The following is a 72,089-nucleotide window of genomic DNA, read 5'->3' as shown; positions in this document are numbered from 1 at the left end:
TGTGTTTATTTGTCAAAAAAATGGAAAAAATGGAAATTTGGCAAAAAATTTTAAAATTTCGCAATTTTCCAACTTTGAATTTTTATGCCCTTAAATCACAGAGATACAGCACACAAAAAACTTAATAAATAACATTTCCCACATGTTTACTTTACATCAGCAAAATTTTGGAACCAAAATTTTTTTTTGTTAGGAAGTTAGAAGGGTTAAAAGTTGACCAGCGATTTCTCATTTTTGCAACACCATTTTATTTTTACGGACCACATCACATTTGAAGCCACTTTGAGGGGTCTATATGATAGAAAATACCCAAAAGTGACACCATTCTAAAAACTGCACCCCTTAAGGTGCTCAAAACCGCATTCAAGAAGTTTATTAACCCTTCAGGTGCGTCACAGGAATTTTTTTGAATATTTAAAAAAATTTGAACATTTAACTTTTTTTCACAAAAAAAATACTTCAGGTTCAATTTTTTTTATTTTACCAAGGGTAACAGGAGAAATTGGACTGGAAAAGTTATTTTGCAATTTGTCCTAAGTACGCTGATACCTGATATGTGGGGGGAACCACTGTTTCGGTGCATGGCAGAGCTCAGAAGGGAAGGAGCACCGTTTGACTTTTTCAATGCAAAATTGGCTAGAATTCAGATCGGACGCCATGTCACGTTTGGAGAGCCCCTGATGTACCTAAACAGTGGAAACCCCCCACAATGACCCCATTTTGGAAACTAGACCCCCCAAGGAACTTATCTAGATATGTGGTGAGAACTTTGAACCCACAAGGGCTTCACAGAAGTTTATAACGTACAGCGGTACAATTAAAAAATCATATTTTTTCCACAAAAATGATCTCTTCACCCCCAATTTTTATTTTCCCAAGGGTAACAAGACCCTAAAAGTTATTGTGCAATTTGTCCTGAGTACGCTGATACCCCACATGTGGGGGTAAACCACTATTTGGGCGCATGGCAGAGCTCGGAAGGGAAGCAGCACCATTTGACGTTTTTGGCTGGAATTGAGATCGAACACCATGTCGCATTTGGAAAGCCCCTGATGTACCAAAACAGTGAAAACCCCCCACAAATGACACCATTTTGGAAATTAGACCCCCAAGGAACTTATCTAAATGTGTGGTGAGCACTTTGAACCCCCCAGTGCTTCACAGAAGTTTATAACGCCCGGGCGTGAAAATAAAAAAATCGTAGTTTTTCCACAAACATGATCTTTTAGTCACCAAGTTTTTTATTTTTCCAAGGGTACCAGGAGAAATTAGACCCCAAAAGTTGTTGTCCAATTTGTCCTGAGTACGCTGATACCCCATATGTGGGAGAAAACTACTGTATGGGCACATGTCTGGGCTCAAAAGGGAAGTAGTGACGTTTTGGAATGCAGACTTTGATGGAATGGTCTGCGGGTGTCATGTTGCCTTTGGAGAGCCCCTGATGTACCTAAACAGTGGAAACCCCCCACAAATGACCCCATTTTGGAAACGAGACCCCCCAAGGAAATTATCTAGATGTGTGGTGAGCACTTTGAACCCCCCAGTGCTTCACAGAAGTTTATAACGACCGGGTGTGAAAATAAAAAAAAATCGTATTTTTTCAACAAACATGATCTCTTAGTCCCCATTTTTTTATTTTCCCAAGGGTATCAGGAGAAATTGGTCCCCAAAAGTTGTTGTCCTATTTGTCTTGAGTACGCTGATACCCCATATGTGGGAGAAAACTACTGTATGGGCACACGTCGGGGCTCGGAAGGGAAGTAGTGTGATTTGGAATGCAGACTTTTATGGAATGCTCTGCGGGTGTCATGTGTGTTTGGAGAGCCCCTGATGTACCTAAACTATTGAAAAAAGGATGTAAAATACAAGGAAAGAGATCAGGTGAGCACCTGATGAAGGCGCATTCAACGCTGAAAAGCTTTGTGAGGACATAATGACCAAGTAAAGAAGTTTCTTTTCCATCCAAAACAAGTGTTTGTCTTGGTCTGAGCGCCCTAATTAGCCGTACTTCTCTTTCCTTATACTCAGGGACATGGCCAAGGTAAGGAAGGCTGGAAAACAACCAACTTTGAACAAGAAACATAAGATAAAACGTCAAGACTGGGCCAAGAAATATGTTAAGACAGATTTTTGTAAGGTTTTATGGACTGATGAAATGAGAGTGACTCTTAATGGGCCAGATGGATGGGCCCGAGGCTGGATCAGTAAAGGCCAGAGAGCTCCACTCTGACTCAGACGCCAGCAAGGTGGAGGTAGGGTACTGGTATGGGCTGGTATCATCAAAGATCAACTTGTGGGACCTTTTTGGGTTGAGGATGGAGTGAAGCTCAACTCCCAGTTTCTGGAAGACACCTTCTTCAAGCAGTGATACAGGAAGAAGTCGGTATCATTCAAGAAAAACATGATTTTCATGCAGGACAATGCTCCATCACATGCATCCAAATACTCCACAGCGTGGCTGGCCAGTAAAGGTCTAAAAGAAGAAAAAATAATGACATGGCCCCCTTGTTCACCTGATCTGAACCCCATAGAGAACCTGTGGTCCCCTCATAAAATGTGAGATCTACAGGGAGTGAAAACATTACACCTCTCGGAACAGTGTCTGGGAGGCTGTGGTGGCTGCTGCACGCAATGTTGATTGTAAACAGATCAAGCAACTGACAGAATCTATGGATAGAAGGCTTTTGACTGTCATCGTAAAGAAATGCTATGATGGTCACTTTTCTTTTTTTGGTTTTGAATGTCGGAAATGTTTATTTCTAAATTTTGTGTTATATTGGTTTACCTGGTGAAAATAAACAAGTGAGATGTGTATGTATTTGGTTTTTATTAAGTTGTCTAATAACTCTGCACAGTAATATTTACCTGCACAAGCAGATATCCTCCTAAGATAGCCAAATCTAAAAAAAAAAAACACTCCAACTTCCAAAAATATTAAGCTTTGATATTTATGAGTCTTTTCGGTTGATTGAGAACATAGTTGTTGTTCAATAATAAAAAGAATCCTCTCAAATACAACTTGCCTAATAATAATTATGCAAACAGTGTATAATGCTCCATATATAATGGGCCACATTTATAATGCTCCAGTGTATAATGGGCCCTGTATATGATGCTCCAGTGTATGATGGGCCCCATGGATGATGCTCCAGTGTATGATGGGCTCCATTTATAATGCTCCATATATAATGGGCCCCATATGATGCTCCAGTGTATAATGGGCCATATCTATGATGCTCAAGTGTATGATGGGCCCCATATATAATTCTTCAGTGTATAATGCTCCCCATATATTTCTCCAAACATTAAAAAAAATGAAATACCTCTCCTCGCTGTGCACTGCTCTACTGTAGACTCCTCATCATCGCCATCTTACAGTTCTCTGCACTTGGACTGTTCAGGCAGGGGGTGTACAGACGTGACGTCATCGCGCTCTCTGTCCTGAATGTCACTGTCAGGAAACGCGGAAGAGGTCACAGCGGTGGAGCAGGGAGAGGTAAGTATTGCAAGTGCTGGTGCCCTAAGCAAGCATGGGGGGCCCACCCGTGGGCGACGGCACTGGCACAGGGCCCCTCATAGTACGACGGTGTCTCTGACGGCGAGTGGGCCAGGTATCCATCCACAGACAGAGGGGCAACACCCCGAAACAGCTGTCTGTGGATGTATACCTGGCCTTGGTATTTCACTTGTCATATCTGTAAACTCGTAAAGAGCTGGATATTGACCTAAAGGACCACTTAATATGGTGGTAATGGTGGTTTCCGAAAGGTGCCACCCCTTGGCTGGGTCCTTCCCTGGAGGAAGGTCTGGCTAGTCTCGTGTTTGAGACTCTTAACCCCTTCCCGACCTGTGACACAGCGTATGCATCATGAAAGTCGGTGCCAATCCGAGCCATGACGCATACCCTGTGTCATGACTTCAAAGTCCCCCTGCGTGTCAGGTGACCGGGGTCACTGAAAGGTCACCTGACCCGCAGATACAGGGGGCTTTGTACTTCACCACAGGGGGCATGGCTTCGCCCGCACGTGGCTATGATTGCTCTGATTGGCTGTTAAAATTGAAACAGCCAATCAGAGCGATAGTAATATTTCATCAATGAAAATTGATGAAATATTAAAAACCCGCCATGGCCGATGCTGCAGTAGCATCGGACATGGCTGGAGACCCAGTTCCGACCCCCCCACGACTCACGGGGCCGATCGACCCCCGATACCGACTGATGGCGGCAATTTGCCGCCGCCGTCATCATCTGCTCCCCTCCCCCATTTCTCCGCTCCCCCACCTTCCGACACCCCCCTCACCCACCCGGTACCTCCGATGTCCCGCTCTGGCTCCCGGTGTCCCGCCGTCCTGATTCATGGGCGCCGCCATCTTGGAAAATGGCGGGCACATGCGCAGTGCGCCCGCCTGACTCTGAAAGCACTGCAGATTCATTCATTCATTTTGATTACTATGATATTCTTTCACAGTGATCAAAATAAAAAAATAGTAAATACACCCCCCTTTTATCACCCCCATAGGCAGGCACATATAATAAAATAAAGAAATTATTTTTATTTTTCCATTAGGGTTAGGGTGGGAAATAGGGTTAGGGTTAGAAATAGGGTTAGGGTTGGAACTAGGGTTAAGATTAGAGTTAGGGGTGGGTTGGGGTTGGGATTATGGTTAGGCTTGTGGCTTGAGGTAGAGTTGGGATTAAGGTTAGCGATGTGTTGGGGTTAGGGTTGTGGTTAGGGTTATGATTAGGGTTGGGATTAGGGTTAGCGGTGTGTTGGGGATAGGGTTGGAGTTAGAATTGAGGGGTTTCCACTGTTTAGGCACATCACGGGGTCTCCAAACGTGACATGGCGCCACAATTTATTCCAGCCAATTTTGCGTTCAAAAAGTCAAACAGTGCTCCCTCCATTCCGAGCCCCGACGTGTGCCCAAACAGTGGTTTACCCCCACATATGGGGTATCAGCGTACTCAGTAAAAATTGCACAACAATTTCTCCTGTTACCCTCTGGAAAATAAAAAATCGGGGGCTATAAAATTATTTTTGTGGAAAAAAAATTATTTTTAATTTTTACGGCTCTGCATTATAAACTTCAGTGAAGCACTTGGGGGTTCAAAGTGCTCACCACACATCTAGATAAGTTCTTTGGGTGGTTTAGTTTCCAAAATGGGGTCACTTGTGGGGGGTTTCCACTGTTTAGGAACATCAGGGGCTCTGCAAGCGTAACATGATGCCCGCAGACCATTCCATCATGTCGGCATTTCAAAACGTCACTACTTCCCTTCCGAGCCCCGACGTGTGCCCATGCAGTGGTCCCCCCCATGTATGGGGTACCAGTATACTCAGGACAAACTGGACAACAATTTTGGGGTCCAATTTCTCCTGTTACCATTGTAAAAATAAAAAATAGTGGGCTAAGAAATCATTTGAGGAAAAAAAATATTTTTATTTTCACGGCTCTGCATTATAAACTTCTGTGAAGTCTCTGGGGGTTCAAAGTGCTCACAATGCATCTTGATAAGTTCCTTAGGGGGTCTAGTTTCCAAAATAGGGTCATTTGTGGGGGTTTCCACTGTTTACGAACATCAGGGGCTCTGCAAACGTAACATGACGCCCACAGACCATTCCATCAAATCGGCATTGCAAAATGGCGCTCCTTTCCTTCTGAGCTCTCCCATGCACCTAAACAGTGGTTCCCCCCACATATGGAATATCGGTGTACTCAGGAGAAATTGCACAACGACTTTTGTGGTCCAATTTCTTCTGTTAGCCTTGTGAAAATAAAAAAAGCTGGCTAAAAAATCATTTTTGAGGAAAAAAAATCATTATTTTCACTGCTCTGCGCTATAAATTTCTGTGAAGCACTTGGGGGCTCAAAGTGCACACTACACATCTAGATAAGTTCCTTGGGTGGTCTAGTTTCCAAAATGGGGTCACTTGTGGGGGAGCTCCAATGTTTAGGCACACAGGGGCTCTCCAAACGTGACATGGTGTCTGCTAACGATTGAAGCTAATTTTCCATTCAAAAAGTCAAATGGCACCCTTTCCCTTCCAGGCCATACCGTGCTCCCAAACAGTGGTTTATGACCACATATGAGGTATCGGTGTACTCAGGAGAAATTGCCCAACAAATTTTAGTCTCCATTTTATCCTGTTGCCCATGTGAAAATGAAAAAACTGAGGCTAAAAGAAATTATTTGTGAAAAAAAGTACTTTTTTTTTAATGGATCAATTTGTGAAGCACCTGGGAGTTCAAAGTGCTTACTATGCACCTAGATAAGTTCCTTGGAGGGTCTAGTTTCCAAAATGGGGTCACTTGTGTGGGAGCTCCAATGTTTAGGCACACAGGGGCTCTCCAAACGCGACATGGCAACCGCTAAATATTCCAGCATATTTTCAATTCAAAAAGTCAAATGGCGCTCCTTCCCATCTGAGCCCTGCCGTGCACCAAAACAGTGGTTTATGACCACATATGAGGTATTGTTGTACTCAGGAGAAATTGCCCAACAAATTTTAGGATCCATTTTATTCTGTTACCCATGTGAAAATGAAAAAATTGATGCTAAAAGAAAATTTTTGTTGGAAAAATTAAAATGTCCATTTTTTCCTTCCACATTGCTTTAGTTCCTGTGAAGCACCTGAAGGGTTCATAAACGTCTTGAATGTGGTTTTGAGTACCTTGAGGGGTGCAGTTTTTAGAATGGTGTCACTTTTGGTTATTTTCTGCCATATAGACCCCTCAAAATGACTTCAAATGTGAGGTGGTCCCTAAAAAAATGGTTTTGTAAATTTTGTTGTAAAAGTGAGAAATCGCTGGTCAACGTTTAACCCTTATAACTTCCTAACAAAAAAAAAATTTTGTTTCCAAAATTGTGCTGATGTAAAGTAGACATGTGGGAAATGTTATTTATTTAACTCTCTGGTTAAACAGAATAAAAATTCAAAATTTGAAAATTTCAAAATTTTCACCAAATTTCAGTTTTTTCACAAATAAATGCAAAAATTATCGACCTAAATTTACCACTAACATGAAGCCCAATATGTCACGAAAAAACAGTCTCAGAATCGCTAGGATCCGTTGAAGCGTTCCTGAGTTATTACCTCATAAAGGCACACTGGTCAGAATTGTAAAAAATGGCCAGGTCATTAAGGTCAAAATAGGCTGGGTCATGAAGGGGTTAAATGAGGCTCCACGGACTTTATTTGCATATTAGGATTGATCCAGCAGCACTGAAGACTCTTTCTGATAGCACACTACTAGCAGGGCAAGCAAGCTCCTGTAAGGCATATTGTGCCAATTCAGGCCAGGTGTCCAGTTTACAGGCCTAGTAGTCAAAGGGGAATGAACTGTGAGGGAGAACATCGATAGGGGAGGAGAGGTAATTTTGAACCATGGTTGACAACTGCTGTCTCCTGTCTGTTGCAATCGATTCAGTATTAACAGTCGTGTGAGTGGTACTCGAGAAATCAGTCCACAACATGGTCGTGAAACCCCTGTCTCCAACGCCAGTTCGGCTGTGTGCACCACGAACACCTCTTCCATTTGGCCCAGTATGGCTCGTGGTAGAACCTGCACCACTGCTGTGTGCTGGGAATGCCTCTAACAAACCAGAGTTGCTTATTTGTTCACCAATATTAGCTCTAGGTTCTCCTGTGGCATGATGTTCTGTAATTTGCCTTTATAGCGTGGATCGAGGATGCTGGCCAACCAGTAGTCGTCATCCTTCATAATTTTGGCAATGCGGGGGTCCCTTCTTAGGATCCGCAATACATAATCACACATGTGGGCCAATGTTCCAGGTGTCAATGATGCACTGACAGTGGTGGGTGGAGGAGCACTTTCTGCCAAATCCACATCCCTCCAGTCATGCACAAACCCTGTACCTGACCTTGGCAAGCCAACATTTTCTCTTGCCCCCCGAGAAGCATCCTCCACCCCAAAATAATCACCCCCCTCATCCTCCTCTTTCTCCACCTCGTCCAGGAAAGTTCCCTGGCTGACTGTCATCAAGGCTTCCCTCCTCCTCCTCCGCTGCAGACGCCTGATCCTTAATGTGCGTCAAAGTTTGCATGAGCAGACGCATAAGTGGGATGCTCATTCTTATGATGATGTCATCTGCGCTTACCAGCCGTGTGCTTTCCTCAAAACACTGAAGGACTTTACAGAGGTCTTTCAGCTCTGACCACTGCACACCCGACAACTCCATGTCTGCCCTCAAACTGCCTGCTCGTGTATCATCCCACAAATGCATTACAGTCTGCCTCTGCTCGCACAGCCTCTCAACCATGTGCATGGTGGAGTTCCACCTTGTTGCAACATCTATGATTAGGCGGTGCTTGGGGAGGGGGAGCGATCGCTGCAGCCTCTGCATACAACTGGAGTCTACGGGCGAGTGACGGATGTGCGAGCACAGTCTTCGCACCTTATGGAGCAGGGTTGGTAACTCCAGATAATTATTTATGAAGCACTGCACCACCAGGTTCAAGGTGTGAACCAGGCAAGGTATGTGTCTGAGTTTTGCAAGGGCTATGGCCGCCACAAAATTACGTCCGTTATTATTATTATTATTTATATATATAGCACCATTGATTCCATGGTGCTGTACAGTACACGAGAAGGGGTTACATACGAATTACAGATATCACTTACAGTAAACAAACTAACAATCACAGACTGATATAGAGGGGAGAGATGACCCTGCCCTTTTGGGCTTACATGCTACAGGATGATGGGGAAGGAGATAGTTATCATTGACTACCTTGCCTGGCTCAAGATGTAGACTGCCCAGCCATGACTCAGTTTCTCGCTGCAAGTAGTCGGTCAGTACCTCTGCGGTGTGTCTGTTGTCGCCCAAAGACATCTTCTTTAAAACAGCCTGCTGACGCTTACCACTAGCTGTTCGATAGTGGGGCACCTCGTGTGCAACACTGGCAGCTGCGGATGGAGTGCTCGTGCGACTGAGCTCTGTCGACGAGCTTTCGCTTCTGGAGGAGGAGGAGGGTCGAACGCCTACAGCCAACTGTTTCCTATACCGTGGGCTAGGCAGCACTGTTCCACCGCCGCTGTCCCCTGTGGAGCCTGCATCCACCACATTAACCCAGTGCGCAGTGATGGACACGTGACGGCCCTGGCCATGCCTACTGGCCCATGCATCTGTTGTGAGGTGCACCTTTCCACTCACTGATTGTTGAGTGCATGGACAATGTGGTCTTTCACATGCAGGTGGAGGGCAGGGATGGCTTTCCTAGAAAAGAAGTGCCGACTGGGTAGGTCATAGCGTGGGACAGTGTAGGCCATGAGCTCTTGGAACACTTCGTTTTCAACCAAACGGAAGGGCATCATCTCTAATGATATCAGTTTGGCAATGTAGGCGTTCAAAGCCAGTGTAAGCAGATGAGAGGTTAAGTACTTTCTTGTCCTACTCAGAGTGTCTGCTAGGGTGAGCTGGACTTGAGAGCTGCATATGGGGGAACTAGCGGTGGATATGACAGACTGAGAGGGGGTTGATGATGGTGGTGGTGGTGTTGATGGCCTAGATTCAGTCTTTCATTGCAAAAACATTGTGATTCCCTGACTGCATTGGCCTTGCGACGACACCTCAACATTTCTTGCTGGTGGTGTGCTTACCGGTGGGCTTACAGTGGGGGAAGCGATGGAGCATTGCTGGCTACCTTCAGTCGGAGCAGGTGCACATGTGCTACCTGAGGTTTTGTAGTCCGTCCACACTTGCAAGTGCATGGTGATTAAATGTCTAAGCATGCAACTGGTATTCAAATTTCGGAAGTTTTTTCCCTCAGCTAAAGGTCCTTCCGCACTTCTTACAAATTACCTTTCCCTCATCAATAGGATTTTGGTCAAAAAAGTGCCACACTGCACTCTTCCTACTATGGTATAAATTTTCAGGGCTTGCACGCTGTGCTAAGGCTGGTTTCACACTTGCATTTTTTTTGCGCTGTTTTTTCGCGCAAAAAAAGCATGCTTTTTTTTCCGATTCTTAACATGGGTGCGCATACTCATGCGTTTGTATGCGCATGCGTTTTTTTGTAGTGTGCGCTCGGGCGCACAAAATGCACTCTGTTGCATTTTTTGAGCGTCCAACTTGCCCCCAAAAAACGCATGCGCACACAATGCATTTTTTTTCACCCAACCACCCATTATAGTCTATGGGTTCGCTGACGTGCGCATGTTAAAAAAAATGTGCATTTTTTTAAAAAAAACGCGCGCAAAACAATGCATGATGCGTTTTTTATGTGCGTTTGCACTGCGCACTTTGCGCAACGCAAAAAAACGCAAGTGTGAAGGTAGCCTAATTTGACCATCTGGCCAAGCTGTCCTGTAACTCTTTTTGTGTTTTTACCACGTTTTTGGACAGCTACGGGCCTGCCAGATAACCACTGCTGCGATGTCGATGCCTGCTGCGGATCCTTCTCTTCTGAGCTATTGCCAGAGGCATCCTCTTCCCCCAATGGATGTCAATCCGGGTCAACAACTGGGTCATCCATCACCTCCTCTTCAATTTCATCTGCATCTTCCTCTGTGTCACTATGTAAGGTGGTATAGTATGCGAGAAGGGGCACCTGAGTTTTATCAGGGTCAGATTCTGGCTCAGTAGACTGTGAGGGCATTGTACGTATTGCTCTGGGTCAATGTACCAGCAGAATCATCTAGCAGTGGCTGTGCATCAGATTTATCTTTGACTGGGGAATTCAGGATTTGACTTGATAACCCAGGCATGGTGTCATGGTCACGTGTGACTGGACACACCGCCTCCAGCAGGGCGAATTTATATGACACGCGTGACCCTGGATACACCGCCTCCAGCAGGGCTAATTTAAATAATAGATCGTGCAGCCAGATACACCGCCTCCAGCAGGCGAATTTCAGTAGTACACGTATGTCTGGATACACCGCCTCCAGCAGGGCGAATTTCAGAATAAAGGGGAAAACCAGGAAAACAATTACAATGGTGGCCCTGCGATAGGGAACGGGGACGTGGAGACCTTCTGCACTCCCCTGGGTCAGTGTCTCTACACTCCTAACGATCCCTAGGCAGGTTCCGCACCGGCGCCGATCAGGATACCTGAAATCCCTAGCTCGCCCTGAATCAAGCCCTTACTAGTGAAGTGGACGGTGCAGAAACTAATACCACCACTGCACTAAAACACACATTGAGGAACGTGACAAACAGGGAAACACCACTTAGCTTTGCTCTGTTGCTAATGGTCCAAGCAACAGACTCCGACACCAGAGTGCATCTTTTCCTCCAACCGGATCCAACACCTGAGTGCAGCTTTCCAGCAACAGAGTCCCGCATCTGAGTGCAGCTTTACAGCAACAGAGTCCAGCATCCGAGTGCAGCTTTCCAGCAACAGAGTCCAGCATCTGAGTGCAGCTTTCCAGCAACAGAGTCCAGCATCTGAGTGCAGCTCTCTTCCAGCAACAGAGCCCAGTGTTGTGAGTTCATTCTCTGGTTCTCCAGTTGTGAGTCTTCCTTCCAGACTCCCTCTAGTGGTAACAGGAGGTAGTGAGGCTGATTTGATCGGTGGAGATCTGCCACCTGAGAATGAGGATGACAATTGGACCTCAGGAGTCTCAGATTAGATTTAAGACAGCCGACGCCCTATTCAGTTGCTGGTGATTCCTTCTGGCTTGTCATCTTTTGGTTTTCAGCTCTGTTCCAGTCATCTAAAGCTAAGTTTTTCTGCTAATGTTCACACTTGATTTTGCTGGTCTAATCAGTTTTCTGTGTGGTCAGACAGCCCCGGCTGGGGGCTGTGCTGAATTTCCACTCTTATTTATCAGTATTTTGCCAATTTTCTTTTTGGCCCTTACTAGTTTGGTCTCTTTTTGCTCTGTCTCAGAATATTTCAGATTGCTGATATACTTGGAGAAGTCTAGTGACTTCAGGGTTAATTTTGCTATCAGAAGTGTTGGACATTATTTTTGTAGGGTTTTTTGCAGGTTGCAGACAGTGTCTTTCCTTTCCTTTCCTTTCTAGTTAGTTTGGGCCCCATCATTTGCTCAGCCTATTTTCCTGCCTGTGTTTGTGCCTTCATCTTGTTTCACCGTCAATACATGTGTGGGGGCTGTCTATTCCTTTGGGGTCTGCTCTGGGGAAGTTAGTTTTCCTCTTTTCTTGCTTCAGGCTTATTTAGTCCTCCGGCTGTGACGAAGCGTCTAGGAACATCGTAGGTACGCTCCACGGCTGCTGCTAGTTGTGTGGTAGGATCAGGGATCTGCAATCTGCATAGTTACCAACCTCTCTGGTTTTCTGTGACTTAGCTTGTTTTGCTTTTTTCTCCTCGGTGACCCATTCATAACAGTCCAGCATCTGAGTGCAGCTTTCACCATAGCTGCCACTCCACCAAGCTTTTCAAGAACTCCTTGCTGACACCATAGCTGCCACTCCACCATGCTTTACAAGAACTCCTCACTGACATAATAGCTGCCACTCTTCCAAGCTTTGCCAGAACTCCTCGCTGACACCATAGCTGACACTCCAGGATTCTGACTGAGCTGCCAGGAACTCTCTCTAGCTCCTTCCTTCACCAAGGATGGTTGGAAAACACCAATATCACCAACAGTGAGTGAAACCACCTGCTACACCTTTATAGGCAGGACCCAAGGAATCACACCTGCTTCATTATCATGTGCAATAACACTAACCACCACCGGGGGCAAGCTAGAACAAAAGCCACCACCGTGCAATAACCCCAATGGCCACTGGGGGCAAAACCAACTCCAAGCAACCAGCTCAAAGGAAAAAAAAGGTTACTTATTCAAAACCTGTCATAATCCAGCATGGATAAGTGTAAGGTTATACACATGGGAAGGAGAAACAGATGCTACAATTACTTACTAAATGGGAAATTGCTGGGGAAATCAGACATGGAAAAAAACTTAGGCATCTTAGTCAATAAGAAGCTAAATTGGAGTGCCCAGTGTCAGGCAGCTGCCACCAACGCAAATAACGTCATGGGATGCAATAGAAGAGGTCTGGGGACACGAGATGAAAACATAATTCTCCCTCTGTACAAATCACTCGTCAGACCACACTTGGAGTATTGTGTGCAATTTTGGACGCCGGTGCTCAAGAAAGACATTACTGAACTTGAAAGGGTTCAAAGGTGGGCTACTAAAATGATAAATGGAGTTAGTTCACTACAATACCCAGAAAGGTTATCAAAATTAGGTCTATTTACTCTAGAAAAGAGAAGACTTAGGGCAGACCTAATATATATGTACAAGTATATCAGAGGGCAATGCAGAGATCTCTCCAATGAACTGTTTGTACCAAGGACTGTGACAAGAACAAGGGGGCATTCTCTTCGTTTGAGGAAGTGGTGATGGCCAACTCACTGAATGAATTTAAGAAAGGAATGGATGCTTTTCTTGTGAGTAACAGTATAGAAGGTTACGAATAACATAATATTATAGGTTGATGGTTGACCCAGCTTAGGGGAAGGAGTTTTTTTCCCTATGGAGAAAATTGGCTTCTACTCTGTGGGTTTTTTGCCATCCCCAGGATCAACAATGCAGAACAGCTGCACCAAAAATAGACTGAACTAGATGGACATAAGGTCTTCCTTCAGCCTTCAAAACTATGTATGTTACTATGATCATGACACATGGTATGTGAAAGAGCTCCATGGAGTAATCTGAAGTGTGGCCTGCTGCATCTTTCACTTTTGGTGGGGGTGAAGGACAAAAGGAAAGGTGTTGTTTCTGACCAGAAGCCTGCACTGACAACTCAGTGCTTGCATTTTTTGAAACTTCAGAAGAGGAGGCGATAGAGCTGGAGGCTGTTTCGGCAATGTAAGCCAAAACCTGTTCCTGATGCTCCGGCCTTAAAAGCGGTTTACCTACTCCCAGAAAAGGGAGCCTTCCAGGCCTTCTTGAGCCAGATGATGACGCAGGCTCAACACCTCCTGCCTTAGGTGCTATTGTGCTTTTGGCACTACCAGCAGATGCACCACCACCACCATCAGTACCAGCTGGCCCCCCCCGCCCACATCCGCGGCCTCTTCCACCATACTTCCTTATGTTTGGGAAAATGTACCAAAAATACCAGCAGATATATGGTACTGTATCAGAAGCGTACAGCTGTGTACGGTGAAGGGGAAAATTGTAAATCTCTGTATATATTTCAGGAGTCACACACAGACGCTCACAGGTTCAGTATGGATTAGACAAGAATATAAAAAGTTGAAAAAGGGTACTGTATCAGAAGATACCAGGTGTATATAGTGTTGGAGTAATTGAAAAATCTCAGTATATATTTCAGGAGTCACACACAGATGCTCTCAGGCTCAGTATGTGTTAGGAGTGGCAGAAGGCACTAAATAAAAAATATAAATGAAGTGCCTTCGCCACCGTGCGGTAGATGGAGAAACCACAGCTAAGTGACGCAGAGCAATCTGGCGGTAAAGTGCGCAGGGTTTAGATAGCACCCAGGTGCACAAAGGAATCTCTGTTAAACGCACAGAGCCAATAAAGAAAATATAACAACGCTGAGCCTGTTCAGAACACAGGAACTCAGCAGTGCATGAGCGGTATATGGTCACCGGAGTAGTTAAAAAACAGCACTCACTCCGCAAGGACCTACCGTACTCTCGTGGAAAACTGCGCTGCAACTGTAGACGCAAATAATGGCTGTTACAGTAACGCGGCGTGAGACTTGCTGCAAGGTAACACCGCAGTAACGCAAGCGCGATGTTAGACGCTAGCAGGTGCAATAGTGGAGCAACGGCGCGCTGGCGCTGACTACTGGCTATAACTCATTCCCTCACACAGCCGAAATATCAAAAGAAGGGGGTTTCAAATGAGTCATTCACCAGTTCATGCATCCATCCACACACACACAGCAGCAAGTATGACTATACTAGCGCATGGCGGAACAGCCATGAGCGCTTTTTATAGCGAACGGGACCTTTCGGAAATCTCCAGGTCTCCAAGAGGAGCCAATGGGATCCGACACAGGACCTGAACACCTGACTTCCAAACTCCAATGGGAGTTTGTCCCAAGAGCATGCTCAGATGCAGGGGTAGAGGACTTAGCCTCTGGAGAGAGTTGCCGCAAGACAATCTCCTCGGCAGTCTCCTCTACAGCAGGTGAAGAGCAGGAGGCTGCAGAATGTGAGGATCTAGATTTCAGCAAAGGAGAGGCAGAAATCTGACTCCTAATAGTATGGATTAGACAAGAATATAAAAAGCTGAAAAAGGGTACTGTATCAGAAGATACCAGGTGTATATAGTGAGAAAACAAAAAACACAAATATCCTGAACTAAAAAGTAAAAAATATACTGCAAATAATGCATAAAGGTAATAATAATAATAAGGGTATTTAGTAAACATAACTTTGATCAAAATAATGTACAAGCCATCCCGCCACATCACGGCAACCCTTGTGGGACAGTCCCTACTCTAGTATTGAAAACCTTTTCACTTGCCAAGTGGCGTGAATGTGAATAAGGGTCGAGCGGCTGAACCACTAGTAACAGCTTAGGCCAGACTGGATGGCTTTCCCAGCTCAGAAAGAGGGCGGTCACACCCATATATGCACTGAATGCACAATGAAATGAATAAAAAACAAATCTGAACTGAGAAAAGTAAGTTAATGTGTATGCACAATGTAAGTGCATATTAACACATGACCATTAATCAGAGAAAACAAAAAACACAAATATCCTGAACTAAAAAGTAAAAAATATACTGCAAATAATGCATAAAGGTAATAATAATAATAATAAGGGTATTTAGTAAACATAATTTTGATCAAAATAATGTACAAGCCATCCCGCCACGTCACGGCAACCCTTGTGGGAGGGTGCAGAATGTGAGGATCTAGATTTCAGCAAAGGAGAGGCAGAAATCTGACTCCTAATAGTATGGATTAGACAAGAATATAAAAAGCTGAAAAAGGGTACTGTATCAGAAGATACCAGGTGTATATAGTGTTGAGGTAATTGTAAATCTCCGTATATATTTCAGGAGTCACACACAGATACTCTCAGGCTCAGTATGGATTAGACAAGAATATAAAAAGCTGAAAAAGGGTACTGTATCAGAAGATACCATGTGTATATAGTGTTGGGGTAATTGTAAATCTCCGTATATAATTCAGGAGTCACACACAGATGCTATCAGGCTCAGTATGGATTAGACAAGAATATAAAAAGCTGAAAAAGGGTACTGTATCAGAAGATACCATGTGTATATAGTGTTGGGGTAATTGTAAATCTCCGTATATAATTCAGGAGTCACACACAGATGCTATCAGGCTCAGTATGGATTAGACAAGAATATAAAAAGCTGAAAAAGGGTACTGTATCACAAACGTACAGCTGTATACAGTCTAGGGGTAATTGTAAATCTTCGTATATATTTCCGGAGTCACACACAGATAGTCAGCATGTATTTGTCCGTGATACCAGCCGGTACACGGTAGTGTGTGAGGAGCGTACAGCTCTGTACGGTGTGGGAAAAAATGAACGCTCGCTAAGTGTGCAGAAAAAAAGAATAAAAGTATTAGTGCTGTGTACACACAGCAATACAGCTAGCAGGCAGCTTATTAACCAGCTCTTCTGCTGCACAAAGGAAAATCGTCCCCTGTCACTGGCAGGCAGCCTAATAAGCAAAGCCACTGAAGAAGACTCAGGTCTTCAAAAATTCATTTATAACAACAAGCAAAAAGGCAGCAACACTTACCTGCCCAGGTCTAGAACAAATGCACTGCAGGGTGCAGCCAGCCCATATAGCAAGATGTTAGCAACACAGGTGCAAAATACCAGATTAACAGCCACTCTCCACATACCCATTCCTGGAGGGGGTGACTGCCCAGTATACAATTGCACAATGAGGGTCCGCATAGGGTACCTTTCACACAAGGGAACTGCATGGTGTCTGGTTCACAGCCTATTAGTAACGCCCCTACTATTCGATTAGGCGGGCTGGCCAGCACCCTCTCAATGCATCCCAGTGTGAACACCCCTCATACGAGACCAAACGTGTCTGGGCTCGGCTGCACCCCGAAAAATGTAGTGCAAAAAATTTTTTACCAATTAGTGAGGTATTAGCTGATATTTTGGCCAAAATACTTGAGCCCGTAAACTGCGCCAAAGTTCCTCATGCTTACGGGTCCCTACACTAAACCAAATAGCAAAGCCACTGAAGAAGACTCAGGTCTTCAAAAATTCATTTATAACAACAAGCAAAAAGGCAGCAACACTTACCTGCCCAGGTCTAGAACAAATGCACTGCAGGGTGCAGCCAGCCCATATAGCAAGATGTCAGCAACACAGGTGCAAAATACCAGATTAACAGCCACTATCCACATACCCATTCCTGGAGGGGGTGACTGCCCAGTATACAATTGCACAATGAGGGTCCGCATAGGGTACCGTTCACACAAATTTTTTGCACTACATTTTTCGGGGTGCAGCCGAGCCCAGACACGTTTGGTCTCGTATGAGGGGTGTTCACACTGGGATGCATTGAGAGGGTGCTGGCCAGCCCGCCTAATCGAATAGTAGGGGCGTTACTAATAGGCTGTGAACCAGACACCATGCAGTTCCCTTGTGTGAACGGTACCCTATGCGGACCCTCATTGTGCAATTGTATACTGGGCAGTCACCCCCTCCAGGAATGGGTATGTGGAGAGTGGCTGTTAATCTGGTATTTTGCACCTGTGTTGCTAACATCTTGCTATATGGGCTGGCTGCACCCTGCAGTGCATTTGTTCTAGACCTGGGCAGGTAAGTGTTGCTGCCTTTTTGCTTGTTGTCAGGCAGCCTAATAACCAGCGCTGCTGCACACAAGAAAATCCTCCCCTGTCACTGCACACTAACTCTACAGCACAATTGCTATCAGCACAAGCACAGAATCACTTTTCTTTCCTGCCTAACTCCCTACTGAGAAACAGTGGCAGCAACCTCTCCCTACGCTAAGATCGGCAGAAGTAAAATGGCGGTCGGCGGTCAGGGCTTCTATAGCCACTGTGATGCCACATAAAGCAAGCCAATCACTGCAATGCCCTTCTCTAAGATGGTGGTGGCCGCTGCCCATGTCATCTCATTGCCCACAGTGTGCGTCCTTGCTCACTAGCTGAGAAAAGGCGCCTGCAAGCATTATGGGAAACGCGACTTTGGAGCTTGGGTCGACGACCGCATGGCCGACTTCACACTATGGTCGGGTTTCGCTCGGCGAAACCCGACTTTGGCGAAAGTCAGCGATTTTTTTAATCTGACCGACCTGATTCGCTCAACTCTACTCTCGACTAATAGATTTCAGCAGTTGGAAGCACAGTTATATAAATACATATGGCATGGAAATCTGCCTCCAGATCTAACTTGGGCTTTTCAGTCTTTAATGTCAAATAAGACCATTACTATCAAGAAAGCCAACAAGGGGAGAAACCTTGTTATTTTAGATAATGATCAATACAAGCAGATGTGCCTTAATATACTAAAAGATCGAAAATATTACAAGAAGCTTGACCATGATCCTTTTTGGAGGATTTTCAATAGGAATTGAAATGTTTACTAGAAGTAGCAAGAATGAATGGTTTTGATAAAAATGAACTTGAGTACCTACTACTTGACTATGCACAGGTCCCCACCTTCTACAGTGTTACGCCACCTGCCACCGCGCCGTCCGTCCTCACTGTGCTCCCCCCTGAGTCTCGGCGCACTCACCTCTCCCGGCGCGCTCCCGGAGTGAGCTCGGGGCCCTCGGCTCATTCACTTCTACTGCGGCCGGCTTCGGGCGCTCGCCGGGTGCACCCGCGCACTGCGCTCCATTGACTCTGCAGCGCACTTTCCCTGCCTGTGCTGCAGCCGCTCCACCCCGTCTCTGTGACCCTGGAGGACCCTGACCCAGAAGTCCTGCCAGCATGCCCTATATCAGGTAGCCTCGCCCCCTGCCCTATGCCTGACTATCGTTTGTGTTTCACCTCTGATTCAGGTCCACGCTTCCCTGCGTTATCCCAGCCTTGCACTCTGTCTGGTGTCCTGTGCTTCTGAACCTCCTTGTGACCTTCCTGTGTTCCTCCTTGTGCCCGTCCGTTCCAGCCTGTGCCTGCCTCTACCTGTCTCATCAGCTCCTTCCCTCCAGCCACCTCCTTCCGGACCTGCAGCAGATTCCCTGTGGTCTCCGGTTGCTTTCTCCTGCTGTCCAGTCCGTCTAATGCTTGTGTCTCCCTCCATCTGTCCCCGGGTATCAGCTTCAGCGGCGATAGTCTCCCCTGTGCTTGCCCCAGACGCTCCTTGTATAGGGGGTGGTCCACTTGGCCAGCTCGCCCAGGGGAGGTTTGTAGTCGCGGTTCTGCGGGTTCACTTCTGGATCCCCTCAGCCCCACATACAGCCTGCCTCAGATACTTAAGGGGGTTAACAATTTAAATGGATGCCTCACTGTATCTGGGATGATGCGTTTGACACATAACATCAGTGTATTAGTTGAATATTGTGGAACTTTGTCACCAGTTTACCCTCATGTGTCAAAGATAGGACAGATATGCTGAATAAAATGGAAGTTGTTACAATACCATCAAGTACCCTCCTGTTGAGCCTTGATGTGGAGTCTTTGTACAGTTTCTTCCCACAAACAATGGGGTGTGAAGCAGTACAGTATTATCTGAACATGTTTACAGTTTACTGAACATAACAAATTTGTTATTCAGTTGTTGCAATTCATCTTAACCAGAAATGTACTTTCGTTTTGTCATCTTTATCAACAGCAACTTGGGCCTTGTGCTCTGAGTTTTGCCAATCTGTATCTTGGGTGGTGGGAAGACAGGATTGTTTTTGATGACATGGAACAATATATCTCATCCGTCCTATTGTGAGCGAGGTACTGTATATCATTGACGTGTTCATCTTATGGTCTGACCCTGAAAATCAATTTGTTTTGTTTGTGGAACATCTCAATCGGAATTATGTTGGCCTTTATTTCTCCAGCTTAATCCAAAAAGAAAGGCTTAATGTCCTTGATGTTACAATTATTAATAATTTTCATGGCCAGTTGGAGACAACCCTATACTGTAACCTGACAGTCACTAATAGCCGTCTATCATGGGACAGTTACCATCCTGAGCCACTTTGAAGATTCCAAAGGGCCAGTATTTAAGGTTGAGAAGAAATAGTTCAAACATGGGGGACTATATGGCTAACTCTCAGGAGTTTCAAGATCGCTTCCTTTAACCCCTTAAGCCCCAAGAGTGGTTTGCACGTTCATCACCGGTCCAATTTTTACAATTCTGACCACTGTCCCTTTATGAGGTTATAACTCTGAAACGCTTGATGGATCCCGGTGATTCTGACATTGTTTTCTCGTGACATATTGTACTTCATGTTAGTGGTAAAATTTCATTCATATAACTTGCGTTTATTTGTGAAAAAAACGGAAATTTGGCGAAAATTTTGAAAATTTCGCAGTTTTCCAAATTTGAATTTTTATGCCCTTATATCACAGAGATACGGCACACAAAAAACTTAATAAATAACATTTCCCACATGTTTACTTTACATCAGCACAATTTTGGAACCAAAATTTTTTTTTGTTAGGAAGTTATAAGGGTTAAAAATTGACCAGCGATTTCTCATTTTTGCAACGCCATTTTATTTTTACGGACCACATCACATTTGAAGCCACTTTGAGGGGTCTATATGATAGAAAATACCCAAAAGTGACAACATTCTAAAAACTGCACCCCTTAAGGTGCTTAAAACCACATTCAAGAAGTTTATTAACCCTTTAGGTGCGTCACAGGAATTTTTTGAATATTTAAAAAAAAGAACATTTAACTTTTTTTCACAAAAAAAGTAATTCAGGTTCAATTTTTTTTATTTTACCAAGGGTAACAGGAGAAATTGGACTGCAAAAGTTATTGTGCAATTTGTCCTGAGTACGCTGATACCTGATTTGTGGGGGGGAACCACTGTTTCGGCACCTGACAGACCTCAGAAGGGAAGGAGCGCCGTTTGACTTTTTCAATGCAAAATTGGCTGGAATTCAGATCGGACGCCATGTCGCATTTGGAGAGCCCCTGATGTACCTAAACAGTGGAAACCCCCCACAAGTGACCCCATTTTGGAAACTAGACCCCCCAAGGAACTTATCTAGATATGTGGTGCGAACTTTGAACCCACAAGGGCTTCACAGAAGTTTATAACGTACAGCGCTACAATTAAAAAATCATATTTTTTCCACAAAAATGATCTTTTCACCCCCAATTTTTTATTTTTCCAAGGGTAACAGGACCCTAAAAGTTATTGTCCAATTTGTCCTGAGTACGCTGATACCCCATATGTGGGTGTAAATGACTATTTGGGTGCATGGCAGAGTTCGGAAGGGAAGCAGCGCCATTTGACATTTTTGGCTGGAATTGAGATCGGACACCATGTCGCATTTGGAAAGCCCCTGATGTACCAAAACAGTAGAAACCCCCCACAAATGACACCATTTTGGAAACTAGACCCCCCAAGGAACTTATCTAGATGTATGGTGAGCACTTTGAACCCCCCAGTGCTTCACAGAAGTTTATAACGCCCGGGCGTGAAAATAAATTTTTTTTTTTCCACAAACATGATCTTTTAGTCACCAATTTTTTTATTTTCCCTTAGGGTACAAGGAGAAATTGGACCCCAAAAGTTGTTGTCCAATTTGTCCTGAGTACGCTGATACCCCATATGTGGGAGAAAACTACTGTATGGGCACACGTCGGGGCTCGGAAGGGAAGTAGTGACGTTTTGGAATGCAGACTTTGATGGAATGGTCTGCGGGTGTCATGTTGCTTTTGGAGAGCCCCTGATGTACCTAAACAGTGGAAACCCCCCACAAGTGACCCCATTTTGGAAACTAGACCCCCTAAGAAACTTATCTAGATGTGTGGTGAGCACTTTGAACCCCCATGGGCTTCACAGAAGTTTATAATGCCCAGGCATGAAAATAAAAAAATCGTATTTTTTCCACAAACATGATCAATTAGTCTCCAATTTTTTTATTTTCCCAAGGGTAAAAGGAGAAATTGGACCCCAAAAGTTGTTGTCCAATTTGTCCTGAGTACGCTGACACCTCATATGTGGGAGAAAACTACTGTATGGGCACACGTCAGGGCTCAGAAGGGAAGTAGTGACGTTTTGGAATGCAGACTTTGATGGATTGGTCTGCGGATGTCATGTGCGTTTGGAGAGCCCCTGATGTACCTAAACTATTGAAACTCCCCACAAGTGACCCCGTTTTGGAAACTAGACCCCCCATGGAACTGATCTAGATGTGTGGTGAGCACTTTGAACCCCCAAGTGCTTCACAGATGTTTATAACGCCTGGGCATGAAAATAAAAAAATCATTTTCCACAAAAATGATATTTTTGCCCCCAATTTTTTATTTTCCTAAGGGTAACAGGAAAAATTGGACCCAAAAGTTGTTTTGCAATTTCTCCTGAGTATGCTGATACCCTATATGTGGGGGTAAAACACTGTTTGGGCGCATGGCAGAGCTTGGAAGGGAAGGAGCACCATTTGACTTTTTCAACGCAGAATTGGCTGGAATTGAGATCAGACGCCATGTTGCATTTGGAGAGCACCTGATGTGCCCAAACAGTGGAAAACCCCCAATTATAACTCCAACCCTAACCCCAACACAACCCTAACCCTAATCTCAGCCCTAACCCTAGCCCTAACCCTAACCCTAGCCCTAGCCCTAACCCTAATGGGAAAATGGAAATAAGTACATTTTTTTATTTTATTATTTTTCCCTAACTAAGGGGGTGATAACGGGGTGTTTGATTTACTATTTATGGCGGTTTTTATGTTTGGCGGCTGTCACACGCTAAAAGACGCTTTTTATTGTAAAAATAGTTTTTGCTTCACCACATACTGAGACCTATAATTTTTCCATATTTTGACCCACCGAGTCATGTGAGGTCTTATTTTTTGCGGGACGAGTTGACGTTTTTATTGGTACCATTTTCGGGCACGTGACTTTTTTGATCGCTTTTTATTCCGATTTTTGGGACGCAGAATGAACAAAAAACAGTTTTTCATGAATTTCTTTTGTACACCGTTCCGCGTGCGGTAAAATTGATAAAGTGGTTTTATTCTTCGGGTCAGTGCGGTTACAGCGATACCTCATTTAGATGTTTTTTTTATGTTTTGTCGGTTTTATGCAATGAAAACTATTTTATATAAAAAATAATTATTTTTGCATCGCTTTATTCTGCGAGCTTTAACTTTTTAATTTTTTTGCGGATGATGCTGTATGGCAGCTCGTTTTTTGCGGGACACGCTAACGTTTTCAGCGGTACCATGGATATTTATATGCGTCTTTTTGATCGCGCGTTATTGCACTTTTTGTCCGGTGGTATGATAATAAATCATTATTTTTTGCTTTGTTTTTTATTTTTATTTTTTAAGGGGTTCGCTAAAGGGGTTAACTAATGGGACAGTTTTATAGGGCGGGTCGTTACGGACGCGACGATACCAAATATGTGTACTTTTATTGTTTTTTTCTATTTTCAAAAAATGAATTTATTGGGGAATATTTTTTTTTTTTACTAATTTATTTAGCGATTTTTTTAAAAATTATTTTTACACTTTTTTTTTAACTTTATTACATTGTCCCAGGTGGGACATCACTGTCCTGTGACAAATCGCTGATCTGTCACATCACAGATCACTTATAAAGTAGATATGACAGGCTCAAACCCCAACTTAGGTGCTCTGGGAAAAAAACAAGACTAAAGTATAGGAGTAACCCCGGCACACTAATAACATGAAAGTAAAGTCTTCTCAACGACAGTCTTTAATTGTTGTGATTTTATTGATTGTGAAAAAAAAAAGGGTGGTGTTACAATCCAAAAAAGGGTGGTGTTACAATCCAACGTTTCAGCTCTACATCTCGAGCTTTCATCAGGGATATGACTAGAGCCTTGGTTTTGAGGTGTGTGTATAAGTGGTATAGGTTTGCCTTTGTAATCCAGCTGCTGGAACGGTACCTATAGTAACCACGATGTGTAGGGTCAGCACGTGACTCCCGTCCTTGTGTCCTAAATCTAGTCAGGTGTGGAGGACTAGATTTAGGACACAAGGACGGGAGTCACGTGCTGACCCTACACATCGTGGTTACTATAGGTACCGTTCCAGCAGCTGGATTACAAAGGCAAACCTATACCACTTATACACACACCTCAAAACCAAGGATCTAGTCATATCCCTGATGAAAGCTCGAGATGTAGAGCTGAAACGTTGGATTGTAACACCACCCTTTTTTGGATTGTAACACCACCCTTTTTTTTTTCACAATCAATAAAATCACAACAATTAAAGACTGTCGTTGAGAAGACTTTACTATCACAGATCACTGTGACAGATCAGCGATCTGTCACAAGCACTGCTGCAGACTTTCTCATGCCTGTGCTTTGCAGGCAGTGAGGAAGTCAGCTCCCTACAGGCCCCCCGAAGGTCCCCGTCGCCATCTTGGATCCGGGGGCCTGTAGGGAAAGAGCCCCCCACAGCAGCGCTGCACATTGCGCTGCCGTGGGGGGCTCAGGGAAGCACGAGGGAGCCCCCTCCCTGCTGATGCTTCCCCTTAGCCCCTGGTACACCGCGATCGTGTTTGATCGCGGTGTACAAGGGGTTAACGTGCCGGGTGTCAGCTGTGATAATCAGCTGACACCCGGCCGTGATCAGCGGCGCTCACCACGTGAGCGCCGCTGATCGCTATGACGTACTATCCCGTCCCTGGGAATTAAGTCCCAGGGCACATGGACGGGATAGTATGTCTGATGGCAGAAAGGGGTTAAAAAGGATACCCCAAGAGATAGCTAGGGGAGGAATACAGACATGTCCTATCACAGAACTGTGAATCCCTATTAATCCGGTAGGCCAACAAGTGGAGTACTAATATGATTCATCTGATTGGTACTTTCAATAATTGTAACCATGAGGTTAGGGATTTGTGGGATATTTTGATGGCTGATTGTGACCTGCCTGGTGTATTACCTGATAAACCTAAGCAAGATATCGAACATTATTATGGTAGGGACTAAGTCAGGGGTGGACACAGACTGTAGTGGGCCCCTGTGCAAGAAATTTTTTGGGCCCTCCCCCCCTACTAGCAGCAGATCTGGCAGACTTCCGCACCTCTGCCGCTTAACGGGCGACTTGTGGCACCGTTCCGGCAAGCCTAATTTATTCTCTATTGGGCTTGCGGCCGGCCGAGGCAAGTGCAGATGTGCTAGATCCGCGTTACATGGTGCCACTAAAATATGCAGCGGATATGCTGCATTTTTTAGAGCAGGAAAATCTACACCATGTCAATTTTTGCTGCGGATTTTCCCACCGTAAATGTACTGTATATCTAATATTGAGGCTATGCAGGGCTGGTTATAATATCTGTAGGGTGCTGCTGGGCTGTATTTATTATTTGCCAGTTGCAGCCTCCAAATTATATACACAGGCCAGCACAGCCTCCAAATAAAGCAATATATATAGCCCACTAGCCCAGCATTGCCTCTATTTGTTAATATATGCAGCCCAGCACAGCCTCCAAATAAAATATGGTATACAGCCCAGCTTAGCCTTCAGTTAATATATACAGTCCAGCAACAGCCTTCAAGTAATATATACAGCGCCCAGCACAGACTCCAGGTAATATATACAGCCTAGCACAGCCTCCAGTTAATATATACAGCCCAGCACAGCCTTCAAGTAATATATACAGCCCACCACAGTCTCCAGGTGATATATACAGCCCAGCATAGCCTCCACTCCAGGTAATATATACAGTCCAGCATAGCTTTAAGGTAATAGATACAGTCCAGCATAGCCTTCTGGTAATATATGCAGCCCTAAACAGCCTCCAGGTAATATATACAGCCCAGCATAGCCTCTAAATAACATATATAGCCCAAGACAGCCTCCAGGTAATATATATAGGCACCCCCGTTTCCCTTTGTTTCATAATGCTCTCCCCCATATGCGGTCTACTTTTGGCATAGTGGTTCTCGCTCTATGTGCCCCCCAGTTTATGCTGCTTCTCCCCATGTGGCCCCCCCAGTTTATGCTGCTTCTCACCCTATGTAGGCCGCCCGATTCATGTTTCTCCTCCCTCATGAGCCGCCCCATTCATGAGCAGCCAAGCACCTCCCCCAGGGCCCCTCATTCATGAGCAGCCATGCTTCTCCCCAGGGGCCCCCCATTCATGAGCAGCCAAGGCCATGTTTCTCCCCAGGCCAGGGGCCCCCCATTCTTGAGCAGCCAGGCCATGCTTCAAGTCCTCCCCAGGCCAGGCCCCCCCATTCATGAGCAGCCAGGCCATGCTTCTCCCCAGGCCAGGGGCCCCCCCATTCATGAGCCGCCAGGTCATGCTTCAAGTTCTCCCCAGGCCAGGGGCCCCCACATTCATGAACAGCCAGGCCATGCTTCTCCCCAGGCTAGGGCCCCCCCATTCTTGAGCAGCCAGGCTATGCTTCAAGTTCTCCCCAGGTCAGGGGCCCCCACTTTCATGAGCAGTCAGGCCATGCTTCCCTTCTCCCCAGGCAAGGGGCCCCCCATTCATGAGCAGCCAGGCCATGCTTGAGTTCTCCCCCAGGGCCAGGACGGAGCCCCCCCAAATGCCTACCATGCTTCAGTTCTCCCCCAGGAACCCCCAAAATCATGCCTGCCTCGGTCCCAGTCCCTCAGTACTGCTCAGCTCTGGTACTCTTACCTGGAGCAGGCAGGGCAGGCCAGACCAAGAGGATCCATCCACACTGTCCGCACATTCCTGAGGTGCAGCAAGCATGGGCATGGCACATGTGACTTAACACAGACAGACACACACTGACCTGCGGCTGCAACTACCGTCCGGCCGACGCCAAAGGCACAGTGAGAGTGAGTGACAGTAGAGTCTGTCTCCTCCTCTCCTCCCCCACAGTGGCAGCGCAGCACACCACTGACATGGCTGATCTCACCTCAGGGCTGGCTCCTCTGCATCGGCGCTCGCACTCTCAGGTGTCAGACCCGCTCCCGACGTCTCCTGCAGCGCTGCTCTCCTCCTTGCGCCTCGGCTCCACGGCACTCCACATGGACTAGAAATAATTAGCCATGCGGTGCTGGAGGCAAGAGGGGCCCCCTCTCCCCCGGGGCCCCCGTTCAATGAACGGGCTGCACGGGTGGTAGGTTTGCCCCTGGACTAATTATAGGATATTATTTTTGATGATACTGTATTCAGTGTGTGTGGGGGGGAGGGGGGTCCTGTTACTATGCAGGGCGACACTCGCTTTTTTCTTCATCTGGCATAGTGTAAAAATTGGAGAAAAATTGGGTAAAGTACTCTAGATAAAGGTGTTATTGTTTGCAGAGACGAGTCTGGCTGGAAAAAGTGATGGCGGCCTCTGCTGGATGAAGATGAAGGACTTCAACTAGAGATGTCACCGCTTAGTCATTGTGTTGCCTATACATTGAAACTATACACTGTATACTATACACAGAGGTCTTGTGTATAATGTCACTGGTGATAACTGTATTACCTTTACACTGACAGTATATGCAGAGCTCCTATGTATAATGTCACTGGTGATCACTGTATTACCTGTACACTATATACAGAGCTCCTGTGTATAATATCACCGGGGATCATTTTATTACCTGTACACTGACACTATATACAGAGCTCCTGTGTATAATGTTGTAACAAGGTGGCATGAGGTGGTAGTCCACTATGGCACAGTTAGTGAGCACCCCGGCACCTTGTACATGAAAAGACAGATAAAGTCCTGGTACTGCTATACAGTTGGTTACCTCTATTACTGCAGCTTCTGGCTTCCAGGAAACACCACAGTCACAGTTCTTTTCCAACAGTTGAACTTTACTAAACAGTAAGGCATCCATCACATCAGCAGCACAGTTCACACAGGGCAACATTTCCTGTACTTTCCTTTCCTCTGTCATAAGGGCAGACTCTCTAGATTCTCGCTTTTTCTGTTCCTGGCAATCCCTGCCGTCTCCTTGGACCATCCGGGCCCAACACCTGGCTTTCCTATACCTGTCATCTGGGCAACATCTTTCAACAGTTCTTGTCCCATCTGTAGTTTCAGCATCACCAGCTCTCTGTCAGCCCTTTGTCTGGTTCCAATAGGGAAAGATGCCGGGAACGCCATCTCAGCTGCTCCCACCCCGGTATTAGACCCCGAATCCTTCCTGGGGTTGAGTCCTTTAAGCTAGTGCCTGACTGCACTATTCTCCAGCTGGAGGTCCCCTTACTGCCATCTGCAGACTTATCCCCCACGGCTTGTTACTGTCCACTGCATGCACCTTGCCTTGGGCAAGCTGCCCGGGCATCTGAGACTAAACAAGAAATGCCTTTCCTATATCTTTATGCTCTATGCTGCTCTGTAACCAAATTGAGGATAGAAAACCCATTAAAATAATTGAAACAATTCTATAGCATATACTAATAACTATACTATAGCATGGGTGGATGCATGGATTAATATGGACAATCGCAAAAAACATCCGCATTAACACAAGAAAAAACAAGCGATCAAAAAAAGTCCAAAAGACTAAATTAGTTCCAAAGATAAAAAATTCAATCTTTATTATAACATGACCAGGATATAAGGAAAGGGGATTAAGTCAGACATGACCATGGTAGCACGAAGGCGACCAAGTGGGGCATACAAGGGGCAGACAGACAACAACGGGGAACACAGGTGACTTAAACATGATTATGATGGTAACATTAAATATACATGACACCTAACCCCGATTATGCATGTGAAAACCAAACAAGGTACATGGATATAAACATTAGCACTACAATGAAGTAACCCATAAAAACATCTTTACCTGATGGAATAGTATGTAGAGGTCCACCCGAGTATGACCCCCCCAACGCACGTTTCGGCAAATGCCCTTTCTATGCTGCTCTGCTCTAACTCCTCACAACTAATTAAGCCCTGTGCTGACTATCTCCTAACCTATTCTATAATACTCTCTATCTCTAGTCCTTAACTCTATAATGCCCCCTCTATTCTAATCCCCCTATGGTCCTATGCTGTCCCTAAGGTTACAAACAGCATATAACAAATGCATCACATTAAAGTACACAAACATCAGTAAAAACACATATAAACGTCACATCTCTCATTAATACACCATGAAGTGCCGCATGCTAAGTGTTAACAATGCCCCCGGAAGATGAGGCACGTGAAGGTCTCCGCCTCCTCCTTACAATGTCACCGATGATCACTGTATTATCTGTACTCTGACACTATATACAGAGCTCCTTCATATAATGTCACTGGTGATCCCTGTATTACCTGTACATTGACAATACAGGGTAGGCCATCTATATGGATACACCTAAATAAAATGGGAATGGTTGGTGATATCAACTTCCTGTTTGTGGCACATTAGTCTATGGGAGGGGGGGAACTTTTCAAGATGGGTGGTGACCATGGCGGCCATTATAAATTCGGCCATCCAACTTTATTTTTTGCAATGGGAAGAGGGTCATGTGACACTTCCATCTTATTGAGAATTTCACAAGAAAAGCAATGGTGTGCTTGGTTTTAACGTAACTTAATTCTTTCAAGGGTTATTTACAAGTTTATGGCCACTTATAAAATGTGTTCAAAGTGCTGCCCATTGTGTTGGATTGTCAATGCAACCCTCTTCTCCCACTCTTGACACACTGATAGCAATACCACAGAAGAAATAAACTGCCATGGTTTTTGTTGCAGCCGCAACTGTGCCATCTCTGCGGTGTACATCCAAAAGAGTTAATATAAAAAACAAATGCTTTCCGTGTTAAAAAATAATAAAATCTGTCTTCTGCTTTTTTATGTTTTTTTTTTGTTTTTACAAGAATTGTTGGTTTCAATTTTTTTAAACATTTTAATATCTGCTTTTTTCTGGTGTTTTTCTTGTAATATAGGAAATCTATGGCTAGAAATAAGCCCCATAAAACACTGTACATGGAGACATTGCTGTCAAGTACCATATTTTTGGATAATAAGACGCACTTTTTTTCCTCCAAAATTTTAGAGAAAAGAATGCGTCTTGTAGTCCAGATGTACCTTATAGTGGCTATGGGCCGGAGGAAGCAGCAGATATGGAGAAGGTTACAGGAGGCAGGAGCCAGCACCTGCGGCTAACACGTGTGTCTGCTGTTAAAGAACATGAATATTCACTGCTCCCCACGCCTATAGTCCCTCTCACCTCCATTCACTGAAGCCGGCTCCTAGAGCTAAAAGGGACTATGGGCCTGTGAGCAGTGAATATTCATTCTCTTTAATAGTAGACACACATGATTGCTCAACCACTATTAAATAAAATGAATATTCACTGCTCCCCACTCCCATATTCCCGGGCGTGGGGAGCAGTGAATATTCTGGCAGCTGACCTCGGCGTGTTGAGGCTGCTTACACGTTGTAAAGCCAAAAAAGCGACCATAAATATGATATGTCAACTTCCAACAGATAGTATTAAACCCAAAGAAGGGAAGTGCCAGACAAGATTTCAAATATAAGTGATTTATTCATTAGTTATTTAAAATTGTTACAAATAGATACAAGATTATGCAGAACAAGGCAGAGTGATTTCCCATCAGCACAAATTAAACCATGTGAGCTAGGTACAAAGAAGGTTTAAAGCCCAGAGACAAATACCAAATTAATAGTATTGTAATAACCATGTGATTTATAAAATTATTGAAGGTGCAAGGCTGGACTGAACAATATAGTAGCAGCAATATGACCAAGTGGTTATGAGGTACAAAAAAGTGCAATGTGCCACAGTGCTAAAATATATATATATATATATATATATATACACATATGTGTGCAATGCATATAGCTAACTAGTGTCCAAAAAGGACAAGGCACATACACATGAGATACAAAAAAGTGCAATGTGCCACAGTGCTAGAAAATATATACACATAAGTGTGTAATGCATACAGCTGAATAGTGTCCAAAAGGACAGGGCACATACAATCGAGTATCAGATGTTGTAGTAAGTGTACAAAATAGCTGCTAACAGTTGTTACCTGGTGGTGCTCATGGGAGAAGGTCCCCGATGCGCGTTTCGCTATAACCACTTCTTCCAAGTTGGGTGTAAGTGAATGGGGGTGATAGTGCTGTCTATTTATATGCTGCGGTAATGATGGCGCTGATGTCAGCCGTGCAAGGGGTCGGGAGCGGCAGGTCCGGCGTCCCACGTCATCAAACCCCGCCCACCTCCGACACGTCAGAAGGAGGGAGTGATGACGCGACGAGACGCGTTACTACGGCAACCCGATCCAGACACCCGGCACAAGCGCACACCACAGAAGTCATATTAGACGGCATGATGAAACAGGGAGAGAGAAGGGGCAAAATGGATAATGAATTGAAAAGGGATAATAAATGTGGTAAATAAAGAAAATGTGTAAAATAACTGCGGAAGTGATAGAGTTTATGTGTCATTTGAAATACTATCAGCTGCCATAAAAGTGCATGCAGATAATAAATAAACATATAATAGATCATAAATATAAATGGAGATTCAGTGGCGCTTATGTGAGAGATTAGTTCCAGCAGCAGCACTAAGACACCCGTCACAGCAGTGTCAGAAAAAATATGGTTGATATAATAGATCATATACATCAATTAATCAATGATTAATAAGACAAGTATAATAATATTAAATAAATAAGAATAAATACATAGATAAATAAATTGGGGGGAAAAGTGAAATAACCATGGCAGTAAAAATGTGTATGCCAGATAAAAATCAATTAATCACATACAAAGTACAAAGAGCTGCCATAAAGTGCATACAGATAATAAATTACATATAGTGAAACATATAATAGAACATATGCACTAATTTACCCATAATTAACCAATTATAAATACATATAAATAGAAAATTCATTCAATAAATATCATGATTAATCAATTAATATAAAGCACAACTAGATATGCTCATATAAAGTGAGGAATGTTGACACGAAGATTGATTAAGCCAACAAGTCCAGAGGAACTAAAGCACAATCAGGTTCCATCACAATGAAAAGAGCTAAAAAATAAAATATACAGTGCCTTGCGAAAGTATTCGGCCCCCTGGAACTTTTCAACCTTTTCCCACATATCATGCTTCAAACATAAAGATACCAAATGTAAATTTTTGGTGAAGAATAAACAAGTGGGACACAATTGTGAAGTTGAACTAAATTTATTGGTTATTTGAAATTTTTGTGGAAATTCAAAAACTGAAAAGTGGCGCACGCAATATTATTCGGCCCCTTTAACTTAATACTTTGTTGCGCCACCTTTTGCTGCGATTACAGCTGCAGTCGCTTGGGGTATGTCTCGATCAGTTTTGTACATCGAGAGACTGAAATTCTTGCCCATTCTTCGTTGGCAAACAGCTCGAGCTCAGTGTGGTTTGATGGAGATCGTTTGTGAACAGCAGTTTTCAGCTCTTTCCACAGATTCTCGATGGGATTCAGGTCTGGACTTTGACTTGGCCATTCTAACACCTCGATACGTTTATTTGTGAACCATTCCATTGTAGATTTTGCTTTATGTTTGGGATCATTGTCTTGTTGGAAGACAAATCTCCGTCCCAGTCTCAGGTCTTTTGCAGACTCTAACAGGTATTCTTCAAGAATGGTCCTGTATTTTGCTCCATCCATCTTCCCATCAATTTTAACCATCTTCCCTGTCCCTGCTGAAGAAAAGCAGGCCCAAACCATGATGCTGCCACCACCATGTTTGACAGTGTGGATGGTGTGTTCAGGGTGATGAGCTGTGCTGCCTTTACACCAAACATATCGTTTGGCATCGTTGCCAAAAAGTTCAATTTTGGTTTCATCTGACCAGAGCACCTTCTTCCACATGTTTGGTGTGTCTCCCAGGTGGCTTGTTGCAAACTTTAAACACTTTTTATGGATATCTTTGAGAAATGGCTTTCTTCTTGCCACTCTTCTATAAAGGCCAGATTTGTGCAGTGTAGAACTGATTGTTTTCCTATGGACAGACTGTCCCATCTCAGCTGTAGATCTCTGCAGTTCATCCAGAGTGATCATGGGCCTCTTGGCTGCATCTCTGATCTGTCTTCTCCTTGTTTGAGATGAAAGTTTAGAGGGACGGCCGGGTCTTGGTAGATTTGCAGTGGTATGATACGCCTTCCATTTCAATATAATCGCTTGCACAGTGCTCCTTGGGATGTTTAAAGTTTTGGAAATCATTTTGTATCCCAATCCGGCTTTAAACGTATCCACAACAGTATCACAGACCTGCCTGTTGTGTTCTTTGGCCTTCATGATGCTCTCTGTGCTTCAAACAGAACCCAGAGACTATCACAGAGCAGGTGCATTTATACAGAGACTTGATTACACGCAGGTGGATTATATTTATCATCATTAGTCATTTCAGACAACATTGGATCATTCAGAGATCCACAATGAACTTCGGGAGTGAGTTTGCTGCACTGAAAGTAAAGGGGCCAAATAATATTTCACGCCCCACTTTTAAGTTTTTGACTTTCCACAAAAATTTAAAATAACCAATAAATTTCGATCAACTTCACAATTGTGTTCCACTTGTTGTTGATTCTTCACCAAAAATTTACATTTGGTATCTTTATGTTTGAAGCATCATATGTGGGAAAAGGTTGAAAAGTTCCAGGGGGCCGAATACTTTCGCAAGGCACTGTAAATATGCAATACCAGATAAACGCACTATCAGTACAATTTTAAAATGAGAGAAAAGGAGCAAAACTGATTACTTCATTTAGTCCATGAGGTTTCAATGAATCTATTTTAGAGATCCATCTTGTTTCTAACTGTGCCAACTTCATTTTCATATCACCGCCACGTGAATTACTCAAAAGTCGATCAATACCAATAACTCGGAGTAGGCTAGAGTTGCATTCATGGATTTTCTTAAAATGTCGGGGTATTGGCTTCAACAAAGTTAAATCATTGATATCACGGGCATTCACAATGTCACGCACATGTTCTCGGATACGTATCTTTAATTGGCAAGTAGTCATACCTACATATATCCAAGAACAGGGACAAACAGCATAGTAAATAACATGGTCTGTACCGCACGTAATATTGTGAGTGATGTGAAAGGTTTTGTCACCCTGGGCATTTTTAAAAGTTAAGGCCCTATCCATATTGGCACAAGCCAAACAATTCTTGCAGGGGTAAAAAACCCATTTTGGACCCCTAGAGCCCAAATAGTTTTCTTTAATTGCACCTCTATATTGGCTATGGACCAATTCATCTCTTAGATTTTTTGTTCGTCTATACGTAATGGCTGGTGCAATACTGATGTTCTTCACCAAAACAGGATCACTTCTTATGATTGGCCAAAATTTCAACAAGGCTTGCCTCATGGAATTCCATTTTTCGTTATATGTGGATATAAACCTTACCTCAGCAGATTCAGATTTGGATTTCCTAGGTTGTAATAAGTCAATTCTATTTTTACTGCGAGCCTTAGACCATCCATGGTTGATGACCGATTAGAATATCCCCTTTCTGAAAAGCGTTGTCCAAGTTCAGAGAATTGAGTTTCAAAAGAGGAGTCACTTGAACAAATTTTCCTTGTTCATAAAAATTGACTATACAGGATACTGTTTTTCAAAGGTTTGGGATGAGAAGAGGTTGCATGTAAAACTGAATTTACGGCTGTCTGTTTCCTATATACCTCTGTATGTAAGAAACCATCATCTCCCTTGAAAATTCAAGTAGCCAAAAACTCAATACTCGTTTGGCTATAATTACACATTAACTTAATGTTGAGATGGTTATCATTAAATTGTTGAATAAAGAGTAATAAGTCAGTTTCAGACCCCACCCAGATGACAAGAATGTCATCAATAAAACGCATCCAGGTTGATACTTGTTCAATCAATGGAGCACAGTTGGTTGGGAAGATGGTACGTTCCCAAGATCCCAGAAAAAGATTTGCGTATGAGGGCACAAGTGCCGCCCCCATCGCAGTTCCCTGAAGTTGGAGATACAGGGTTTCTTTGAATATAAAGAAATTATGCGTAAGAGCATATTCCAGTAAGGAGATGAGAAACTCACTAAACCCACTCTCAAAATTGGACATATGTAAAAAATGTTTGACTGCTTCGATACCATCCTCATGTCGGATTGATGTATATAACGATTCGACATCAAGGGTGACCAGCCACATATTGTTTTCAAGAGGGATGCCTTCTAATTTCCTAAGTACATCACTAGTATCCTTGATATAAGACGGCAAGGATTCAACCATGGGTTTCAGGTGAAAATCAAGAAATGTATTGATTATTTCACACAGACCACCGCCACCAGAGACGATGGGTCGTCCTGGCGGATTAGTAATAGATTTGTGTACTTTGGGCAATAAATATAGACAGGGGGTTTGTGGTTTTTCAGGGATGAGTCCATTGCTCAATTCTTTAGAGATAATGCCATTCAAAAACGCCTGTTCAGTTAGATCATGTAACTGATTTTGAAAGGAGATGGTAGGGTTAAAAGATAACCTCTTATAGCAATTGGAGTCCCTCAGTTGTCTTAATGCCCTTTCTCGTACATCGAGGATGGCCACAAAACAATATTGCCCCCTTTATCTGTAGGTTTGATTTATATTTTTAAGGAGATTAAGTTCTTTCAAAGCAAGCCTCTGATTCTTTGTGAGATTGTCATTGCGTATTCCATTAGGGATGGAACGAAATTCCTCAGTGACCAATCTAACAAATAATTCAATCTCAGGATAAATATTCAAAGGAGGAAATTTTTTGGATTTGGGAACTGGAAACTTACTGACAGTAGATGTTGTAGGTGTTGAATTGCACAATTCCTCCAATATGGCAATCGACTCCTGCTCCTCTGGAGTCCATTCACCTGTTGTGGGGGACTTGTGATGCAACTTCCTCAATACCAACTTTCTTGCAAAAAGATGCGCTGTAAAATAGTCAAAAGGCGCCACAGGGGAAAAGGTTAAACCTAAACTCAGGACATCAACCTGATCCTGGGTCAATTCAATGTCAGATAAATTGATTACCTGTAGTTTGGAGGGCACATTAGAAGACCTTAGGTTACGTTGCTGATATGGACTGTATCTACGATTACCACTTCATCTTCCCCGGTTAATGAGACCTTCTCTTTCAGGCCTTGGTCCAGATATGCTTTCAACAGATGACCCTGATGACATATATGCAGCCCTATCCAAAGAATGGGGCTGGTGCCATTTGTATACATTATTGTTCTGGTAATCATGTAGATCACGTTGGAACTTTTTTGTTTTTGTGTCCTGTATCTCTTTTGCCTAATTAGTAAGTAATTTATTAACTTCACCTTTAAAGGTCTCCATGTCAGTTATAGGGAGGACACCATTCAACTTGGTCTGAATAGACTCAATTTCACCTTCCAAGGATTCCAGAGATTTCTTGTTAATACAAATGAGAATTTCCATAAGAGATTTAGAACAGATAGTACATGTCTCCTCCCATCTATTACGGAGGAGTTGATCACCAACAGGGAAAGATGGGAGAATCCTAACCCTAAGTCCACGAGGTACAAGGCCTTTCGATAAATAATTTTCCAGTGAACCCTTGTTCCACTGTGGGGAAGGTGACTTGACGGACAGACGTGACTGGTAGAAGGAGGGGACGGTTTGTGCACTAGTGACAGAGATTGACAGGTTAGAAAGGTAACAGCAGGGAAAGACAGAAAAGGGAGTGCAGTACCGTGAAATGACCACAAGATGGCAGGGGAGAGTAGTACAGGACTTAACATCAGCTTAGGGCTTAGGAATCCGCTTAGTCATGGGGGGCGGGGAGATAGGAGCCCGGGTGGGAAATTCCCCTGTGAGAGAGGGGATAAATAGAAGAAGGCGGGGCTCCAGGAGAGTTTAGTCCCGGGAGGAGCTCAGAAGAAGACGGAGAAAGTGAGAAGAGCTCGGCCAGGGGGACGGACAAAGGAGAGAGGGGGGTGGCCCTGACCCGACGGACTGCAGGACAGGCAAGGAGAAGAGGCAGCCAGGGGGGAGACCCTGACTTAACGGACCGCAGAACAGACGAGGCCCCGGGGGTACCGATTGGAAGACGACCTCGGGCAGGTGAAGCGCTGGGGGTAGATTGGTCTAGGACGGCCCCCCAGTGAAAGATCCGCGAGGTGCATTACTGCGACTGGAGCTGAAGAATAGGTACCCGGGCATTGCGATACAGTGGTGTAAAGAAGCTGCGGTGCGTGTTTGGTGGTCGTCAGGAGGACGAGAAATAAATCCAGAACTGTTACAAGTGGAAGCTGTCTCCGTCTCATCTTTGCCTCGTCTGGTAAGCAGTGGCCCACCCCCCTACCACACCACCATATACACGTTCTTTTTCTAGTGAGTTGTTTAAATGTATTTTTCAGTTCAATAATGCTCCCACTCTCATTACCACCACTCTGCACATGTTCTCCTTTAAAGATAGAGTCAATATTGGAGAGCCACGCCTGGTCTCTAGCTTTAATATCCATGGTCAAAAAGTACTGTGAAAACACAGAATAACAGTTAGAAAACCAAAAAAGTGACCATAAATATGATATGTCAACTTCCAACAGATAGTATTAAACCCAAAGAAGGGAAGTGCCAGACAAGATTTAAAATCTAAGTGATTTATTAATTAGTTATTTAAAATTGTAACAAATAGATACAAGATTATGCAGAACAAGGCAGCGAACGTTGCGCGCTGCTTACACTCTGAAATTAGCTGATGGCATCAAAACGACGCCATGCAGAGGGAAGGTGAGTAAAATTGTTCATTTTTTTATGTGAGCAGCATGATGGGGGCCATATATACGAGGATCAGGTGGCATCTATACCACGATGATAATGAGAGTCGTGTATATCAAGGTGGGAATGGGGGCCATGTATACCAGGACGGGGTGCCATGTAAACCAGGATGGGGTTGGGGGCCAGCCCTATATACCAGGATGATTAACCATGTAAACCAAGATGGGGATGGGGGACATGTATACCAGGATGAGGGGCCACTTATACCTGGAATGGGGGCCATATATAACTGGATGAGGACATACATCTCATAAATGAGAGCATATATACCTGAATGGAGCCACTTATACCAGGATTGGGACATATATATACAGACCCTATTACCCCTATAACAATATCAGCAGCAGATCCCCCTCCCATAACAGTGTGTCATGACCACATTTTTTGCTTCAATTTTTTTTCTATTTTCCTCCTCTAAAACCTAGGTGCGTCTTATGGTCTGGTATGTGTTATAGTCCAAAACATTTGGTAATGTCTGTCCGCTGTGTTTTTGAAAGCAAAAAAGCTTTTATAACAGCCTCAAACTTCTGTGTGTGACTCAGACCTGAGATCTAACGTGATAGAAGATTACAGTGCGGGGAAGACGGGAACCTTCATATAGACGGCCGGTGGGGATGGAGTCAGTGATGGACTCTGGCCAAATATGTTTCTAGAGCCGTAGTAGAAGATGAAGATGTCGTCCTCATCATGAAGTAGTTATTTCTCCTGTCCCGTGTAATGAATATCTCCTGCAGTATTGCTAATGCCGATTCCAGTGTCGGGAAATGAGACGAGAATTAGCGTTATGGAAGATGAGTCTATGAGGAACGTATTCAGCTGCCGACTCCGAGGGAGAAACTGCTTGTTGTCTGTGGCCTAAATATATAGGTTTTATTAGATGTCAGGGAAAAAAACAGAATGTTTTAAAATAATAAAAATATAATTGCTGCTTGGGTCCCCGCCGGTCTCTGTATTTTTTGGTTTGTCCTAACGAATTTGTGATTCCTACAGCAAATCAGTTGCCGAAGCAGTGACTAACATAGCCAGTGACTGGGAGCATGGAGGAGATGTGTTAGTCAGCAATTCAACTTATGTTCCAGTCCATAAAAGACTAGAGAATACAACATCTACACGTTTTATCTTCTGAAATGTTTCCCCTTATTGTCTCCAGTAATTGTATTATTATACGGAATTCTTTATAATGATTCATCGTCTTCCCATTCAGGTCTCTACAATATCAGATCCTGTCAGTGGACATCTTCTATATTAAGAGAATTTTTCTTGACTACCCAAGAATGGATATGGAGAGGGACAAGATGGTGGAGAGGATATTACACCTCACCCTAGAGATCCTCTTCCGGCTTACTGGAGAGGTGAGAGATTCTGATGACGTCACATTACATCATTCTTATCTATGGGAATAACAGATGGACAGAACTGGAGAGGTGAGGACTCTGGAAATGTCTGTAGTGAGATTTATTAATGTGTCTTTCCATAACCAGGATTACATAGTAGTGAAGACCTCTAGTGAGCGCTGTAAGGACCCTGTGTCCGAGGGATGGGGAAGACCGCTGAGCCCAATCACTGGGCCTCCACCTCACCCACTGATACATGAGGACATCAATGACCAGAAGATCCTAGAACTCACCTACAAGATGATTGAGCTGCTGACTGGAGAGGTGACGCTGGTGGGAATGCTGGGACATTAAAAAAACGCTATGAAGGGATCGGGGGGATGACGGTATCATTGTATGTGTCAGGTTCCTATAAGGTGTCAGGATGTTGCTGTCTATTTCTCCATGGAGGAGTGGGAGTATTTAGAAGGGCACAAAGATCTGTACAAGGACATCATGATGGAGGTTCCCCAGCCCCTCACATCACCAGGTAATAGACAGGACTAAATACACACGGCCTATAATTATTTTATGTAAAGAATGAATTCAGTCCCTGTATGTGTTTCCTCCAGATCTATCCAGTAAGAGGACAACACCAGAGAGATGTCCCTGTCCTCTTCTTCCACAGGACTGTAAACAAGAAGATCGCAGTGTTCCTCAGGATCATCAGGTAGATGGAGAGAAGGTGTCAGGAGATCTCCCCTATGATGTGTAGACGGCTGTGAAGGTCTTGTGCTCAGTCTTGTTTTATCCACCAGTATTATATGTTTTATACTTGTGTAATGAGAACGGTGGAGATGGCAGGATTAGAGCTGATCATAGATGGGACTTCTCCATCTGTCGGTGACTTTTACAATATTTGTTTCAGGGTGAAGATCTGACCCATATTAATACTACAGAGACATATGTGAGGGGTGATGAGCGGTGTAAAGAGGAGATTCCCACATATGACTACCCAGGTGAGTAGTAACCACTAAATGCAGAGAAGTCACAGATTCTTCTCAGTCACCGGCTGTGGCTGCTTTATTGGTGGTGTAGTCTGGACGTGTCACAGTCATGTGATCCCCATTTTGCTGGTAGGGCACAACATTCTCCTCCATCCAATGGCTTTGTGAAAGTGTGAAAACCCTTTTGTATAGAGCTTACAACCTGCTGGATCCACCTACACCCGGAGATTAGAACACGCTGACCGTTACCAGCTCAGGTCTGTAAACTTCAAAGCCAAATAACAGCGTATGTAGAATGTGCTGACAGGATGTAATGCAGGGCATCTAAGAGAAAGTGGAGGGTAATGATGCTGTTGGCTTCCTAGATCCCTGATATCTTCTTGGATGAATCTCCCTTCTCTCCCTTCTGTGCTGCTGAATGTGCTCATATGGTCCCTACAAAACCAGGTCCAGTCTTTCTGGCCAAACTTCGCTTTTATGATCGACAACATTGAATGTGCAGTGAGGCCAAGTGTGAATTTCTGGACAATAACAACAGAGTTTCCCTTAATCCTGACATTTAGATTTCTTTTAACACCGACTAATGTCAAACAGGATTGTGATAAACCACATAAAGCACATTACACCTGTGCCATGATATATCTGTAAGCTGTGCGTGGCTGATGGCTGTAATATACATTTATTCACACCTGCAGGAGATGTGCTGGCATGGCTCTAGCCCTGGGTTCATGAATTCACTACACGTCATAAAGTACATCATATTTTCGATCCTAAGGGATTCCGATTACTGCAAAATCTCTGCTGAAATGGGGGCGCTAATACTTTTTCTATTTTTCTGGTCAGGACTTACAGTAGCTCCAATGGTCCGCCATAAACTCCAGTGCCACTCCAGTTTAGTATTGGAGTTCTCCCCTCATGCAGACTTTGTTTTTGGGGATGTAACATAGAACAAAAAAATGTCTTTTTTTTCATGTTTATTCTGGTTGATAGTTTAATTGTGGTAGGATCAGCCTGCCTCAGTTATGTGCAGGGCCGGCGTTAGCACCAGGCAGACCAGGCAGCTGCCTAGGGCCCCCGCTCCCCCAGGGGCCCCCCAGCCAGTGGCATGCCGCTAACAGTGGCATATCACGCAGCCGCTATGGGGCTCTCATGAGTCAGGGGGCCCGCCGGCCGCCAGTGCCGACTCCCCCCCCGGATTCAATTGAGAGTATGGTGACTTTTCTCCAGAAGTGCAGGGGTGAATGAGGAGGGGGTGTGTCTGGACTACATCTCCCGGCATGCACTGGACACGTCACTCCCGGAAGTATAGTGTGGATTGAATGAAGAGACTGGAGCAGGTGAGGAGCGAGCGCCACTGCTGGGGGGAGTAGTCCTCACCTGGGGGGGAGTAGGTCTCTGCCGGTCCATGGTGTGGGCTGCTACTCTCTGGTATCAGCCTCCTGCATTACTGGGATGTTCATTAGTAACTCTGTGTTTCCCCGGGAGGTAATGAGAAGTGTGGGATAATTCACATGCTGCGCTCTTCTGCCTTCTGTGCAGAAGTGGCTCCTCTGGGTGCAGGCTGCTCTCTGTCACCAGCTGCTCCTCAAGATCCGTCTCAGCCATCTCTGGTTATTCAGGCTGAATAAACAGCAGATTTGTTTTCTGTTTCTTTTGTTTTATTCTTTGCTTTATTCTTCTTTGTGGCCGAGAGATGAAGAATGAAGCCGATGTTTGTTGTTACGAATGTGCAGTCCCCAAGTCTGCGTTAATTTTGCCTGAAGTTTTTTTTTTTTTAACAAGTGATTTTAGATCTGAGCATTTTGTATTTTTTTTAAACTTGCGGCTGTACATGATCAGCAGGGTGCACAAGGGGTTAATGCGGATGGGGGCAGCAGGACCGGGCACCACAGAGCGTGTCCAGCCCCCCGCTGCTGCCACCATGCATGGCATAATGATGCTGTACTGCTGCAGGACGACGCGGCCGCTGGTGGCCCCAAGTAACAGGACACATCCAGCCCCTGTAATATCCCGGCCCACTCCATCACCCTCTAATATTCATTATATAAAATATATCATAATGTGTCACCTGCAGAAGTACAGTTCAAAGCAATGATGGAGGAGAGAGCGTCAGCTGATGCTCCCTCTCCCATTATTCCCTTCTGCCTCTGACACTGCATGTGCGCGATGACGTCACTTCATCGTGCACCCACTGTGTGCTGTGCAGACTGCAGCCACTGAGACCGGAGCCGAGCCGGAAGCAGCGCGGGCAAGAGGAGGAGAGGTGAGGATTTCATTTTTATTTTTTTTTAAATATATCAGTGAGTAGTGGACTGTGGGTCCATTCTCGGGGGGGGGGGGGCTACATTATATTCTATGGGGGGCTGTATTATAATCTATGAGGGAGGATTGCATCATACTCATTGATGGGGCTACATTATATACTATGGGGAGGTTGGCTGTATTATATTCTATGGGGGGCTACATTATATTCTATGGGGGGCTGTATTATATTCTATGAGGGAGGATTGTATCATACTCATTCATGGGGCTACATTATATACTATGGGGAGGTTGGCTGTATTATATTCTATGGGGGGGCTACAGTATATTCTATGGGGGCATGTATTATATTCTATGAGGGAGGATTGTATCATACTCATTCATGGGGCTACATTATATACTATGGGGAGGTGAGCTGTATTATATTCTATGGGGGGCTACATTATATTCTATGGGGGTTATATTATATTTATTATATTTTATGAGGGGTAAATGCATCATACCCTATGAGGGGGCTACATTGTATTCTATGGGGGCTGCATTATTTCTATAGGGGGGCTAGATTATATTGTATGGGGGCTTCATTATACTCTATGAGGGGGCTACATTATATTCTATGGGGGGCTGCATTATACTATATGAGGAGGGCTACATTGTATTCTGTGGATGGGCTACATTATACTATATAAGGGGGGTGCATTATATTATATGGAGGGGCTGCATTATACTCTATGAGGGGGCTACCATATATTCTATAGAGGGGCTGCATTATACTTTGATGGGGGCTGCATTATATTCTATGGGGGTTACATTATATTGCATGGCGGGGCTGCATTATACACTGAGGGAGCTACATTATATTCTGTGGGGTGGCTGCATTATGCTCTGTGGGGTGGCTGCATTATACTGTATTGAGAACTATAGGGAATACAATATACTATATGAAGAACTATGGGGTGCATTATACTATGGGAAGTGAATTGTAATACATGGATGACTATGGTGGTGCATTATATTATATGGAACACTACGAGGAGTGTATTATACTATATGGAGGACTGAGTGTATTTTAATATATGGAGGGCTATGAGGAGTGTATTATACTATATGGAGGAATATGGGAAGTGTATAATACTATAGAGGACTGATAAGTGTATTTTAATATATGGAGGTCTGAGGACTATAGTGAGTGTATTATACTATATGGGGGACTATAGGGAGTGTATTATACTATATGGAGGACTGGGGAGTGTATTATGCTATATGTGGGACTATAAGGAGTGTATTATACTATATGGAGGACTATAGGGAATGTATACTATATGAAGGACTATGGGGAGTGTATTATACTATATGGAGGGCTATGGGGTGTATTGTACTAAACAAGCACCGAGTGATTGGATTGTTGATGCTGGAACAAAAATCATTGTTCTCAGCAGCACATCACAGGTGTAAACTGTAGAGGTGCTGCTGATGACATGATACTGTATGGGGACAAATTGATCCACTAGTGATTGTTCTGTCCCCATTCTTTCTCCGTTGGTGTAAAGAGGCCAGGAAACAAGTGTGGAACGACTTCAATATTGTCGATCACACTCGTTTAGCGGCCTGAACACAGCGCACGTAAATACAAAATGCTTCTGTGTGATGTGCAATATGTTAGCATTTGGGGCCCCATTTTAAACTTTTGCCTAGGGCCCCACTTTGCCTAAAACCGGCCCTGGTTATGTGAGTAGTTTCTTCTTTTTTTAAGTCTCCATTACCTCTTCCAAATGTGCAAGATCTAAATTGAAGCCCCAGCTCTGCAGTATTATAAAAAGTTCTCTTTTAATGTCTAATATTTTTTCTTGAAACTCATCTAAAAGAAAATATTGGCCCTTATGATAGTTTAGATTGCCAAGAATCAACAAGCCCCGTACTCTAATTCAGTGTTCCCCAACTCCAGTCCTCAAGAGCCACCAACAAGTGAGGTTTTCAGGATTTCCCTTAAGATTGCACAGGTGAGATCTGCTCACCTGCACAGGCAATAATTCCACCACCTGGGCGATACTAGGGAAATACATAAAACCTGAGGACTGGAGTTGGGGAACACTGCTCTAATTACTGCAGAGAGGTTTCACCACTAGTTACTCATATTTTACTGATGAAGACTATTGAATTTGAACATTTCAATAGATGTGTTATTGTCTATAGTCACAGTTTTTGATTACAGTAGTTACTGCCCATAATACTCCCATTTTTCACATCTGACGTGTCGTTTTATGTGGTGATAAATTTGGCATTCTTCACAAAGGATAATAACCATGTATAAGTATATAAGGGGACAATACAAATATCTCTCCGAGGATCTGTTTATACCAAGGAAGGTGACGGTCACAAGGAGGCATTCTCTGTGTCTGGAGGAGAGAATGTCTTTCCACCAACATAGAAGAGGATTCTTTACTGTTAGGGCAGTGAGAATCTGGAATTCCCTGCCTGAGGAGGTCGTGATGGTGAACTCAGTCGAGGGTTTCAAGAGAGGCCTGGATGTCTTCCTGGAGCGTAACAATATTGTATCTTACAGTTATTAGGTTCTTTAGAAGGACGTAGATCTGGGGATTTATTCTGACGGAATATAGGCTGAACTGGATGGACTAATGTCTTTTTTCGGCCTTGCTAACTATGTTACTATGATAATAGGAAACAAATGGACCTCACAGATTATTTTTCAACTTCTCTTGAATCCAATAATACCCTGTACATGGTTATACACTACTGTCTGGGAACATGGCAAGGTTAAGAAGGGAAGGAGCGTCATTTTGCTATTTGAATGCCCATCTTCTTGGAATAGTTTACAGACACAATGTATTGGTTACCTGGCAGCTCAGAATATAGCTACCACGATCAGGCTTGGCACTATCTACTCCGCTTTGCAGATCCCAAGGATTACCTTGCTCATCATCCTTTACGTGGATCTGTTCTTACCCATAGACCCCGAGGCTTGGGCCATGGTGCTACCTGCTGTTCTGTGGAGTGAGGTGGGATGAAGAATAGTCAGGTAGCTGGGTCAGAACCAGGAGGGCAGAGAAAATGCAAAATCAGAAGAACAAGATTAGTCACTAAGGGGTCACAACAGCTGAGCACAGAGAAGACTGAATCAGAGAAGAACAAGGCTGTGTCCGGCATCTTCCTGCAATTTGCTTTGAGCTTTAGTAGGGTGTGGTGCTTTCCAGTTGGTGAAAGCAGAAAGCAGATTACTCCAGATGGACAGCACACACACCCATAATGCCAGACTGGATGATCACAGCAACCCTAATCTAAGTGGCTGAACAGAGCCTGCTCCACCCAGAGCTTCTGGTTCCCACATCTCCATCCCCAGCATTGCCTACTGAATGAATAAGGCCATGCCTGGTGAAAGAAGCAGAGGTGGCAGGTGCAGATCCCAGACAAGATGGTACACACCACTATCACAAGCCTTAATATGACAAAATGCAGAAAACCAGAGCAGTAGAAAACCCCATAAAGTGGCTCCATTGTGGAAATTATAACCCTCAGTGAATTAATCTATAGTAGTGACTATTTTGACTCCACAGCCACTTTCCGGAAATTAGCATGCAGTGGATGTTGGAGATTGAAAAATTGCAAATATTCCATTTTATTATGTACCACATAGTGCCCAGATTGTGCTCCAGGAGACACCGTAAGTTAAGTGGGTTCTTCTCACTATAATAATGACAAATACATGGGTGCTAGTTTTGGTTTGGACACACTGCAAGGTTCAGAAGCGAGAGGAAAATTTGACTTTGTGAATGTGGATATTGCTGGATTGGTTTATAGAAGGCATGTTGCTTTTCAAGAGCCTTTGAGCCATTAATAATATGGAAACCTCTGTTCTTCCACAGAGAGATGGTGGACCAGAGTGGGGTAATGTTTTTTGTACGATTAGTAGAAGTTTTTATTGGTGGTGTTTTTACCTACAAAACGTTGTTTGGTGACTTTTTATTCCATATTTCGGGGGGGGAGCTGAATGACAAACAGTTGAACTCCACGCTCTACTGGTTCATCCTATAAGATTTTCTATTAGATTGTGAATGGTCATTGTCTTGATGAATGATTCAAGATTTCATAGAATCATAGAATGGTAGAGTTGGAAGGGACCTCCTCGGTCATCTGATCCAAGTCCCTGCTCAGTGCAGAATTCAGTAAATCATCCCAAACAGATGTCTGTCCATCTTCTATTTGAAGACTTCCATTGAAGGAGAACTCAACACCTCTTGTGGCAGCTTGTGCCACTCATTGATCACCCTCACTGTCAAAAGGTTTTTTCTAATATCTAATCTGTGTGTCTTCCAATTCAGTTTCATCCTATTGCTTCTAGTCTTTCCTTGTGCAAATGAGAATAAATCAATAAAGCTATTTTTACATAATGTAAAAAATAATTGGTTTTATTCTTAGCAGATAACTGTACCAGGAGATCAGAGGGACAGCTGACTTCTTCAATTTTAAAATCAGATGATACTGAGATCACACAGGATACAATTAAAGTGAATGCCACTATTCCAGATATACCATCATCCCTTCACAGCAAAGATCTGTCATCTGATTCACTACCGACTACTAAGGGAAATCAAAGACACAAAAGAGGCATTAAAAAACAAACTGCTCCTAAAACAAGGAAGTCTTTATCATGTTCAGAATGTGGGAAATGTTTTAGTCAGAAGTCAAATCTTGATGGGCACAAAAGAACTCACACAGGAGAGAAGCCTTTTCCATGTTCAGAATGTGGGAAATGTTTTAGCTGGAAACATCATCTTGAAAAACACCAACGAACCCACACAGGAGAAAAGCCTTTTTCCTGTACAGAATGTGGAAAATGTTTTGCACAGAAATTTGAACTTGTTAGACACCATAAAGTGCACACAGGGGAGAGACCTTTTTCATGTTCTCAGTGTGGGAAATGTTTTAAACGGAAATCAAATCTTGATTGCCACCATAGAACTCACACAGGGGAGAAACCTTTTTCATGTTCTCAGTGTGGGAAATCTTTTAAGCGGAAATCATATCTTGATAGCCACCGTAGAACTCACAAAAGGGGTAAGCCTTTTTCATGTTTAGAATGTGAGAAATGTTTTGCAGATAAATCACATCTTATCGAACATCAGAGACGGCACACAGGGGAGAAGCCTTTTTCTTGTTCAGAATGTGGAAAATGTTTTGTGAAGAAATCAGATCTTAATAGACACCATACAATCCACACAGGGGAGAAGCCTTTTTCATGTTCTCAATGTGGGAAATGTTTTACCCGGAAATCGAATCTTGATAAACACCAGGGAGATCACACAGGGGAGAAACCTTTTTCATGTTTAGAATGTGGTAGATTTTTTGACTGGAAATTTCAACTTAATAACCACCAAATAATTCACACAGGGGAGAAGCCTTTTTCATGTTCAGAATGTGGGAAATGTTTTAACCGGAAATCGAGTCTTAAAGAACACCAAAGAACCCACACAGGGGAGAAGCCTTTTTCATGTTCAGAATGTGGGAAATGTTTTGTGAAGAAATCACAACTTGTTAGACACCATAGAATCCACACAGGGGAGAAGCCTTTTTCATGTTCAGAATGTGGGAAATGTTTTAACCGGAAATCGATTCTTAATAAACACCAAAGAACCCACACTGGGGAGAAGCCTTTTTCATGTTTAGAATGTGAGAAATGTTTTGCAGAGAAATCACATCTTATCGAACATCAGAGACTCCACACAGGTTAGAAGCCTTTTTCCTGTTCAGAATGTGGAAAATGTTTTGTGAAGAAATCACAACTTGTTAGACACCATAGAATCCACACAGGGGAGAAGCCTTTTCCATGTTATCAGTGTGGGAAATGTTTTAAATGGAAATCAACTTTTATCTTCCTAAAAGAACTATCCATGAGTAGGACAATCCCTTGTTATTCCTGTTTGGTCTTATTAAAGTAAAAACATTTATACTCTCCTCCTGCTCCAGCGCCATTCAAATTCAAGCAGCTTCAGGACTTGCACTCCTAGAGCTCACATGAGGTTTTTACATCACATGAGCCCTGCACCCAGTCAGCACTGCCTTCACTGTCCCAGCCTTCAGACATATTGAACATCAACATTAAGGCTGCTCTCTGACTTCCTCTTGATGTCCGATTTGTCCGAAGGTGGGGACAGTGATTCAGTACAGACTGGGTGCAGGGCCCAAATGACTTATCAACCTTAAGTGAGCTCCTAGGAATGCAAGTGCTGACACCTCTGGAATGGTGCCAGCATGGTAGGTGACTATAAATATTTTTATTTTAACCCCTTAACGTCCAATGATGGACAGAGTCCATTTTTTCATTACTTTCAATGGTGAAAAAAAACATTCACCATAAATGTAATTTTAACATTTTACTACCTTATCTGGGCATGTGGTGTGACATAGTGAGACACATCCTGTTTAATTCATAGCATACCAAACAAGAAAATAATGACCATATGTCCCATATAAAAATATATATCTTCGTCAGGGGGTCTGACGAAGGCTATAGGCCGAAACGCGCGTTGGGGAGGGGCGGCTATCCTAGGCGGTCAGGAATCTTTATAGCCCGTAAGTTATAATTCTATATAAAACTGTCAGTTTTGTACTTTGTTATTTTTGAGTTTTATACTGCGGGCTTATGTACTTGTCCTGTGCCAGGATACGTCTCATGTAGGCAGACATATGGACGGATATGGTATAGGTGTTTAAACTGGCTTATTTTATATTACATACCTATATGGTGACACCTGTTGGCTGTTCAATATACTGCACAAATTTTTTTGCACTTTCATTGGGATTTTTGCTGGTTATTTTTTATTTATTCTTTATACTGTATGTATCTGCACGATTATTATATTATATTTTTCACATTATCATAATTTTATTAATTGCACTAATATTTTTAGCAGTGTTATTATCCTGTCACTATGTTTTTTTCATAAATATACACTGCACATGTGTGTCTGTTGCAGCATGTTTCCCATTATGGGTGTGATTTTACATACTGGTTAGTACCGCCCCCTTTTGTTTGTACTGGATATTAAATTGCATACATACATTGATGCTTTGCAATAATATTTTTATATAAATCCTGTTTTTTATTGTATAATAAATTAAAGATATATATTTTTATATGGGACATATGGTCATTATTTTCTTGTTTGGTATGCTTTGTGTAGTTTTTATGACTGTCCTTTAGAAATATTACATAGTCTGTGGTGAGTTTCAGTTAAATATAGACCATTTGGTTTATAACGATAAGTGAAAAACTGCTCTTCCACTGCATCCTCTTTGTGTGTTCTGTTTAATTCATGAAGAAGGGACTCTGAAAATCACAAATCCTATGCACACAATGCAAGAACTTCCAAAAATTTGAAGGAAGAGGGATTCTGATACATAAAGAACATAAAGGAGGGTCTCATACACATTCCTGTTATGAATGGGTCACCGAGAAGGATAGCAGGCCCAGGCTAAGCCACAGAAAACCAGAACTTCCAAAAATTAGAAGGAAGAGGGACTCTAATACATAAAGGACATAAAGGAGGGTCTCATACACATTCCTTTAAAATTGTTAGAAAGTGGAACTCCTAGACTCATAAAGTCTATGCACTAAGTGCAAAGTCTGAAAATTATTTAAAGGAGGGACTCCAATACACCCTTGATGACATGTAGTGGAGGCCTCAGAAAACCCCTTTTCTTCCCATTGTTAAGATATGTAAAGCCTATGCTCTGAGTGCAAGATCTAGCAAAAATTTAAATGAGGGTGTGATGACACATCATTTTATCTTAATTAGCCAGATATCTATCTTCAGTAAGCCATGAGGAATAGACGGTTATCTATATGAAGACTTTTGAATTTTGCAATTGTTCTTCAGTTGGTCAAGAACCATACACTGTTGTCATGAGTCTTAAACGCTGATTTTTGATAATTTTAAATGGCTAAAGTTTGCCTCTTACATCAGCTCCTACAATTTATTGTCTACTTTCTTTGCAAGACACTGATGCAGGGTCTTTGAACAATGGATGTTTGCTTAATATATTGAATGACCATTGTGTTGGTCTTGTAGCTTGTTGTCTTACAAAACAAAGAAATAAGAACTATGCAAATTGATTAAATAGTCAAACAATACACAATAACCTCATCACGTATTCCTCTTGACCTCTGGATGCTGGCTTGAAGGACAACAATTGTGAGCTATATAAGTGGGATATGCCTCTAACAATATACGTGGAGACAGCTAAGAGATTCACAGACACAAAGAACCAGATTCTCTTTACATAACCACAGCCAGGAACACTTTACAGGGTAGCTGCCAGATTTTGGCTCTATCACGAGTGACACAGATCTGACATTCTACAGGATGCCAGCTTAGAGGACCACGGCCCTGGCTGAAAGAATATAAATCTGCTTCATTGACCACCACTGAACCTATGAATACATTTGTGGTAGTCAGGATTTGGAGCTACCAGTCACCGGAGGCCCTTGTTTGTGAAAGCCAGGAATGGAAGTCACCTGGCTCCGTGGAAATGTTCGGAGAAGCCAGGTTGTGACCTTCCCAGCACCTGGCCTTGTATCTCAATGGACTGCCAACTTCCTAAGCTTCTTGTTACCTCTTCTCTGTGCAAGGGAGAGGTGGAGGTAGCTGGCCCTGGAAACTCTGAAGTCACAGCTGCTCTTATCCCAGCGAATCAGTGGGTGATACTGTGATTTGCACCATCTTGGGTATTTTGCTGGTACTGTTTGATGTGTTATTTGCCTGTTTGTGGTTCAATAAAGTATTGCCACACTGTTTAACCTCATCCTGTGTTGTCTGAGTAGTAATATGCACACGGTAAAATGAGAGTGGTTGTCACGCTGCTGCTATGCAGGTAGATGCAAGCTCCAATAGATGGCAATAGAGTGAAGGGAGGACTGCACACAGCAAGAGCAGACCTGCAGTGCAGCAGTGAGGCTGTCACCAGGTGACAGCAGAATAGTCAAACAAGCCGAATCAATATTAGTTTGTAGCGCAGTACCAAAGGAATAAACAAACACAGGACTCTGAAGCAAGCCAAATGGGTCAGTACCGGTCAGGACCAGATATGCCAAAAACAAGAGACAAACAGCAGGTCAGGGTCCAAGCTGAGTCAGGTACCAGGGAGTCCTAAACATGAAAGGAAAACACTGAGTCGGGACAGGGAGTGGGAAACAAACAGATACGGGCAAAGTCAGCAACAGCAGGAGGACAAATCAGGGTAATACCAGAGTCAGATACTCATGCCGTAGGCAGAAAATATAACTGACATGGCCTGCAGGATGCAGCAGGGAGAAATAGCAAACCTGAATCCAAAATGAGGCCAAGCAAAGTTAACCCTTGACATGATCAGCCCGGAAAAAGGGCAGACAGGACTCAAAACCCAGACAGGATCATGACAGCGAGCATTCTGTGGGATGAGCTCTGGTTCATGTGGTTTTGGTTAGCGGACTAGAGCCCCCGCTGATCCCCGTGTCTCCAAAGAGGGACTGCAATTTTAAAAATATTGTGAATTTTATAAAGATTGTGATGAGGCCCTCTCCCATGACTACCTCCTTGGGCAACGTTACATTTTGCCTTCTTGTGAATGTCTTTTTACAGATGACCACAAACTGCCTAAATTTGTCCAAGAATTCAAGGAAACCATCTGTCTTGATTGTGGAAGAGATTTATGTGACCAAAAGGAACACTCACTTCCATTAGATGATACTGACATGAGACAAAGAGAGAGAATTTTCAAAACAGTGGGACTCCTAGACAGGGCCGGCGATAGGGGCAGGCAAACTAGGCATTTGCCTAGGGCCCCCATCCCCTAAGGGGCCTTTACCACTGGTCAATGATTATCTTTTATTTTCCCATCTGTTTGTACTATATCCAGGGTCGGACTGGGGTACCTAGGGCCCACTAGGGGAATTGACTCTAGGGGCCCACACTACAGCTACCATAAACGGTATTACTACTTGTTAATTTTTCGGCCTTTCTAACATGTGCCTTTTCGCAAACTATACAGTGTGCAAAAGAACTGTAATGTGCACTTCATAATATCAAAAGTTTTTTTGTTAAAATGGAAGAAACGCAGGGTTGGACTGGGGTACCTAGGGCCCACCAGGGGAATTGACTCTAGGGGCCCACACTACAGCTACCATAAACGGTATTACTTGATAATTTTTTGGCCTCTCTCAAGTGTGCTTTTTAGCAAACTATACAGTGTGCAAAAGAACTGGAATGTGCACTGCACAATATCAAAGGTTTTTTTTGTTAAAATGGAAGAAACGCAAGATGACTGTCAAACTTCCTTGGTCTGTGGCTCCATGCAAGATCTCGCCTTGTGAGCTAAGGATGATTCTGAGATATTTCAGCAATCAGCTCAGAACTACATGGGAGGACCTGGTCATTGACTTGAGGAAAGCTGGGACCACAGTCTCAAAAATCACTATTAGTAACACACTACACCTTCATGGATTAAGATCCTGCAGGGCATGCAAGGTCCCACTACTCACACCAGCAAATTTCCAGGCCCATTTGAAGTTTGCCAATGACCATCTGGATGATCCAGATGAGGCATGGGAGAAGGTAAGGTGGACAGATGAGACCAAAATAGAACATTTTGATATAAACATCCCTTGCTGCATTTGGAGGAAGAAAAACAATGAGTACAACCCCAAGAAGACCATGCCAACCATGAAGCATGGTGGGGGAAACATCATACTTTGGGGGTGCTTTTCTGCAAAGGAGACAGGACTACTGCATCGTATTGAAGGGAGGATGGATGGGGTCATATAACGCAAGATTTTGGCTAACAACCTCATTACCTTAGTAAGAGCATTGAAGATGGGTAGTGGCTGGGTCTTCCAGCATGACAATGATCCTACATTTTTCACACCCATCGGGGTAAGTACCTGTATTTTTCTTGTCTTTATTTTTAATTTTATTTTATTGTTTTCCCCTTTTTTTTCTCTATTTTTATTATTATTTCTCATTGTTTCTTTTTATTTTTAATTTCGCTTGTGCATTTTTCCCCTTTTTCACCCTTATTTTTTCTATTTTATTTTTAATTTAATTTTTTTATTTTTCACTTTTTATTTCTTATATTTTTATTTTTCGTTTCTTGTTTTCATTAAATTTCATGTAATTTTTCATTTTTCCTCCCCTTCCCCCTCTTCCTACAATTTTTGATTGTTCATACTTCACTTGGTTTTCCTTTTTTATTTCCTATATTTTTCACCTTATTCTATATCTTATTATATTTATTTACATTTTTATTCTTTCTTTATTCCCCCTTTTTTTGTCTTCATCATTTTATTTGCAGCTCTATTTCATTTTATCTTTATTTTATTTAGCTTTATTTTTGTTTTCCATGCCCCCTCCCTTTTTTCATTCCTTCTTTATTTTCACCTTTCCTCCTCTTTGGGCTTTTTTCCTGTTTTTTTGCATGTATCCCCTTGTCCTCATTGTACATTCTCCCGTTCTTTACCCTATTTCCTACCCTCCCTCCTCCTTTCATTCTCCACAGCTTTATCTGACATTCTCCCCTCTCAGCGCTATTGCACAGGCACCAGGGACGCGTCTCTTCATGCCTTCACTGGGCTCTGCACTGCGCATGCACCCGCCATGATACAGCGCAGGTCCCCCTCAACACACAGCGCATGCGCCCCCACAACAGCGCTCCAAGCCTGGGCTTCAAGGCACAGCTCCAACGCTTCTCCACTGCGCTCACTCCTGCCCGCTCCCCTGACATCTGGTACCCAGGGTACTTTAACCCACTGACCACCAATGCCTCCACACATCACCACAGACGGCGCATTGTGCCCCACGCTTCCAGGTACGCCCCGCAGCACCACTTATTCTGCTGCACATTGTTTAACTATGCAATGCCCACATGATTTTAACTCATGCACCGCCTGTCCTCCCGGCTCATTTCTGGACTCATGCCTGGTCCTGTACCCTGCCAGACTTCCATGTATGGCATTTTAGGTATTCCTCTCTTCTATGGGTCTGTCCTCCAGCTTTGCTGCTCTATGAGCCCACAGAATTTTGCTAAACCTTTCCTATTTCCATTATCAGCCCCTCCTGTATACTCATTCCGCTGTGGCCTCCCCTCTATTCTACTTCATTTTTGCCTTAAGGTCAGTTTTCATGTTAACACTGCCTCAATTATCATGTTGTATCATGTCATATAACTTTCTCTAGCATGCCAGCCTCGCCATAGCCCTGCTCTGTGACTGCATCTATTAACCCACAGTATCGAATTCCTACATTACATGGGCGTGATCTATATTTATATTGAATTTGTATATTATTTCTGACATTAACACACTATTCCTCTGTGGTGTCTTCAATAAAACTTGTTTGCATTGAAAAACAAAAAAATTTTTTTGAGTGCAGCTGTTTTCTATTTACTTGATGATTTTCAGAACTAAGCTCCAGGTTTAGATTGCACCTGCCAGAGTGCACACCTTGTCTATACTATGATCCAAAACACACAGTCAGGGTAACTAAGGAGTGGCTCCATAAGAAGCATTTCAAGGTCCTGCAGTGGCTTAGCCAGTCTCCAGAGCTGAGCCTAATAGAAATTCTTTGGAGTGAGCTGAAATTCCATTTTGCCCAGCGACAGCCCTGAAACCTGAAAGATCTCAAGAAATCTGTATCTTCCATCTTTCATCATCCTTTTCTGGCTCTATGAAGCCAGAGCTGTCAATAAAATTAGAGGGAAGAGGTGGATTATTATGAACTGGGGGTGTTTGCCCCCAGTTCGTCAGGGGATTTATTATATCCCACTTCCAGGGGTCCCGGTTTGGAACTTGCAGCTCTCTAGGGCCCTCTCACCCTCTGGTTAGTCAGGGAACTACACCTGGATAAGTATTTGCCAGGAGAGCTGCCTTGCTGTGTACTGGCTATTGGGCATGCTGCAGTGAGGGCGATAAAACTACTCCCAGTCTCAGGCAGGAAATACACTTATAAATCTTGGTCCGTCACTGCCTGAGTCTACCCAAAAGCCCAGAACACTTTGCTGCCACCAGCTCCTAGTTCTTATGATTAATATCGGGTTAGGAGCCAACCCAATCAGTAGCATTGATTTAGTTCAGAGGATGTGGTAATAAGTTATTAGAGCAAGGAAAACAAAACTAGTAAATATTATCGCTTTTACTCCAAAAAAGAAATGGGCAGTATTTACAAAAAGTGTATAAAAGATGTTACAAAGGAGACATTTACAGTATATACAGGCAATTACAAAGTAAAGATGGATTAAAGATGAGCTTACATGTTTCAGTTACTGGCACGCCATGTGGAGATGGTGGGGGAGGGGAACCGTCTCAGTTCATCAGGTCACAATGTACAGCATCTCATAGCTGGATCCCCGGGCAAAAAACACCCTCTTCATTGGGCTTCATAATCTTATACCTGCTATTCATGACTTCACTGAGTGGGCAGAGCTATGGAATATACTCCCCTTGTCCAACTGCTACTAAAACTCATAGCCGTCAAAACTCGGATGAGAGGCTCGTAGAGTGGCGGCAGAACCATCATTTTTCAGAGTAGGAAATTGGTGTTCTTTTAAGTCTGAACATGAAGTGGCTGTATGACCCGTTGAGTGTAAATCCATTTCTCGGATTCTGCTGGTGCCGGAGATTAAAAAAACTCACTGGTGGGTGGTTCTACCGATGCACATGCCAAAAATGTATTTGTCCTACTTCCAGGCCTAATCTGCGTGATCATATACTAGTTTAAAGGAACAAAGAAATCTGAAACCATGAGCTCCTACTTTTTACTTTCAGTTTCCCAGCAGTATGCAGGAGGGAGGGGTGAGAGGAAACACCCACACATTACTGAGGGAGGGGGAAAGAGGGAGATAGGATTACACGCAGGCAGGTAGAGGAGGGCTGCAGCTTGTGCCAGGGGGAACTGTAAGGGGGATCATTGCTGCAGCATTTGGACTTTACACAAACCTAATGGGGGGAAGGGCAGCATGTGTGTGTCCCAGTAAATTCAGTGGAAAGTTCTCAAAGTGTACTTAGGATATGAGCATATTCATATTATTGTGACACCTTCCCCTTTTGGACTGCGCTACGGAAGCAGGACCTCTCGGTACTACGCCATGCGCACCTCAGCAGGCTCGCCTCAGCAGGACAACCCATCTGCATTGCCATGCTCGTTGCCCCTTTTGTGTTTAACGGTAAAGTCGTACTGTTGGAGGGCAAGGCTCCAGCGTAGCAATCTAACATTAGTACTAGACACGGTGTGCAGCCAGCTCAGGGGGTTGTGGTCGGTCACCACGGTGAAGGTGCATCCGTACAGGTAGGGCTGCAAATGTAGCAGGGCCCAAACCATGGCCAGGTACTCCTTCTCTATGGTGGAACAGGCCACTTCCCTTGGCAGAATCTTCTGGGTCAGGTACAACATAGGGTGATCTTGGTTCCCAGAGTCGTCATGACTGAGCACAGCACCGAGGCCAAACTCGTTGGCATCGGTCTGCACCAGGAACAGCCGACTGCTGTCAACTTCCTTTAGCACGGGAGAGTTGCTCAGGGATGTTTTCAAAGCCCAAAAGGCCACCTCACAGCCATCTGCCCAGTCGACTGTTTGGGGTAGCTTCTTCCTGGTGAGGTCCGTCAAGGACTTTGCTAGGCTGGTATAGTCTGGTACAAAGCACCTATAGTACCCAGCAGTGCCCAGGAAGAACATCATCTGTTTCTTGGTCCTGGGGATGGGCCAGGACACGATAGCATCCACTTTCCCAGGCTCTGGCCTCATAAAACCCCTGCCTACCCGATGCAGGTAATGGACCTCTTTTCATGCTCATCTGGCACTATCCTAGCTTGATGGTCAGGCCGGCTAGGTGGATGCACCCGAGCACCTCCTGGAGATGCTGCAGGTGTTCCCAATTGGAGCTAAAAGAAGCAATGTCATCCAGGTTTGCCACTGCATACCTCTCCAGTCCTCGAAGCAGGTGGTTGACCACCCGCTGGAAAGTGGCAGGGGCATTCTTCATGCCAAATGGCATGACTGTGGACTCGTACAGTCCGAAGGGGGTGATAAAGGCGGACTTCTGTGCCTCGGGGCTCAGAGGAATCTGCCAATATCCCTGACTCAAATCCATAATGGATAGATATTGCGCACCAGCTAACCGCTCAAGCAGCTCCTCGATGTGGGGCATTGGGTGCCCGTAAGAGGCAGTGATGGCTCTGTTCCGTACACCTCGTAGACACACGGCTCCGCTCCGTACACCTTGTACACACACGACTCCGCTACGTACACCTCGTACACACACGGCTCCGCTCCGTACACCTCCTACACACACGGCTCCGCTCCGTACAGCTCGCGCACACACGGCTCTGCTCCGTACACCTCATACACACACGGCTCTGCTACGTACACCTCGTACATACGCGGCTCCGTACACCTCGCACACACACGGCTCCGCTCCGTTCACCTCGTACACACACGGCTCAGCTCTGTACACCTTGTACACACACGACTCCGCTCCGTACACCTCGCACACATGCGGCTCCGCTCCGTACACCTCGCACACACGCGGCTCCGCTCCGTACACCTCGTACACACGCGGCTCTGCTCCGTACACCTCGTACACACGTGGCTCCACTCTGTACACCTCGTACACACGGCTCCGCTCCGTACACCTCGTACACACACGACTCCGCTCCGTACACCTCGTACACACACGGTTCTGCTCCGTACACCTCGTACATACACGACTCCGCTCCGTACACCTCGTACACACACGGCTCTGCTCCGTACACCTTGTACACACACGGCTCCACTCCGTACACCTCGTAAACACACGGCTCTGCTTCATCCACCCTGTAAACCCCTCCTGACCCCACACAGAAACTTCCCCTCATCCAGCACCATGACAACCAGCACAGCAGAGTCCTGCATACACTGAGGCCCCTGATCATGTGACCCCTGACTCCTCCCCTCCTGTGACCTCATCACAGGTCCTGTGCGCACAGAGCAGCCATATATGTGGAGTGCGGCTCTGCGGGTGGAGGCTCCACACCAGCACTGTAGCAGGTAAAGACCCCAATATCCACAGGTGTCCCTTCTAATTGGGGGGAACTATCCCCTCTAATAATCCTCGGACAGTTCTGACAAACACGAGAAAGTGCCCCTTTATGGAGGGGACAGAAAGTCTGTTTAGTCTCTTTAGCTCCATAGTATCAGCTCTAATCCAATGGTGAGAGAGCGATGTACCCCGAAGAGTCACAGATTGTGGGGTTGTTATATAATGTTATATTTAGGGGGTTTTGTGTTGTCTCCTTATAAGAATCACAATGGTTTTGTTCCTTTTCCCCTGATAGAAACAAACGACCCAACTATGAAAGACGGGAACCAAGGAGACATGTATTACTCTCCTAGTACGGGGCCTCTAGACACATAATGATTTTCAAGTAACATTTGGAGCCTATGGGAAAATGCCCCCAAAAGCCTCTTATCCAGAGATAAAATCTCTGTACATGGAGACATTGGCCTCAGATATCTCCTGTCTTGTTCTTTCAAAGAATCTTTTCTAAAAGCCTCAAACTTCTGTGTGTGACTCAGACCTGAGATCTAACGTGATAGAAGATTACAGTGCGGGGAAGACGGGAACCTTCATATAGACGGCCGGTGGGGATGGAGTCAGTGACGGACTCTGGCCAAATATGTTTCTAGAGCCGTAGTAGGAGATGAAGATGTCGTCCTCACCATGAAGTAGTTATTTCTCCTGTCACGTGTAATGAATATCTCCTGCAGTATTGCTAATGCCGATTCCAGTGTCGGGAAATGAGACGAGAATTAGCGTTATGGAAGATGAGTCTAAGGCCTGTTTCACAATTCAGTTTTTTGTCTTCAGTTGAAATCCGCCAAACAATAAAAAAAGGATCCGTTTCCGTTTTGCAACAAACAGATGTCACCGGACCGTTTTGTGGACGGAACCGCTTAAGTTGCAAAGGTCAGGAAATTTAAGGGAACCATTGTCTGGAAAAGGAGAGACAGAACGACCATCAGTCAAAATCCGCCGCTAATGCAAGTCTATGGGGAAAAAAACGGATCCGCCAAAAAAGAGGCGGATCCGTTTTTTCTCTAAAACTGGCGTATTTTGACTGACGTAAAAAAACTGAAGTGTGAAACAGGCCTAAGAGAAACGTATTCAGCTGCCGACTCCGAGGGAGAAATTGCTTGCTGTCTGTGGCCTAAATATATAGGTTTTATTAGTAGATGTAAAGAAGAAAACTAAATACTGTAAAATAATAAATCTTCTCATATGTTTCCCTTATTATCTCCAGTAATTGTATTATTACACAGGAGTTTTATGATGTTACATCGGCTCATCTTCTCATTCAGGTCTCTACAATATCGGATCCTCTCCGTGAAGATCTTCTATAGAAGAGAATTTTTCCTGATTTACCAATCAAAGATGGATATGGACAGAGACAAGATGGCAGAGAGGATATTACACCTCACCCTAGAGATCCTCTTCCGGCTTACTGGAGAGGTGAGAGATTCTGATGATGTCACATTACATCATTCTTATCTATGGGAATAACGGATAGACAGAACTGGAGAGGTGAGGACTCTGGAAATGTCAGTAGTGAGATTTATTAATGTGTCTCTCCATAACCAGGATTACACAGTAGTGAAGAAGACCTCTAGTGATCGCTGTCAGGACCCTGTGTCTGAGGGATGGGGAAGATCCCTGAGCCCAATCGCTGGGCCTACACCTCACCCCCTGATACATGAGGACATCAATGACCAGAAGATCCTAGAACTCACCTACAAGATGATTGAGCTGCTGACTGGAGAGGTGACACTGTTGGGAATGATGGGATATTATACGGTAATCCTATGAAGGGATCGTGGGATGACGGTATCATTGTATGTGTCAGGTTCCTATAAGGTGTCAGGATGTCGCCGTCTATTTCTCCATGGAGGAGTGGGAGTATTTAGAAGGACACAAAGATCTGTACAAGGACGTCATGATGGAGGTTCCCCAGCCCCTCACATCACCAGGTAATAGACAGGACTAAATACACGCGGCCTATAATTATCTGTATGTAAAGAATGAATTCAGTCCCTGTATGTGTTAACTCTAGTTCAATCCAATAAGATGACACCAGAGAGATGTCCCCATCCTCTTCTTCCACGGGACTGTAAACAAGAAGATCCCAATGTTCCTCAGGATCATCAGGTAGATGGAGAGAAGGTGTCATGAGATCTCCCCTATGATGTGTAGACGGCTGTGAAGGTCTTGTGCTCAGTCTTGTTTTATCCACCAGTATTATATGTTTTATACTTGTGTAATGAGAACAGTGGAGATGGCAGGATTAGAGCTGATCATAGATGTGACTTCTCCATCTGTCTGTAACTTTTACAATATGTGTTTCAGGGTGAAGATCTGACCCATATTAATACTACAGAGACATATGTGAGGGGTGATGAGTGGTGCAAGGAGGAGGTTGCTACATATGACTACCCAGGTGAGTGGTGACCACTAAATACAGAGAAGTCACAGATTCTTCTCAGTCACCAACTGTGGCTGCTTTATTGGTGGTGTAGTCCAGTCGTATCACAATCGTGTGATCACCATTTTGCCTCTAGACCACAATATTCTCCTCCATCCAAAACTGTTCAAATGACTTTGGGTATTAAAAGCCCTTTTCTGCAGTACTTACCACCTGGAGGATCCACCTAACCCCTGGAATTTGGAGACGCTGACCATTACCTGTCCAGATCTGTAAACTACAAAGCCATTTCTGAGGCGGCTGAGAGCTGATGTTTTTAGCCTGGGGGATGCCAATATCCATGGCCCCTTCCGAGGCTATTAATATCAGCCGGCAGCTGTCTGCCTAGCCTTTGCGGGTTCGATTTTATAGGGGGACCCCATATCCATTTTTTCTGGGGTTCCCTGGTAAACTAGCCAGTAAAGGCTAAGCCAACAGCTGTGAGCTGATATTAATAACCTGGGATCCTTTGTCTATTGGCTCCGTCCCAGAATATTAACATCAGCTGTCGGCTTTCCCTCTGCTGGTTATGAAAATTATGCGGGAGCCAACACAATTTTTTTTTTTTAATTTTTTGGAAAATAAACAAACATTGCATTTCACACAGATTTCTGACAATTGTTTTTTGTTACAGCATATGTAGGTTAATTATGTTAATGCTCCTACATAGACTGGTATGTGTGTGTGTCTTTATTTAATACTAGCTGAAGAGCCCGGCGCTGCCCGGGCATAGTAACTAACTGTGGTTAGTTATAGCAAATTATAATTATCCTCCATCACATAGTCCCGTGCCCATATACCCATCATACATATCCACGATCCCATAGGCCCGTGCCCATATACCCATCATACATATTCGCCATGCCATAGTCGAGTGCCCATATACCCATCACACATCCTTCATCTCATAGTCCCATGCCCATATACCCATCATACATATCCTCCATCCCATAGTCCCGTGCATATATAGCCATCATACATATCCACCATCCCATAGTCCCGTGCCCATATACCCGTCATGCATATCCTCCATCCCATAGTCGAGATTCCATATACCCATCATACATCCTTCATCTCATAGTCCCGTGCCCATATACCCATCATACATATCCTCCATCCCATAGTCCCGTGCCCATATACCCATTATACATATCCGCCATCCCATAGTCCCGTGCCCATATACCTGTCATACATATCCTCCATCCCACAGTCCCGTGCCCATATACCCATCACACATCCTCCATCCCATAGTCCCGTGCCCATATACCCGTCATACATATCCGCCATCCCATAGTCCCGTGCCCATATACCCATTATACATATCCGCCATCCCATAGTCCCGTGCCCATATACCTGTCATACATATCCTCCATCCCATAGTCCCATGCCCATATACCTGTCATACATATCCTCCATCCCACAGTCCCGTGCCCATATACCCATCACACATCCTCCATCCCATAGTCCCGTGCCCATATACCCATCATACATATCCTTCATCCCATAGTCCAGTGCCCATATACCCATCACACATCCTCCATCCCATAGTCAACCATTATAACATCATAATGAGCGGCGGCAGGTCTTGCAACCTATGACGACATCAGCGTCACCATGGCAACCTTTATGACATCATAATGAGGGGCGGGTCCTGACGCGCAGACACTTTTTTCCCCAGTATGTAGATAGGGGCAAAATTGTTTGGTGAATTGGAACGCGCGGGGTTAAATTTTCGCCTCACAACATAGCTTAGGACGCTCTCGGGGTCCAGACGTGTGACTGTGCCAAATTTTGTGGCTGTAGCTGCGACGGTGCAGATGCCTATCCCGGACACACACACACACACACACACACACACACACACACACACACACACACACACACACACACACACACACACATATCTATGTACACACACACACATATATACATATCTATATACACACACACACACACACACACACACACACACACACACACACACACACTTTGAGCTTTATTAGATTAATAAGGGTATTTGCCTGAAAAGGTTGACATCACAATTATTTTTTTTAATAGATCTTTATTTAGCTCTATGGTTTTCCAAAAACGCATAAAAAAACGCCCTTGTTGTCAGCTGCATTTTTCTGCCAAGAGATGCAGAAACCTTGCAGAAATTTCTGCAAGCAAATATACGCAACATGCGCACACAGCCTAATAAATAGTTCTATCTAAAAGTATATTTCTTGTTGAAATTGTGATAGAAAATATTGGCCTTTATGATTGTTTATATTGCTAAACACCGAGACCCATACTCTAATTACCACAAAGAGGTTTTACCATTAATTACTCATTTTTGTTTTAATACTGAAAAAGACAGCTTGATTATTTCAGTAGATGTGTTATTGTCTATAGTCACAGTTTTGCACATCATCCTTTAACTTCTTTAACCCTCTACATCTGGACTTATACACAGACCCCTAGGCTTGAGCCATATTGATACTTGCTTTTCTGTAGTATGAGATGGCAAGAAGAATAGTCAGGTAGTCTGGCTACAACCAGGAGGGCAGAGAAAAAACAAAATCAGAAGACGCAAGAATAGTCAGTAAACAGGCCGGGGTCACAACAGGAAACAAATACACAGTATAGAGGACTGAATCAGAGGAGAACAAGGCTGTATCTCGCAGCTTCCGGCAATATGCTTCAGGCTTTCGTAGGGTGAGGTGTTCTCCAGTTGGCTGAAATAGGGAGCAGATTACTCTAGCTGGACAGCACACACACCCAAACTACCAGAATGGATGGTACCCCTGCCAGAATGGATGGTATCACAGGTCGCAGGCACCTTAATCATAGTGGCTGGACAGAGTCTGCGCCCCCCCCCCCCCCCCAGAGCTTCTGGTTCTGATGTCTCCTCCAATACCAGCACCACCTACAGAATGAATAAGCAGCCGTCATAGGGGCAGATCCCAGAGAAGATGGAACACCGCATTTGTAGAAGCCCGTAATATGACAAAATGACAGAAAACCAGAGCAGTAGAAATCCCCATAAAGTTACTCCATTTTGGACAGTTTAAACCTCAGTGAATTAATCTATAGGAGCAGTGACAATTGTGACTCCACATCCACTTTCCGGTAATTAGCTCACAGTGGATGTTGGAGAGTGAAAATTGAAAATATACCATTTTCTTACCCAACAAATAGTGCCCAGATTGTGCTCCAGAAGACACGCGCACCATAAATTAAGTGGGTTCTTCTCACTATAGTAATGACAAATACAGGATGCTAAATGTGGTTTGGGCACACTGCAAGACTCAGAAGCGAGGCGGAAATTTGACTTTGGGAGAGCGGTGTCACGACTACGGACGCGGCCGTGCCGGCGCCTCCACGTCGACCAACCACGCCGACGTGGGGCGAGAGTCCCAGGTGGGGACGGAATGTGGACCCACTGGACCACTGTGGAGGGACCCTGGCCTACCCAGACTAGGGAAGGGTAGCGACCGGGGTCGGTGGCAGCTGAGCATGTGGACGAGGAGGCAGAACGACATAGAATCATAGAATCGTAGAGTTGGAAGGGACCTCCTGGGCCATCTGGTCCAACCCCCTGCTCAAAGCAGGATTCGCTAAATCATCCCAGTTAGATGTCTGTCCAGCCTCTGTTTGAAGACTTCCATTGAAGGAGAACTCACCACTTCTCGTGGCAGCCTGTTCCACTCATTGATCACTCTAACTGTCAAAAAGTTTTTTCTAATATCTAATCTGTGTCTCCTCCCATTCAGCTTCATCCCATTGCTTCTAGTCTTTCCTTGTGCAAATGAGAATAAAGTTGATCCTTCTACAATGTGACAGCCCTTTAGATATTTGTAGACAGCTATTAAGTCTCCTCTCAGTCTTCTCTTTTGCAAACTAAACATTCCCAAATCCTGCAACCTTTCCTCATAAGACAGGGTTTGCAGACCGGTCACCATTCTGGTCGCTCTTTTCTGAACTTGCTCCAGTTTGTTGATGTCTTTTTTAAAATGTGGTGCCCAAAATTGGACACAATATTCTAGATGAGGTCTGACCAAAGAGGAGTAGAGGGAAATTATTACTTCACGTGATCTAGACTGTATGCTTCTGTTAATACATCCTAGAATTGCATTTGCCTTTTTTGCTGCTGCATCACACTGTTGACTCATATTCAGTCTGTGATCTATTAGTATACCCAAGTCTTTTTCACATGTGCTGTCACTTAGCCCTATTCCTCCCATTCTATATATGCTTTTTTCATTTTTATTGCCCAGATGTAGTACTTTGCATTTCTCCCTGTTAAAAACCATTCTGTTAGTTGCTGCCCACTTCTCCAGTTTATTTAAATCTTTTTGAATCCTCTCTCTCTCTTCTCTAGTATTAGCTATCCCTCCTAGCTTTGTGTCATCAGCAAATTTAATCAGTTTACCCTCAATTCCTTCATCTAAATCGTTGATAAAGATGTTGAACAATACAGGGCCCAGGACAGAGCCCTGTGGTACCCCACTTGAGACATTCTTCCAACTGGATGTGCAGCCATTTACGACCACTCTTTGGGTCCGATCACTAAGCCAGTTATGAATCCACCTAACAGTTGCCTTGTCCATTCCATACTTAGTCATTTTTTCAATAAGGATTGTATGAGAGACTTTGTCAAATGCTTTGCTGAAGTCAAGATATACTATATCTACAGCATTTCCTTGATCCACCCAATCAGTAATACCATCATAGAAGGAAATTAAATTAGTCTGACATGACTTATTAGTTACAAACCCATGCTGACTCTGTTTAATCACTTCATTCTTATCCAGGTATTGACATACATGTTGTTTAATAATTTGTTCAAAGATCTTTCCTGACACCGTACAACTTCAGGTTTGAAGAACATAAAGTTTACTTGAAGACAAACACAGTACATAAACAGAATATAATGCCAAGCTCCCGATTCCGCATGTCAGGGAAGGGTACCCGTCTCAGCAAAACCATCGAAGGCAGGAGGATATCATGGGTTGATGCAGTCCAGGGTTGTCTGGCACGGGCATACTAGGATGGCCTCCCTCAGGCGTAGCACAGGCTCAGCAGGAGAACATCAGACACCGACCTCAGACATACTTCAGACGATGGCAGGGGTCATCAGGGGTTGATGCAGTCCAGGGTCATCTGGCTCGGGCATATCAGGACGGCCTCTCTCTCAGGCATAGCACTGGCTCTGCAGGAGAACATCAGACACACACCCAGGATAGACATCAGATGATGCCAGGCGTCATCACGGGTTGATGCAGTCCAGGATCCTCTGGCATGGGCATACTAGGACGGCCTCTCTCTCAGACCTCAGGCGTAGCACAGGCTCAGCAGCAGAACATCAGACACCAATCCCAGAAGGACGTCATCACTGGGTGGACTTCAGGAAATTGGCGGGACTTAGGCAGGGCATCAGGAACACGGACTAGGCATCAGGAACACGGACTGGACATCAGGAACACGGACCTCAGATAGATCATCAGCACACTGGCATCGGACTCCGGACATTTGGCGGAGGACATCAGGCACAGCACATCTGGAAGAGGTCGTCAGACACCGGACATCACGCCGTGGTCATCAGGCTCCAGAAGAGAGGCCACGGTCATCAGGCTCTGGACATCTGGCAGCGACCTAGAAAGGAACCCCAGAGGTTTGGTGCAAACCCTGCCGGGTTGGACTGGAACCGGCAGAGAATTGCACCGAATAACCAGCTGAGCACAGAGTAGCAGAAACTCAGTGGATACCCCGGACTTCTACTTCCAAGATGAACCCAGGTTAAATTTACAGCAAGTCAGGTAGCAAAGAGTCACAGTCACTGGGCACAGGGTTCATGACACGGAAGGACCTCAGAAACATCACACAAGAGGACACAGTTCAGACAGGGTCAGGTAAAGGAGCAGGTCCGGGATTCAGGAAACCAGATACAACATAGACGGGCCTGGATATGCAGCCTCCAGGAAGGACGATCTGAGTATTTCTGCCCACAGAGCAGGCGGAGAAACAAGACACAATTCAGATAGGGTCAGGTGCAGGAACAGATCCAGGATCAAGGATTCAGTAAACAAGACACTACATGGACAGGCCTGGATATACAGCCTCCAGGAAAGGCGATCTGGGTATTTTGCCCCCAGAGCAGGCGGAGATACAAGACATAGTTCACACAGGGACAAACAGCAACAGCTCCCCCAGAACTGATCAGAATCAGAGCAGGAGCTGAGCACACAAACTGTTAAGTAACTCAATGCGAAGCTCTGGCAATGCCCCACAGAGCAGGGAACTTTTATATAGCAGCTGCCTCACAGCGATAGGCTGGAGCAGCATTTGTAGCACACACTCATTCCTCATAAAAGCAGGGGAGTTGTGGCCGCGCACACCCTTAGCCAAACCAGACAGAAATCAGCAATGCAAAGGACACCTGGCGAGTGCTGCAAGCCTGAACACACGTGGTATGCCATACACAATGCAGAGGACCTATAAACCCACGATACCTTTCCACAGCGGCAGCCAGGGACCGCACCAGCAGGTGGTCATGCAGAGTAGCGGAGCCACGCATTCATATACGGCTACGCAGCGGAGCAGGGAACTGAGCAGCATCCATAAAGGTAACAGACAACATTATCCCTGCTAATTAGGGGGAAAGGAGCAAAGGGTTATTGCAGAGACATGCAGAGTAACACCGGGGAAGCAAAGTACAAACACACCGGCACTACAAGCGGTTTATGGAAGCCATGTTGCTTTTCAAGCCACTAATACGATACGATAAGATACGATACACTTTATTGATCCCGAGGAAAATTATGGTATCACAGCAGCGTTACAACAGCATTACAAACAAAACATTAAGAACAGCATTACATAGAGTAATTACTAGACACAGGTCTTGCACATGACTAACCACAATATGTAACAAGCAAAGGTACACAAGTCTCTGATCATTTCTCTTAGTGCGCCAGCCCTAGGTTGTAGCCATCTTTCACCCTTAGTGAATTGTTATACATCGCCATAGCAGTAGGCACAAACGATTTCCTGAATTTCTCCTTCTTGCACCTTAGTAGGATTAGACGGCTGCTGAATGTGCTCTTCTGATTCAAGAACAGCTCGTATAGTGGGTGTGTATTATTGTGCATTATAGCCCTACACTTCTTCTGAATTCTATCTTCCACTACCTCCTCAAAAGAGTCAAGATGGAGGCCAACAGCCGCGCTTGCCTTCTTGATAAGTTTGTTGAGCTTATTAGCGTCAGCTACTCGCACACCACTGCCCCAGCAAATGATAGCAAAAAAGATGGTGCTTGCTACCACGGACTGGTAGAACATTTCCAGCATTTTACTGCACACATTGAACGACCTGAGCTTCCGCAGAAAGTACAGTCTGCTCATTCCCTTCTTGTGAACCTTCTCTGTATGACACCTCCAATCGAGTTTACTGTCGAGGTGAACCCCCAGATATATGTAGCTCTCAATCATCTCCACCTCCTGGCCAGCAATAGTGATCGGTAAGTACTCCTCCTTTTTGCTTCTATAACTCACCATCTCCTTGGTTTTCTTTACAATTAGTTCTAGACAGTTAGCCTGGCACCAATCTACAAAGTCAGAAACCACCCTTCTATATTCCTCTTCACCCTGGTCCCCCACAATTCCCCCTACAATCAATAAGTCATCTGAGAATTTTTGGAGCTGACAGAAATCGGATTTATACTGAAAGTCAGCTGTATACAATGTGAAGAAGGGCGACAGCACTGTACCCTGAGGAGCTCCCACACTGCCAGATACCACCTCCCCCATCCTTACAAACTGTGGCCTGTCCATCAGGTAGTTGCGTATCCAGTTCACCATCCCCTCAATCTACCGCCTTATCAGTCAACTTATTTCATAATAAGAGCGGCTGTAAGGTATTGAGGGCACTAGAGAAGTCAAAGAACATGGCGCGCACTGCAGTTCCCTCTTTGTCCAAGAATGAATGTACTGTGTGTAGCAGAGACACTACAGCATCATCCACCCCCAGTCTCTGCTGGTATGCAAACTGCAGGGGGTCAGTGTAGGCCCTCACCCTCGGGCACAATACTGGATGATAATACTGGAGATAATACTGGCAGCCCATTGCAGCAGCAGCTACTCTGTTTGTTTCTGTTGGACTTTCTTTCGGACCCTAGGAACTTTGATGGACCCCTAACGTTAACCTTGGATTAATGGATGTTTTACACCCTGGATGTTTTACACCCTGTTGATTGCACTGTGGATATTTTATACGTTGCGGATCGCACTGTTCCTGCATGACAGACCATTGAGGGAAGGTGCCCTGGCACACGCAGCTCTGTATCGGCACCCGGATCTGCCACTACTAATAATGTAGAAACCTCTGTTTCTCCATTGAAAGATGATGGACCTGAGTGGGGACATGTTTTTTGCAAAATGAGTTGAATTTTTCATTGGTATTATTTTTGTCTACATAATATTGTTTGGTGGCTTTTTATTCCATATTTGAGAGGCAGAATGAACCAACACCACGCTCCACTGGTTCATGCCATGAGGTTTTCTATTACACTGTGAACTGTCTTTTTTGGTGAATAATTAAATTTTTTTTTACATAACTTGCCATTTTTAATAACAGTTTAAGTAGAAATGTTTAAAAATATTAAGTTTGAGGCTATTTCATTGAAAAAATAATTGGTTTTATTCTTAGCAGATGACTGTACCAGGAGATCAGAAGGACAGCTGACATCTTCAATTTTTAAATCAGATGATCTTGAGATCACACAGGATACAACTGAAGTGAATGCCATTACTCCAGATAAACAATCATCCCTTCACAGCAAAGATCTCTCATCTGATTCTTTGATGCAGGTCCTGTCTTCTGATTCATTACTGACTACTAAGGAAAAGCAAAGTCACAAAATACGCATTAAAAAACAAACTGCTCCTAAATCAAAGAAGCCATTTTCACCTTCAGAATATGGAAATATCTTTCCACTTGAAAAGCCTTTTCTTAAAAATCAAACAATTCACTTAGCAGAGCACAGATTTTCTTGTTCAAAGTGTGGGAAATGTTTTAACCAGAAATCAGATTTTCTTTTACACCAGAGAATTCACACAGGGGAGAAGCCTTTTTCTTGTTCCGAATGTGGGAAAAGCTTTAACACTAGCTCAAGTTTGGTTAGGCACAAAAGACGTCACACAGGGGTGAAGCCTTTTTCATGTTCAGAATGTGGGAAATGTTTTAACCAGAAATCAGATTTGCTTAAGCACCAGAGAATTCACACAGGGGAGAAGCCTTTTTCCTGTTCAGAATGTGGGAAATGTTTTAACCAGAAATCACATCTTGTTATGCACCAAAGCAGTCACACAAGGGAGAAGCCTTTTTCCTGTTCAGAATGTGGGAAATGTTTTAACCAGAAATCAGATTTGTTTAAGCACCAGAGAATTCACACAGGGGAGAAGCCTTTTTCCTGTTCAGAATGTGGGAAATGTTTTATCCAGAAATCACATCTTGTTATACACCAAAGAACTCACACAGAGAAGCCTTTTTCCTGTTCAAAATGTGGGAAATGTTTTAACCAGAAATCAGATTTTGTTTTACACCAGAGAATTCACACAGGGGAAAAGCCCTTTTCTTGTTCCGAATGTGGGAAAAGCTTTAACAATAGCTCAAGTTTGGTTAGGCACCAAAGAAGTCACTCAGGAGTGAAGCCTTTTTCATGTTCAGAATGTGGGAAATGTTTTAACCAGAAATCAGATTTGTTTAAGCACCAGAGAATTCACACAGGGGAAAAGCCATTTTCATGTTTAGAATGTGGGAAATGTTTTAACCAGAAATCACATCTTGTTATGCACCAAAGCAGGCACACAGGGGAGAAGCCTTTTTCCTGTTCAGAATGTGGGAAATGTTTTAACCAGAAATCAGATTTGATTAAGCACCAGAGAATTCACACAAGGGAGAAGCCTTTTTCATGTTCATAATGTGGGAAATATTTTAACCAGAAAGATCATCTTAATTACCACCAGAGAACTCACACAGGGGAGAAGTTTTTTCATGTTCTTAATGTGGGAAATATTTTAAACAAAAATGGTATTTACTTAAAGGGATTGTCATCATATTTGACCTTGTTAAAATAAAAAAAATCATTTTCACCTTCGGTGCCGGTGCTGTTCCAGTGGTATCGTCACTCGCATTCCTGGGGCTCATATGAGGTTGTTGCATCACACAAGCCCTGTGCCCAATCAGCCCCAGCTTCACTGTCCCCTCCCTTAGACATAGTGAACATCAACAGGAAACCAGGGCTGTGATTTCTCTTTGACTTCCTCTTATTGTTCGATTTGTCTGAATGTGAGAATAATGAAGGCAGCGCTAATTGGACGCAATGCTCATAACAACCTGATCCCTCAAATGTATGTGCTGATACCGCTGGAACCGTACCAGCATGCAAGGTTAATAGAAGTGTTTTTATTTAAACAGGACCAAATATGAGAAATGAGAAGTCAAAATCCCACACAGAGGAGAATACATTATCTTACCTAGAGTGTGAAAAATGAATGACTGGAAAATAGTATTTTGTTGACCATCAAAAGTAACTCAAACTATACTGTATATGTTGTTGACAAATTGTTCCAAAACATATAACAGACAGACGTATAATTGAATGAGAAAGGGAAATTACTTTAGAACTTACCAGATTTCTTGGACTGTAAGACACACTTTTTTATTAGAACATTTTTATTAAGAAAATTACACAATAAAGTTTTTACAGAGAGACATCAGCAGAACAAAGATATTTTGAATATTACATGGTATCATATATTATTGTTATACATAAAATACAATAAAGTTGCTATCTTCTTCCAAGGATTCAATTTTTTTCATTAAAACTAATACATCCCCCTCCCCAATAATACTCCAGAGAAATCTGTATTCATATTATTATTGTTTTGTGATGTGTACAGGGCCGTATTTGCCATTAGGCACTTGTGGGCACGTGCCTAGACGGGACTCTGTGGGGGGCGGCACCTGAGCAAGTTTTTTTTTAAACCGGGGTCGGCCCTCCCCCTCGTTTCCCTCCATCATACTCCCCTCTTCCTGCTGCAGCTCCGATGGTCCTGCGCCTTCCTGTGAGTGTGCGGTCACACATGTTACCGCTCATTAAGATCATGAATATGGATGCCACTCCA

At 44.0% G+C, this 72,089-nt stretch overlaps 1 pseudogene; it reads left to right on the top strand.

The window, feature by feature from the left end:
• The first annotated feature begins 34,847 nt into the window (after positions 1-34,847).
• Positions 34,848-71,769, top strand: LOC141072979 (uncharacterized; annotated as a pseudogene).
• Positions 71,770-72,089: the final 320 nt, after the last annotated feature.

The sequence above is a fragment of the Dendrobates tinctorius genome, unplaced genomic scaffold (genome assembly GCF_039654945.1).
Source record: "Dendrobates tinctorius isolate UK_male_01 unplaced genomic scaffold, ASM3965494v1 ptg000294l, whole genome shotgun sequence".
In the NCBI taxonomy this organism is placed as follows: domain Eukaryota; kingdom Metazoa; phylum Chordata; class Amphibia; order Anura; family Dendrobatidae; genus Dendrobates; species Dendrobates tinctorius.
The sequence above is the reverse complement of the archived record's forward strand: the minus strand, read 5'-3'. Positions and strand labels throughout refer to the sequence as shown.